Source organism: Lycium ferocissimum, chromosome 5 (assembly GCF_029784015.1).
Source record: "Lycium ferocissimum isolate CSIRO_LF1 chromosome 5, AGI_CSIRO_Lferr_CH_V1, whole genome shotgun sequence".
In the NCBI taxonomy this organism is placed as follows: Eukaryota; Viridiplantae; Streptophyta; class Magnoliopsida; order Solanales; family Solanaceae; genus Lycium; species Lycium ferocissimum.
In genome coordinates this window covers 72,231,730-72,303,818 of record NC_081346.1, presented here as the reverse complement: position 1 = coordinate 72,303,818, position 72,089 = coordinate 72,231,730, and the positions used below count along the sequence as shown (strand labels likewise).

Genomic DNA, 72,089 nt, shown 5'->3' with positions numbered 1-72,089 from the left:
AAAAAATATTTAATTATAATATATCTCAATAATAGGGGGCCAATATTTCATGTTGTATCACCTTATTCTTATCATCGCAGGGGACCAAAAACGAAATCTCATTGTGTTCGGTTAAAGAAAAGTTAAAAATTTATGGGTCGATCGAAAAGCATTATCGCTTGGAATACTCTTTAATAGTACTCTTTAATAAAAAGTTATAAAAAATTTATCAATATTTTAAATACTAAATTTGAGTTACTACAAAGATTGATGGTTAAACTAGTTAGTATTTACTAATTTTAAACTTTGAATACTTGTAAATGCTGAAATATTACATATTGCCACATGGAGAATAATGCCAAAGGAGATGTGAATTGACGACAGAGTCATACTGTCATAGAGGGCTACGACACAATCAGAGTCACAATCACAGAAGCAGCCTCTTGCTAGCCCTCGCAAGAGCAAAAAAAGCCAATAAGTGGTTGATCTTAGAATATACTAATTAAGGGTCTTTTTAAACTGATATAGTATATTAGAGGGTGTTTTAATAGAGTTTAAGTTTTGTACACTGTCAGTGTACATAATATTTTACATCATCAGGTAATTAACCACAGTAACTTTCTTTAAGTAATCCTTATTACCTTTTTTAACATAATTATAATACACCAAAAAAAACGACATTAAAGGCTAGTAGAATCCTAGTTATATTCTAACTAAAATTATTTCTATTGTACTTGTAATTCCTTTATCAAAATTATCTACTACTTCTGACCTTTTTTTCATGCCAAATTCTCAAAATCATCGTCAAAATCACTGATGAAGGTTTTGGCTGTTTTGCTCATGGCTTTATAATTGAATAATTAGGTTTCAAAAACCTCTTCGTAATAGGTCTTTCTTGGTTTGAAAAGGTATCTTTCAGTTTCTTAACTTCAGCTATCTAATTCAAAAGGTGTTATCGATACTACTGGTAGTATTAAGTATGCAGATTGAATAACATTAGAGAACTGAGATAAAAGTATGCAGATTGAATACATTAGAGAACTGAGATAAAAAGGACCAACTTAAATCACATTGCCAAGCCATGTAATTCTTTTACATCTTTGATATATGAAAATTGGACATATAACAAAGCACATCAAGGTCGGGTGGGCATTAACACACAGGGCACAAGAAGCCAAAGGAATAAAATGGGTGATTAAATCAACATGAACGAGGAAGACAGAGGTTTTGTAGGGGTGAGAGAGAGAGGAGAGAAAAAAAATTAAAAAAAGGGTTTGTATTTAAAAAAAAAAAAAAGGAAAATAAGTAGTAAGAAGTTAGTAAGTTGTTACAGGAGGTCAATATTACTTGATGGTGTAAAAATTTGTGTACATTGACGGTGGACAAAACTTGAACCCTTTAATATAACTAACTCTTTTTCCCCTTAAAAATTTTGAAAAAGATGTTGTGATAAGTGCGATTGCATATGCTAAAAAATGCCACATGTTTGTTATGTTTTATTTTTTCCCTAAAACTTTCTTCCTTAACATCTTTAGTATAATTCATAATTTTTGCATCATTTAAATAGTAAGAGGTGCGGACGCAGTAAGAGGCTCAGCAAGAGGCACTGGTGCATGAAGAAATAGGTGCATAAAGAAAAGAGCAACATTGAAATACTAATTTCGTAATTGCAAGAAACATAGTGTCCTCCTGAATATAAACTATGTGGTTAAATTTTGCAAGCTTCTGACAGATTTTGATTTTTGTACATATGTGTTTGTTTTGCTACTAATCTGGAGTAGTTTTAAGGTTGTCATTTACCATATTGGCCTTGAGTTGAATGACTATTAATTTTAGTATCACTTTTTTTGTACTTGTTTTTTTATAGTATCATATTTTACAATATAAAAGCTTTTAATTTCACAACAAATATATTATTATTATTCATAGTGGTAAGAGTTAATTTAAATAAATAAGATTTTTTTCATATAAATGCAATACATGATATTAGATTTTGTTGGATAAAATCTTAGTAATTAAATTAGAAGATTTGAATATTTTGGTTCAAAATTCTAAAATATTTCCACGTTTAAAAGGTCGCCAATCTTTCTTTCTTTGTGTTTTCGTAATATTTTCTACAAATATTTTCTAAGCATCAAATTCACTATAAAAAATAAAAAATAAAATAATAAAAGTTGGGCCCTAAAATTTTGGAGGTCCAAAGCAATGCTCTACTAGTTTTCCCTGGAGCCACCCCTCTCAATAGGTAAATAGTGAATTTGCGTGTATTTCTTTCTTTCTTTCTTTTCTTTTTTTTCTTTGAAAAGCTATAGCAATGAGGAATAGGAGGAAAATGTGAAATTAACCATCATGTTAGCTTATGACATGTCATGTTATTGCTTATTGCTCAACAGAAAAGGGAAATGTGGAACCTCAGAGTTGTAATCAAACTTGTTTTAAGAAACTTAGAAGAAGAAAACAAGGAAATATAAGTAGTAGACAAAGACATCATATTTGCACTTAATCAATATTTGAATCTTAAATCATTCAGATCTCAGTTATTAAATGTGTTTATTTTTTAGGTGTAAATTTTATTTATTCAGATTTTTATTATTAAACTTATTTTTTTTTAATTTTATAATTACTTAATAAGTCTGAATCGATCTGAATGATTAAAGCTTATAACAAGACCTTAATATCACCAAGATGTTATCCATTCAAGATTTCTCCAAAGATGCATTTAACTATTACTCTATCTATTTTCATCTTTAACTAACCACTGTTATCCATATCACACCTCTTAAGTACTATTATTGTTGTTGTGCTCTGTCATTATATCAACTACCACCATCCTCAGCCACAAGAACAACTGTTGCCGATCACTACAATCAACCGTCACCGTTACTAGCCACTATTTATAATCATCACCAATCATCATTACACAACAACAACTAATCACTATCGAGAATCACCACCATTAACCGCCGCTATATATCACAAATCATCGGTATCAATCACCACTACAATTAGATATCACTATTATTCACCACAATTATCAGCCACCACCATAAAGTACCACCATCAACCGCCACCGTTAACCACTTATGCTAGAAACAAGCACCATTAGCTCCTATCCATTACCAACAACACCACTAACCACCAACCCCAGTCAACATCCACAATATAATCACCATGGTTAACTATCACTACAACAACTATCATATTATTTTTTAAAAATATTATATTAATAAAATATCAGATTAATTAGTATTTCGTTGAATCTTATATTTTTTAAAATAAAGACAAATTTATACATGTGAATATGAAGAAAGTAAACAATTTTTTTTTTTGGTATCGAAATCTTAATACAACATCTTAACATTCAAATGTGTTTCAGATTCAAAGGTGATAATTATAATAAAAACAAACTGTGTCTTAGAGAAATAGAAGCTTTTTTATACAAAATGTTAAACAAAAATTTGGTAATGATGTGGAAGAAGTGGGAAAAAGAATAAAGTATTGGACATAGGATGCGAACAACTATACAAGTGCAGTGAAGATTCATTCAAAAGTGAAAAAGAAAAGGGGAAAAAAACAGAAGTTACAAGAAAATTAGTGCCATAATATAATTTAGTGGTACTTTCGAATAACTTTTTGCACTAATTATTAGAATGCATTATTAACTGATACTTAAATAGTTGCATCCCATCATATAAGACACATTGCTCAAAAGAAAATCTTCCCCTTTTCTTAAGATACCTTTATTATTTAATCAATCATTAATCATTTGCTGCAGGCAAAAGTCTAGGTAGTTTTAGATTTTTTTTGGAGAAAAAAATCAAGAATATATGCTTTTGAATGATGAGAAAAGATGGGTGGAAAATAGTCAAATGATCACATGATATGTTGAAAATAAAAATTAATCATGTCACACACTTTTTCACATGGTAAACAATGGACCTATTATAATGATAAGTGAATATGAATATGAATATGAATATGAATATGTACTTTTTGTCCTTCAAATATTCCTTATTGCATTAATAAATCTTGGATTTAATCACAGTATGTTCTCCTTTAAATGTTCTTTAGATCAATTCATTAGTAGTGCTCTAGAGAGACTAATTAAAACCTTTTTTAAAGACAAATGTATAGTAATTATTTGGAGGTGCAAAATGAGTTGTAGGGCCACATGTAAAGACATATTAATTAACTTGGTTTGCTCTTAATTATTTGAGAGTTTTAGGGCACCTTAGCAAATACTCCCTCCGTTCACTTTTACTTGTCACGTTTTGACTTTTCACGCTGTTTAAGAAACAATGATTAAGATAGGTATTTTACCACAATACTCCTATTAAATGGTGTATAATTGTATTGGAGTTGGGAAAATGATTTGAAATGAGTAATAAATGCTAGGGTAAAACAGAAAAAAAAATTGTCTTACCTTGATATGTGAAAATTGACAAGTAAAAATAAAAATCTATAAAGGGAATAGTGGACAAGTAAAAGTGAACGGAGGGAGTATACTATTTCGTAAAGGATTGCTTGGACCAAAATAGTTTTTGAAAAAGTGCCTCAGATTGTTTTTAAATGCCAAAAACATATACAAGTGCGAAATGAAATCTTCCAAAAAAATTTGAATGTCCAAACACCTTATAACATTCAGGAAGGGGTCCAAAATTTTAATTTGATACATTCAATCTTAACGTCAGTCAAAAACTGAACCTATTGTACTTTTAAAAATGTTAGTTCAGAATTTAGTACTTTTTAAAAAAAATATTACCAATTTTTCAGACATATATATTTATATTTCATGTCAAAAATATTGATTCAGTTGAACTCATAATATTCGTCATTGATAAGATCAAAATATTGGCTCGAAATTGTTAAGAACATAGCTAAGAACAAAAATCGTTAAAACATAGAGATCGATCAAAATACTTAAAGGAAAAAAACTTACAAACACTTGTTTATATCAAATTACATTTGTTTATCATACGAGTATACATATTGATTTACCATAGTCGATTATTATATATATAAACGCATATCATGTATTTATTGAATGATATAAATAACAAGAGTGATTAAGTTTTTTCATATATAAGAAGTGATATACTAAACATTTACATTTCTGCGTAACAAAGCTTGCACTCTTTATAAGAGACATCATTTTATGTTTTTGAACCATTCTTAATAAAAGCATATCAATTATAATTATGATCCTTAGGGATTGAACTAAGTCGAGATTTGGTCCCCATTTTTGCAACTGCTCTAATTTATCTTCTCTTAGTTCTAGTTATGAGTATATATTTTGAAACTTAATAGTCCTCTCTCTAAATTGTTTATGTGAAACCACAATTTTGGGTTTACATTGACAGTTCCATTAAAACTTTAGATACACTTATTTTATTTTGTATTGGGGCTCGATTAATTCAGATTCGCGTTGCGTAAGACCTTTTAAAAGGGGAATTAAGCATGAATTAAGCATCTTCTATCAGAATTTTTCATATCCAAGACTCGAACTTATCCATCCAACCACAATCTTTGGTATCAAAATGAACGTTATGCAATCTAACATATCATGGACAATAAAAATGCACCAAATAGAAGATTGGATAAACCAAAATATATTCATTACTCACTCCCAGAGATTTGATGTCCAAACGGGACCAGACATAACAAGAATTAATGGAAAGAAATAGAGACAAAAAACTTTTTGGTTTATTGAGAAATAACAAAGTGAATGCACTCTTAATGTCATACCCCACTATCCATGCATCTAAATTGTCCATGACCCTCTTTTATGCATTTTTTTTTTCTCCTTTTATTCTTTGGGTAATAAAAATAGTAAATTAATGTGTGCACAAAACTACATAAATAAAAAGACACACCATTTTCATTCTTTTTGTATTATTAATTTTTCATTTTGGAGTTTATGGGCTTGGACGCTCAACTACTCTTGCAATTGCTATTGACAAGTGGGACCCGTCACAAGACCCCTCCTCCACACACACAACACCCATACCCAATAAAATGAAACAAAAAAAGGTTGTTCACACAAGATAGGATAATTAATCCTATGAAAGATTGATACTTCATTGCTATACTTTTACATCCCACAGCTTCAGCAGTTCGCTTTGTTTCGTTCTCCACATGAAATTGACATCAATAGATTACTCTATTTAATGCCAACATTCTGGTGTAAGGGAATGGTCTCTTTTAGAGTCTCTACAATAGTCATAGACCAAATAGTGATTTCGAACCCAATTCATGGCCTGACGTTGTTTCCTAGAAAGGCCGCCGGACCGATATGGTGAGGCGGACACGGGGTGGCACCACCGCGGCGAATAGGCTGTGCAGCCGCTTGCCTTGAAATTCGTGAATTTTCCGAAGAATGGTTGGTACCTATAGTCGGCTTTGTATTTTCCATCCTCGGTAGCCCATGAAGATGCATCCCATATAGATCCATATAACCACATTGGCCTTAGTGGAAATGTTTTCACACTCTTCCTTGCATACCTCCTTATTGGCACATCATCCACTAAAAATCTAAATCAAAATCAATCAAAAAACAATATTATTAGTTTTTAGATTTTATGAAATTCTACAATATGCATTTGCTTATACCACGAAGCATCTCACGCTCACACAAAATAATATAAATAATTTTCATGTATGTGAAATTCTACAAAAGAAAATAACATGCATTTGCTTAGTCCGCAAAGTATTTCACTTGTAATGTAGGCCGTCCACTCTATTGCAAGTATCAATATATGATTTTAGCTATGACTTGATCCCCTGACTTATAAGTCACACGAAAGCGACTGTATCGTTGCTCCAGGACTCTCGAGGCTATATGTTTATTTATTTATTTTTTGTGTGGGCCTGATGTATTTTGGACATACATGCAATCTGTTTGGGTGAAAAATGATGTCCCTTTTAGCTACTATTGGGAAAAGGACAACAACATGAATTATCCTCATAACATGGTCCCCATATCTAACGCCAAAAGAGAAATGAAGTAACCAAATACAACATATGTCCTTACATTCATTGGGTGGAAACCTTGATTAAATTCATTGGAGGACAACCATACTTCAGTGCCAAATGATTTGTGTCGGTAGAATATTTCGTTATCATTAATTTACTTAAATGAAATAAATCAAATAGATTCATATAATAAATTATATATAGTAGGTACTTACATGATTTCTCTAGGACTCCATAAAATAGCATAGTGATGAAAACCCTTTGTGGGATCAAACCACAAATGAAATTTCATTTCCCTTCCCACAATTTTCCCATCTCCACTTCCTCTAATATAAACATTTGTTTGCAATGTGTATGGTTTTCCAAATGTTGTTCCAAGAAACTCTATGTCCACTTCATCATGGAACCCTGGATGTGCTTCATTATTTGAAAGCTGCCAAATATTCAACAATTAATGAAATTAATCAGCTAAATGTACTAGCAAAAGGGCAACCATATTAAAAGGAAAAACTAAATATATTACTACTAATAATAATTTACGTGACATACCTTAAAAAAATTATGCAATTAGAAACAATTTAACTTTAACATCTCTATTATCATCACATAAATATTTAAGACGCGTTTTAGATTACAAGTTTCAAAAGTTCTTTTTTTTCTTAAACTCCGTGTCAATCGGTCGGTGCCTCATAACTCGGAACGGAGATATACAATAAACATATTTACATTGTCCGCCTATATTGCTCAGACTATTCAAAAATATATGAGTGTGGGATTTTCTTAAAGTAATACATTTTTGGAGAATCCAACATATACACGGCAATATTTTTGAAACGTACGAGCAGCATAACTGTAATCAGCACATACAAAAACTAGAAAACTCTTACATAGAAAGCAGTAATAACTCCAGCCGTGTAACCGGGTTGGAGTTTAATGGAAGCACCAAAATACCCGGATCGAAACGGTTTAACCGACTTGAATCCACTTCCTACATATATATCATTATCAAGAATCAAGCGAAAAAAAAAAAAAAAGTTAAGTGGTAATCAAGTAATTAGAGAAGTAATTAAAGAAACCTGAAGTTCTATCAAGCCAAATATTAATGCCATTATTGTTTACACTTTGATGATTAGGTCCCCAAAGATTTTTAAATCCTTGATAAAAACTCATGGACCTGAATTTTGAACTTGGATAATAGCCAGGGGAAGGCGGCCAATAGTTAGCATTAATGGAAGGGAGGAAAATGTGGGAAAGGCAAAAAAGGAGGAAAAAAATTGTTGACATTTTGAATGAAAAAGGAAAGTGAAAGGAAAATATGAAGAAGGAAAGTAAAAGAACAAAGACTAAGTAAAGAAGAAGTACATGAATGAATGCAGAGAGTTGAGAGACGAGAGAGAGTGTTGAAAGGAAGGTGTATATTGAAGGGGAAGAGCATGGTAGTACAGTTTGATATAAATAACAAGATGAGTGGACCCCAACACACACACACACATATATATATAGTATTTCTTTTTGTGGTCTGCCCAGTGTTCGGTATCTGCTTAACTATAAAAATAATAAGAATTAGTCACGAATTCATCATTAAGCTACTGCCGACGGGATTCTTGATGATCTGTCGCTAATTCGTCATTACTAATATTTTTTGGTTTACCCCACGGTGTACAATCGGTATCTACTTAGCTAGGGAAAAAAAAGAATTATCTATGAAATTCGTCAATAATTTTAAAAATAGCCTCTATCTAATGAGTGCTTTTGATGATCCGTCGCTAATTCGTCATTACAATATTTTTTTCACCCGGTGTTTGATCGGTATCTGCTTGACCGGAAAAAAAAGTAATTATCTAGGAAATTTGTCATTAATTCTCGCTAAATAGCCCCTAGCTAGCTAACAAGATTTTCTGATGATCCATCGTGAGTCCATTGTTTAAATAGGGTTATCAACAAATTTTGTTGTTCAATGACAGAAGTTGTCGGTCACTAATTTTGTAATTTGGGCGCGGCTAATCTTGATTCATGTCGGAAATCGCACCTTTGAAAGTAAAGCTCTTCAGACGAAAGACGATTCTATTCTTATAGCTCGAATCCAAAATCCTTGATTAAAAATAATTATTCTACTACAACTTTTAGTAGTGTATAGCGTAAGACTTACTTCATTTGGTTCTTTCTCTTTATTTTATCTTTTGGTTAACAGTAAGGTATTTTCTCTTTTTGTCTAAAGTAAGATATGTAGAATGATTTGTGAACATGTGAGTAAGTTAGTGTCAGGATCAGTAACATGTGAGAAATTTGACTCTAGAGGTTGAATGATTTATGTCTTATCCCTAAGTGAAAGCAACAGCAACAAAAGGCTATATTGGTGTATGAGTGAAGGACTCTTGCCTTTAAAGCAAATACTCGTATAAATTAGTGAAGAAGTACTTTTTTTTTTTTTTTGGCTTTTTGCCATTTTGGTAAAGATTAATTTACCTTTATTTTTACTATATTATGAGTGTCAGTGTACTAGAAGTGAAGGACGAATAGTAGGTCCAATTTCTGATTTTAGCCATGGTGATATAAATGGTGAATAATGATCATGTCTTTGATAGATAGGCAAATAGGCAATGAAACCTTTTATATGTGTAATTTTATTTTTTCATCCTGATATAAACATTGAGATCCAACTAATTTAAATTTTCATCACTTTGACTTCATTTTACATACGATTAAAGATAGGGATTAGACGGCTACGACACTACAAAAAAATTACTAAATTGTGGCGGTTTATTTATGGAGGGGAGTTAATTCAATTTGTGGCGATGTCAATCAAAATACTTCTTTTGTCGGTTTAATTGTTGTAAAAAAATAAATTCAATTTGTATCAAAAAATTTTTGTTGTGACGCTTTTTTTTTGTTTTTTATTCCTCAAATTAGAATTATTGCAATCCAATACAAATTGACGATAACTAAAGGTATGAGACAACGCTAAGTATAAAAACAAAGACATTATTTTTTTCAAAAAGTATTTCGACATGAAATCAACTTATATAACTATTATTCAAAAATTTATTTTTCTACATTAATAATATTACTCTTTAGACCTCATTTGTTTTGACATGCCATGTCATTAAAGCCTCATTTTTTATTTTAATAATTGACATATTTAACTCACAAACTTAGTCAATCAAATTCATATTTATACCCAATTAAATAACACATGGTTAAAAGGCGGCAAAAGAATCAAACCATAGTTTTTATTAAGCCACTTTTTCAAATCTAAATTCTTTTTAATCTCGATTCAAATATATTATCTTTCAATTTAAATTAAAGTTCAAGTAATTAATTTAATCTTTCTATTCAAATTCAAGTTTTTTTAAATAGCATATTTTTTTCCACATTAAACAACATATTCTTTCCAAATTAAAATATAATTACACGACGATAACACAAAAATTACATTCGTACTGGCGGCCTACCTTCTCCTTTTAACTTTTAAAAAATCTAATTAAATCGTATATTTTAAAAATAAAGTTAGTGTAAATTTTTTCTCTTTATTTTTAGCTACCTATTCTTATATGTGTAGTGTGCAATTTTTGGCATTTTCATTTTCATACCATCGAGGTCTTTTTATTTCTCATGCAAAAGGTATAGATTTTCATTACTATAATACTTATTTTAAAATATTATATTATAACTCTTATTTTTTATTTTGAAATATTATATTATTAGTCTTATATGAAATATAATATATTCTTAATTTATTTCATGTTATGATATAGATATTCCAACTTGTCATGTTAATCATGTTAATACCTAGCAATATATTAAACTAAAGCTCTAAACAATTTTTTTATATTTTAATACTTATCTATAGATTTAAAAAAAAAATCTCTTTTAATTCTAATTCATTTAGATTACATTGTTCTTTTGCAGCTTTTTAATCGAGTCATATTTGATTAGATATAAAATATGAATTTGATTAAATGAGTTTGATGAGTTAAATAAGTCTATTATTAAAAATATGGGGTTCTAATGATGTGACATGTCAACTAGGAAAGAAGGAGGCTTTTGAGGTGTTTAGTATTTTTTGAGGAAAATAGTAATACCTGAATGACTTTATTATCCTAAATGAAACAAAAGTGACTTTTATAGGAAACTCTCTAAACTTGGGTGACCATCCAAGGAATTAACTCGCTATGAGGACTTATTTAATAGACAAGCAAACTACAAGCATATACTCCTGGGATGGATCCAGTATTACACTCATGGTTTCACGTGAATCCGATTGGTTTTGCTCAAACTCTGTATTTATATTAAAAAATTCGCTAAATATACAGTCAAACCTCTCTATATTGTCATTCATTATAACTGCATCTCACTATAACGGTACGATTTTCTATATATTATACACTTTTATTTTTCGATTTTTCATGTTATATTTTACCTATAATATATTTAATTTAAAGACAATATCACTCATTATAGCGGTACACTCTTTGTAAAATTACCGCTCTATAACAGTCATACTCAACTATTGTGTAGTAATATTTTGTAGGAAATATATTATATATACAAACTATTAAAGTATTTATATTAATCATTATTAATGTCATGCACATGGTAAATTTTAATTACAAATATCCAAATTTAAAAAAAAAATTATAGCACAAATCCCATCTCATAACACCAATCAAGCATAGGATGCTACCACTGATATGGAGTTCGATGCAACACGTCCAATCCTTGATACTTATACTGATGAAGAGATTATTACACAAGTCATTGGAGTAAATGAACAAGAGACATCGAATGGAGAAGGTGATAGCAAAACTGCTGATGAAGAGCCTCAACCTAATGCTATTTGGGGTGAAATAGAAGAGTCATCTATTAAGCTCTTAGACAGAAACCGACGCTATATGTACATTTTCGTTTCCGCCCTCAGAAAAATCTCAATTTGGCTTTTTAAAGAGTTGATTTAATCAAATTTGGATATATTTTAGTAATATTATTGCTTGATTTTTTTTTTTTTTTTTTAAAAAAAGAAGCTCTTAGACAGCCTTTGAGAGAAAGCTATTTAATTCCCTTTTACTGAAAGTTTGAAAAAAAAAAAAATCATCAATTCAAGCGTTATATTATCACTAAGAGACTAAAACTTACGAAACAACCTACAATTGTATAATTTTTACGTCAAACTTGAAATTTTAATTAATTAATTTTAAATGCATATGTTCCTTAGATTTTAATTTTTTATCGGTACAGTACAGCTAGTTATGGATTTATGAGTAATTTATTAGTCTTTTAAATTTTATTAATGAAATATGAAAATCAATTGAGATTTTAAAATTAATAAGTATTTATTTTTGTTTATAACATAAAGAGTACAGGAAAATATTTTTTTGCATACTTTTGTTTATAACAGCTAAATGAGATCTAAACATGAAATGCCAGTATACATACATAACAACACCTCACTACAGCAACCATGAAATTTTCGGACAAACACTGTCATTATAAAGAGGTTTGACTATATATAGATATTTGACTGTGAATCGAGCTATTATCATATATTAACTTGATATTGCTTTAGGAACCAATAAACTTCAAATCCTGGATCTGCTTATAATTTACAAATGAAAAACAGTAAGTGGAACTTGAACTTGAAGAAGCGAACTTCTATCGAGAAAACCATTCCGCTCTAGCCACATATATACGTGGTTTTGGTCCTCCAAACATGTTAGAGCTCTCTTCAATCTGCTTATGGCTAGATTGATCAGTTTTGGGTCAAATATAAAAAACGAGAAGATTCCACCTCTAAAAAGGGCCTACACCTAATGACATCATTTTGGAAGTAAACGCTTCCTATTAGATGCGATTTCATTTTTAAGACTCGGATCTGAAACCACTGAATAAGAAATAAAGAATACTTATCAGTCCATTACAATCTTTCACAATACTTTTCTATGACTGGTACAGAGTTATCCGAATAGTTGTGGATACTTTCTTTATCGTGAATCACGACCTTTCTGATCATCCCATATGAATTTGAGAGACTGGTGTAGCGAAGATGCTACAACTCCGGCTTTTTTCCAGTGGTGGTTATAGAAGGTCTCAGTATTGAGTGCTCATTGGTGAATTTCCTTTTCTTTGAGTACATATTAGTTCTTTCGTTATTTTCATTTCTATATCACTTTGAATTTCTTGGACTTATCTAATCTCTTTTTATCTTTATTGGTAGCGATCTTTCAGCAATGTTTTCTTGGTAGGAGTAAAATCTGTCTGTTCTCTCACTGCGCGCACGTGTTGTGATTTCACTGGGTTGTTGTTGTTAGACATATCACTTCTTCGTCGGGCAATTGTGAAAGCGAACCATGTAGTGCTAAAGATAGCGAATGATTTAACTTGCGATTGATATGCTATTGTTTTGCTAATTTGAAGCTGATTATATTTATTTATTTTCTATAACACGCCTTCTCATGAATAGTCAAATTTTATTTTCAAAGCTAGATATGTGTAAAACATTTTTGACAGAGAGAGACGACACTACTCGAAATTGAAATCCATATTTACTTTGATATCATGTTAAATAGTAGTTTATAACGATTATCTTTTACATGTTAAAATATACTTATGGAACAAAAAATATATATATATTATCAATGTATACATTCTTTCACACATATGATCATTTGTAAACTTCAATATATCGAAGTTTCTACCAGGGGCGGAGCCAGGCATAGCCAAGGGGGGCGAAAAATTACACTGTTTATACATGGGTAAAATTATTTTTTATGTATATTAAGAAGATGTTGAACCCTTTCGACTTCTTCGTGTGTTCACTTAATATACTGAATGAGAAATCAATTATTTATACTTCTTTAGCATATTTTTAACTCATATATAAAGTTCAAATTAAACTTATTGCATTTAATTTATACTCTACATTCGTCTCTCGATTCACATAAGTAGGTGTTTGGCCATGAAAATCAAATATATTTCACTTTATTTGGAATTTTGAAGTTGGAGTTGAAGATGGAGTTGTATTTGGTTATAGTTTTTTGCAAAAAAAAATTTGGTTGTTTGAATGTATTAAAAGTGAAAAAAAATGAAAATAAGGTTTTAGGTATTTTTTAAATTCCAAATAAAGTGAAATAATTTTTTAGGGCAAAACACTAATTTTTAAATAAAGTGAAATATGTTTTCTGAAAAAAATAAAAAATTCTCACGGCCAAACGGGTAAGACTGATGTCAACTAGTCATCATGAAAAAAAAGGTCTTTTTTAAACTAAATTGCAAATCCAATGTAAAAAAGAAATGTCGGAAAAGCTTGTCCAATTCACATCCAAGAAAGCTATACAGTAAAAACTCTAATCATAATTTCTTTGCATCTGGAAAATTGACTTATTTGTGTGTTTACTGATTTCGGTTGAAATTTTAGAACTTATAGTATCACTCATTCATACCGGGAACATAAACATATAAATCGGACACAAACGCAGATATTTTGCAAAACATAATCTTTTCTTATCATCAAAAAAATATATTTATATATACTCCAAGTTGGCGTTCACATTTTCTTCTAAAAAGCTAGTCTCCATCTACAACCTAATAAATGCAATGGAAGTATATGTATAATCTTTTTTTTTTTTTTTTTTTTTAAATAGTGCAATGGTCAAGAAAAGAAACCAAAAGTGAATGATAATACTTCACACTTGTGAAGCTTCGATCTGTTTTATTTATTTTTATCTATAATTTAAAAGAAATTTATTGTAGCACTATTAATTGGTCAGAGTGAGGTTTTTTTTTTTTTTTTTTTTTTTTTGGGGGGGTAAGTCCGAGGAAGGTTGCATCGTGAGTAATAATTTATTTGGTCAAACTTTTAAAAATTGTTTATTTTGAAAAGTATTTTTTTTGTCAGAAATGCTTTTCGAAAAAATATATTTGGATAATAACAATTTGTGTTTGGCTATTTAATTTGGAACACACTTTTACCCATATAGAGCAACAATTTATGATTGACCAAGGTCTCAAAAGTGCTTATGAGAAAAGATATTGATTAGCTTCTTAAAATAACTTCTGCTACTACTCAAAAACATTCTTTTTTTATATTTTTATATTTTTTTATAACTTGGTCAAACACCTCAATTCACTAAAAAGGACACTTTTTCAAAATTAAAAAAATATTTTAACTGCCCATATGCTTAGGGCTTAGCCAAACAGAATATGTAGATATTAGTTATAGTAAATAAAATAATATCCTACAGAAAAATAATTTGAACCAACTGATGACTATCCTTGCAATTATTAAGTAGTGTGTTTACTTCAATTAATAAATTGCTTTCATCAGTTGCTACTCAACGAAAACGTCAATTTATTTGGCAAATCGAAAACAAAAAAAAGGGTAAAGCAAAATAAGATGTCTAACTCAATTTTCACTGTGACGACGCTCCCTTGTCGTCCACTGTGAAAGAAAGTCAATAAGATGTCATTAGCAGACATTTATTATCATAATAATGTATTTAGTAGATTAGACTCGAAGAAGAAAGATGATTAGCAAGGATTTCCACTTGACAGGGGTAAAGAAATAGATATTGGGTCTAACTCAACCTCAAAAGCTAACTCACGAAGGAGGATTTCTCAAGTCCATATAAGGAATTCAAATGATCCTCCTCCCACCGATGTTGGGACTTGACACCCTGCTTCACACCTAATCTTTGGACATCTGAAGCGTGTTCAATTTATGTGGGACTTAAGTACTTGACAACAGGTGCCATAAACAAAGTTATAAAAAGAAAGTCACCATTTTTCAAACTCAAACAAAATCTATTTTATTTCAACTGAAGTCTGAAGATACTGATTCCTAACTGAATTATTTCTTTGTCTAAAAGAGGAAGAAATGATTTCTTATCTATTAATGGTGATCAAATTGGCATATTATCAATTCGCGCCTCTACTACTACAGTTGTAAATATAGGAATTTTGAGAATACATCTTAACGAGATCAAGAAATTGGAATTCCTTTTTCTCTTTTTCTTTCTTTTGTCCATGAGGACTAGAGAATGCAAGAAATTAATCTCGATTAACTTACAAAGGAGAGAATGGGTATGAAATTTTCTTTAGTACTTATTTTTTTTTTAAAAAAAATGTTTTTATTACCTAGGGGGTGGGGAAAGGGAAATGTGGGATTCGAACAGGGGATTACGTTCACCCGAACCCCCCTTCAACGAAAAATTACTAAGATATATAAGGTTAAAATTATTTTTTATATATAAATTCGAGCAACCCACCTCTCGTTTCTTACTCTTTTATATTTTTGAGTGAAAATCCTCGGGATTCGAACCCTCACCAACAAGCCTGAGTTAGGGTAGCCAACTTTAGAGATCCCTACCTTCTGTAATTATGGTTTTGTTATACTTACATAAATAAATTGATCCAAAAAAAAAAAGGAAAAAAGAGATCAAATGTATGGCGACAAATTGATATTGTTGGCAATAAATGTTAAAACCTACTAACTAATGAGCAATAAAATCTTCAAGCATGTCACCCCCTCGTTTTTCTTTTTTATTTTTTCTCCTTTTGGTTCTTTTGACATTTTAATAAACCATTCCCTCTCTGGGGATTTATTAATCTGTCATTTTTTGAATTGCCAGATAGAAAAGGTTGACTTTTAGTTGTACTTTTCACTACATGTGTGAGTAGCCAATATACGACTGTCCTTTGCATCATAATAGCCTCTTTCTTAGACCAAATCTTGGATAGTTTATTTTTCGACTGTTTTGTCGGCTGTTGGATTTAGATAAATGGAGAATTATTAGTAAGTTATTTTTAATTGTGATTAGTGTAACTGACCTGTTATGAGAAGTTAGTTACCATTTCTATTAGGTTATCGTTATGCTTATCGAAGAATTTAATTGTAATTACCTTATGAGTTTATTTTTATACTTTTTTTAATATGTCGTTGCAGTTTTAAAACCATTAGCCATGGGTTCTTCCTCACGAACCGTTAATCCCTGGTGTCTAGCTCTCTTATAGTCAGCCATACATCCCTCTTACTCTTCTTGGTCTCTTCTGGAGGTAGGTGCATGTGAAATAGAATGAATTCAAAGACAAAGTTGTCGATATGATTGTAATGCAGATTCAGGAAAGGCTAGATAGACATGAATCAAAAAGAGTTACTTTTTGAATCCCCTTCTTTACTTAATTATTGTTGAGCCTTGTACGGGATTATCATCATCATCATCATCATTACACATTTAAGTTTGGGAAAATTGCGCTTTATGTCTACTGAAAGAAAATGTTTACACCACGTAATTCATATTTTGAGTTTGTTATCCGGATTAGCCCACTTTGTGCATAAACACCTTTATACACTTTTATACTAGGTCGATGCTTATATCTAATGCCCCCCCCCCCCCCGGCACACACACACACACACACAATACTTATTGTATAATTTTGTATAATATTGTATATCAGGCTACGTGACGTAATAACTTATGTTGGATTGTATATTTTTGAAAATTTCCCTTTAATTTTGATATGACTGTTAATCTAGAGGGGCCTTATTAGGTTAATTGACATACAACCGCATGTAATTTTTATTGAAAGTCAGATTGATAATCTAAAAAGTAAAATATCAACCTGCCATATCTAGGGAAATTGCCTTGCTAGTGTAAATTTTCACACTATCAATATATATATATGTATCATAAATTAAATTTTTATCTTACAAGTGTATAATTTTTATGTTTATATTATCAGTATATAGAACTTTAACCTGATTTAAAATTTTAAGAATGTTATTTTCCAAGTGGAAATGGAAAAGTGATGGGGGAAAAGAAAGTGGGCCCCATTACCGACAGATGAATAGGCCCAAAATGGCTTTGGGGTCGTGGGATATGGGCCCATTTGAGTTAATACTTTAATAAGCTTGGGATTCTTGTGATAATTATTTGCAGGAACGTCCTTCACTTGGGTGATCTTTAATTTTTGTATAACTCGAGATTCTGGATTCGAACTCAAGCTCAGGCAAAAATAAAAATAAAAATCGCAAAGCATAAGTTTGCCTTAAGTCAAACTTTTACCCAGAATTAGGCCTTAAGGCCAGCAAAAGTTAAGCTTGAAGACAATGGTTTGCAAAATTCCAGCAAAGTAATTTTGTTTTTTTACCTTAAGGTAGAGTTTGAAACTCTGGCTTAAGGCAGAGCTTGAAATCCAACTTATGCCTAGCAATTTTTTTTTTAATTTTTGATTGAGCGGGGGTTCGAACCCAGAACCAAGGGTTAAGGCATAAGTTCGATTTCAAACTCTGCCTTGCGAATTTTTTTTAATTTTTGACTGAGCGGGGGTTCGAATCTGGAACCAAGGGGCTTTTAGCACATGGCAAGAATTAAAGATCACCAATTTGAGGGGCAAAAATTAAAGACCACTCCTTTTGAAGGACATTTCGTGCAACAAAAAAAAAAAGTAATTTAAACGGGACATTGAACTATTTTAAGATGCTTATCAAATCAAAGATACAAATCTTTCAAGGCTTTCACAAGCACAACATAACGAATCTTTAATATAGAAAATGTCGACTATTTTGTTTTTTTTGTGATATATTATGCTATTTTATTTCCCATCAAATGAAGTTGGGTTGATTTTGGAAGGTATTGGATGCCCCACATAATTAGTCTTAATAATGCCTTTGGGAGGGATTTATTTGTCCAAAAATGCAAAGTGCACGTTTTCTTGAAAATGAAATTATTTGCATTATTTGTATTAAAGTAGAGAAACACTCACTTGGATGTGTTAGAGGTTAGATAATCTACCTAGAAGTTGCAAATCCACTTTGAATTTCCAAGAAAAAGGAAATAATTTTACTGCTGCCAGGTATCGGTGGTCAACTGGCAAATAATTACACACATATAGCAAAGAGAAAAAGAAATAATACAAAGATGCATATCAAGGTTTACCAAACAGAGATAATTTCCACAATAAAAAAAGAAGAAACACTATAGTACGTTAGATCAATACCCTTTAAAACACACCAATTGTTTCCTAACCTAACCTAGAGGGTCCATGGAACCTCTAAAAACAGACAAAAACATATATAACCGTATTCAAGATAGGAGTCTATATTTCACTAATTCTCATTTGGAACTAGTGTTATGCTAGTAGTAAATTGAAAGTAAATGGTGGATATATAAGAATTTTTCATGTATCAATCAATTTCGGGAGTGGGTTATAACTGAAAGACGATGGACACACGATGTCAATTTCATGCAACATGATAGAAATTAGAAAACACCAATTTCGTGTTTCTAAAGGTAATAATTATTAAAGTGAAATGATATTCTTGATAGCAAAAGGTGCTATGGTGCCAATTTACTTTGAACCAATTAGAAGCATAACAGTGAAATTTTCGTCGGTGTTCCCTTTTTACGACAACAATTTAGTAAATGACTCTCCTTTTATTCCTCGTACAACTTATTATCTTTTAACCACGATTTAAAGATCCATTTTGAGTAAACTAAAATCTGATGAGAAAACATTATGTTAAACCACGATCTAAGATTTTGTAAATTAATGTAAATGTTAGGTTATATACAATATAATATTTTATCTATAAGGCTGATCAATATATGAATAAATATTAGACTCAAGTCTAACATTGTTCGAAAGGATAATTTTCTAAGGGCTATATTTGGATAAAACAGGAATCAAATCTAAACAATGACCTAAAAAGGGGACATTTGCATAAATCAACATTATTATTATGGTGGCCAAAACATGCACACCTTATTTGACTTTTCATGAATATATTTGAAGAGATTTAATCAAGGAACAAAAGATCCACATAGGAAGTTAACATTCACTAAGTTTCATTTGGAACTAGTGTTTAATTTTCATAAGCAATTTGCATGAATCAATCAAATTTGGGTGGCCATGGTGATGGTAATTGCATGTAGCATCATTAAAAAAACATCAAATTCATGCGTCAAAAGATAACTTTAAAGTGAAATGATATTCTTGAATACAAAAGGTGTGATGGCGACATGGTGCCAATTTTCTTAGAGCAATTAACAGCATATAAAGTGAAATGATATTATTGATAACAAAAGGTGTGATAGCGCAAATTTTCGTAGAAAAATATTATTAGCATCATCATTAATAGGCATTACTAGAAATTCACCAAATTCATACGAAATTTTCCAGCGGAACATTTTTTTGTCGCAATTCCAATGGCTTTTCCGACGGAGGTTAGTCAGAATATCGTCTGAAATTATTGATTATCGACGGAATTTTGGCAGAAATATGCGTCAAAAGATATTGAATTTTTAATAGTGATGGTGGCAAAAGCATGCACCTTCTTGTGACTTTTCACAAATGGATTTGAAAAGAACTAACGAAGGAATAAAAGATCCCCAGTATAGACTCACTATTAAAAAATAGGAATTAGCGACGAACAAATTTTATAGCTAAACAAAAAAAATCAATTGTTAATTAGCGATGAAGTTCGTTACTATATATATATATATATATATATATATATTTTTTTTTTTTTTTTTTTTTGCAGTGAATATGGTGTCCTCTTAATGAAGTAACCAAATGAGTTCAATTTTCTATCAATTTGACTTGATAGTGATGTTATGTCTTTTTCCTCTTTCATTGGATGAACCTCATCTTCAAGCAAAGGTGAAGAAAAATATAACTCATATTTATGCATATGTTTCTCCTTTTCTTAATAATTTTTGCGTTCAAGAACTTTCTTTTGTTGTGATTCTTAGAATTCTTATCATATTAGAAAATAGATAAGATTTTGTTTCCTTTATCTATTTCGATATGACTACTTAGTTACTCGATCATTTTCTATCAAAGAATTGGTAATTTTAATTTCCGCAAATACTACATTTCGTCTTCATTGCATCTGAAAAATGTGGGTGAATTTTAAAATAGCCATTTTTTAAGTCTCTATAATTGAAAGATAATTATTGTTATAGTAATTTCCACGATTATGATTATTTTTCAAAGGCAGAACCAAAAAGTGATCGGTGAGCATAATTTCTAAAAAAAAAAAAAAAAAATTACCACAAGCCATGACCATGAAAGTCATGTGTTGTCGTGAACTCGGGATGCCGCTCGGAAAAATAAAAAGAAGAAATTGCACGGTTTTCCCTTCAAATGGGTTGATCTTTAATTTTAGCCCTTAAAATCGAACTTACGCATAGTGGGCATAAGTCCTTTAAGGGTGCGGATATAACTCGTACGATATTATAATGCGAAAATATAAATTTATGCCAAAAAAAAAAAAATTGTTCTCATGAGGGGCAAAAATAAGGATAAAGCGCAAATGGCCCAAATAAAAAATCTGCAAAATAGAAAGACTCTGCTAGTGACTACTCTTGAGAGTTTAACACTTGATTAGATATGTTTGGGCTTGAGGCCTTTACTAATAGGGTCATTTGCACTTTTGTCCTTATTTTGTGCTGGTCCTGAATTTTTGTCCTTCAAATGGGTTGGTCTGTAATTTTTGTCCTTTAGAATAGAACTTATACCTAAAGGGGCATAAGTTACCTATCATAATATCCACAAAATATGCCAGCACCCTTAAAAAACTTTTTCCCCGCTAGGTATAAGTTCGATTTTGAAGCGCAAAAATTAAAGACCAGTCCATTTGAAGAACAAACCGTGCAATTACTCTTACTGATATTCTGAGTTCAAAGCCCACCTAGCTGCAATAAACGGGGGAAGGCACATATTATATATTTTTGTAAAAAATTATAAATGTAATAATTTCATAATAAATTTAGGCATTCGTGTATGAAGTTTGACCTTGGCAAGGCCAAAATTTTAAATATTTTTGTCTGAAGTTTGGCTTCACCAAGGCCAAAACTTCAAATACTTTTGCTTGAAGTTTGGCTCGCCAAGGCCAAATTTACGACACTTTTGGTTGAACTTCAAGCTATACATGAAGTTCAAGTGAACAAATTTACCAAATGTTCAATTTTTTTTCCTTCAAAACTAGGCAAATACAGAGGTTTGCAGTTTCGTTTTAGATGTGTAAAAGTACATCTGAAATATATTGTTAACAAAGGATGAAAAAGTTTTGAGTCTCAATTCATTATCACCCAAATCCTACTAAAATTGGACACTACAGACCAAAACAACGCTTTGAAATATGTAGCTATAATTGATCAAACAAGAATCTTTTATCAATTTTAATAAGTAGCAAACCCCCATGTTAGCACTATAACTCAATACTTAAAATACTCAATAGAGGTGACAAATGGGCGGGTGGGGTCAAATTGTGTTGGGTCAAAACGGGTTAATTTAATTAATGGGTCAAAATCCAACCTAGCCTAGATACACTTGGGTCAAAATTGGTTAAAAAGTAGGTTATACCCAACCCGCCCAACTTAATCTAAACATTTCCTCACTTGTATTCGTGGACAAACACTAATTTAAGAGTTGAAACAAGCTAACTAACTCATTATTGAGTATTGAATATTAAATATAAGCTTTAGAACTAACTCATTTAAAAAAATATCTGACAAATATGATAAAATCAGGAATGGTAATTGTTTTAACTTTTAATGCAGTTTTCTTTGGCTAAAATCCTTTTATCTTATAATTAAAGTTGTAAAATCACTTGAAAAAGTTAAGTTACCAACTTCAATCCATATATTATGATTTTTTGTTAAATACTGGAAAAGTTTGATGCTTTTTATAGCTTAAATAAAGTCTAATTACTTATTGGTTGTCCATCTTCATTCAGTCCGTTAGCATTATTAAAATCAAACTAGGAGCATATAAGCAGAGTTTGAACTAAAGGAATATTCTCTAGTTTAATAAATAAAAAAAGATCTTTCCTCTTTCAGCTATTCATTTGCTAGTCAAATAATAATAGTAGTGATTAAGATGATTATGATACGGAGCTAATAAAATGCATTTGAGGACCAACAAGGGTTGTAGTGTAGTGGCTGACACTACTCCATCCTTAACCAAGAGGTCTCGAGTTCGAGCCTCCTTGGGTACGGAGTCACCCTTGTTAGGGAGTGCTTTGCTCCCCAATGTGGGACTACCCGGCACGAATCCGGATTAGTCGGGCCCCAATGCGGGTACTCGACACCGGATGGGAAACCAAAAAAAAAATGCGTTTGAGGGTGTCACAGTGTGAGTTAGCAGTCAATTAATAAGTGGATAAAAAATAATAAGAGAGTGATACTTTTATTTTCTAAAATTCTTTGCTTGTTTGGGTTGGGTTACATTTTGACCCGGCGAGTTACACCATTTTGACCCGATTGTTTGATGGGTTATTTCGGGTTCAACCCATTGGGTCAACTCAACAAATGGGTCATGACCCAACCCGTAAAAACACCGGATGGGTTGGGCGGGTTGGGCATGATTTTGCCACCCCTAATTATAATCCTTAGACTAATTTATCCCATCTGGAGGTGGGATAAAATAATCCCAAATTTAATGAGATAAGGTGAATATCCAAATTAAGTCTGCGATTAAATTTATATTGTATTTAATTGACGTTATAAATTTATCTTGAAATACACGTGCAATGCACTACTCTCTTCAACAAGTTTAGGATTAATTGCTTAAACCTTACCTATTTGTAATGGTAAAAGTTCATTGTATTAAATTTTGGCTTGGTTAGACCGGATACCCTACAGCGAAAAGGAGTAATAAATAAAGAAAATATGGAATAACATAACATAAATATTAGTTTATCTAATCAATGAGCATTTTATTTTTCTAATAATTTAAAATAAATAAAAAGTTATCTCAATTTCTCTATCTTATTTCTGCTATCAATGTGGGTAAAAGAAAGTTAAATAAGAAGTTAAATTAGTCTGGAAGGTTGGTAGAAGATATTTTTCAAATTAGTTAACAGAAGATATTTATCCTAAATTTGTTGTCTTAACAACTAGGGCACTTTTATTGACTTTCTAACTCAAATTTCCTAGTCAATGTAAATTAGTTTTTTTTTTTTTTCCTTCCATGCCTATTATTATTTTTTAAATTTAAGAATCAAGATGTATTCTCAAAAGCGTTTCCCATTAAGTACTGGTTAGTATTTGAGAATAGCAATTTCTATGGTCTTTAGTAATAGTTTATCTTTCGAAAAAAATGGTCACTAATGTTTTGAGGGGGATAAATTTCATATCGCCTCATTCATATATTTAGTTTTTTAGATTTTAATGAGGTAGGAGTCAGTTTCGAACATTCAGTATAACAGGTGGGTATAATCTGAGATGAATTTGACTTATAAGTTTAGAATTTTTTACAGTGAGGGATAGATTTAAATTTTGAACTTTGTAGATCTCTAACATTAATAACTAATAAGTTCTAGTTTTTATTTTTATACAATACTCTGTTTGAGCCGCATGCTAAAACCTACATTCCCAACTTATTGCATTATAGACATTGACATTTCTCATGACTTGAACATTCTGGTGGAGTTGGTAGACTAGAAATGTCAGAACATATATAGAGAACTATCTCTATGGACTATGGTTGTTATAAAAGTCATAGTGTCATTTCATGCTTAATATTCATAGTCATAGCCCAAAAAGAGAGAAGACGTAGAAAGCAACAAAAGAATATTATAATAATGAACGCCTCAATCTTATAAAAAGGTATCGGTTATTCAATTCTTTATTATTTTATTTAAGCTTAACTCATGTCATAATTTTCTATATTATGAGAATTCATCATGAATTAACAAGTTTTAAGGTGAGTGCCAACCTACTGCAGCTTTCCTCCTTTATATTGGACCGATAATATAAGCGAGCAAGCATAGACAAGACTATTATGAAAAAGACCCGGTACAGTGTGCATTTCCTTTAATAAGCCTTATGCTATGCGAATCCGAATTAATCAAGATCTTAAAAAGGATATTGGACATCTAAGTGAAATAACAAAACAAAAACACAAAACATTGACATTTCTCATAAAAACATTGACATTTCTCATAACCTTGAACATCTTGGTGGAGTTGGTCGATTAGAAGTGTCACAATATACAGAACTCGGACTAATTAATCTCAACCATTCACGTAGAACTATCTCTATGGACTAATGGTTGTTAATTATAAAGTCATTGTGTCATCCCATGCCTAATATTCATGGTCCAAAAATTTAGTGAAGGAGAAGAAGAAGAAGAAAGCAACAAAGAGAAGACTATTCAATGTGATGACTGATGTGATAAGAAAATCAAGTTTAGTGGAGGACTTCGAATTTTGACCCTGACCATTACCATGTGGAAACACGGATAGAAAATTCATTGTTTTAGCCATGCTTAATGTTCATAGTCCAAATTCTCTGCGGAGGTAAAATTATTAGGTACTAACTTTTAATGCATATGCGGCTCCCTAAACGTGTGTGTGTGTTTTTTTTTTTTTCATTTTGACACCTCAACTAAGTGTTGTTCCTATTGAATCCATGAACTCGTCCTCAAGTGTGTCTATCAAACCTCTAAACCTGAGTTTTATTAGAAGCATAAATTAAATTGGGGAAATGAAAGTGGTAAGCTATTGTTTAGGTAATGGATGTATTAGTTTCTTTTGATTACGGTTCTTTCCACCGCCAAATTTTAATTAAAAGCTACTCTTTTTTTTCCCTCTCAATTGCTGCTAATCTTAGCTAAAAGATGGCATAATCAAATTAGAATATATATATTAGCATGTTGCTACATTGAAGGTGGAGTAATATTTTAGATATGTGGTAAGCTATTGTTTAGGTCATGAATGTGTCAGTTTCTGCTGGTTACGCTCATTTTTCCACTGCCACTAATTAAAAGCTACTCTTTTTCCCCCTCTCAATTGCTGCTAATCTTAGCTAAAAGATGGCATAATCAAATTAGAATATATATATATATTAGCACGTTGCTACATTGAAGATGGAATACTATGTAAGTCGGATTGTATTTGATAGACACACTTGAGAACGGGTTTAATAGGAACAACACTTAGTTGAGGTGCCAAAATGGAAAAAAGGAGTAAGTTTAGGGCACCACATACTTTTTATAAAGCCCTTCACTTTCCTATTCCATTTTGATATGAGATTCACTTAAGTTATCGCAGCACCTTATTTTTAGAAATTTTACTTGGCCCTTCATTATCAACTCATTCTTCGTCAGAGACGTTACACACTAGTACCTATTATGTTCAAGCTAGAGTTACCCGTTAACTTGTGTATTTTATGAATTTAATAGATGCAGCATAAGTTGAACCGAGCACCACCATTTTTAAAAAGGCACTATTCAATGTATGTGTAGTGGAGTAACTTTGAATTGTGACCCTGACCACTGTCATGTGGAAACATGGATAGAAAATCCATTGTTTTAGTTATGCTTAATATGCATAATCCAACAATCTCTGCCTAGGTAAAAATATTGGATGATTTTTTTTTTTTTGTCTAAGTTAGAGCATCACAACTCAAGCCAAATGACACTTTGTACTCACCCTATATGAATTTCTCTCTCGCGCTACGCCGCGTCGAGCCATAAAAGCGTGTATCATGTGAGTGCTATACTTTTTATAAAGCCCCTTCAACACTTTCCTATTCCATTTCCACGTGAGATTCGCTTAAGTTGTCACGGGCACCTTATTTTCAGAAGTTTTGCTTGCATAGTCGGTATTAATCCACTCTTCATCAGAGGCGTTACACATAATTTTTATTCCCATACCTCTAATATTCAAGCCAGAGTTGCCCGTTAACTTGTGCTATTGTAGGAAATAACACCTATTTAATAAAATTAGTCACATGCAACGTAAGTTGACCCAGCACCCCGATTTGTCTGTCGTGCTAATACGCCATATCGACACCCCAAATTTATCCTATACTTTATTAAGCCCTTCATTTTTTGTCATTCCGATGTTAGATTCGCTTCCATCAGGAGCATCATATAGAGTTTCTGATACCTGTTCAAATTAGAGTTACTCGTTATGCTTATACAAAATGATATTTCATGAAATTAGTGGGATACATACAACTAAGTTGACCCGAATACCATGATTACAAAAGGGCACTATTCAATGTATGTGTAGTGGAGTACTACTTTGAATTATGACCCTGACCGTTATCATGTGGAAACATGAATATATAATTCATTAGCCATCTTTCTTCTTGTCTACCATTAATTAAGAAACGTTACTCATTTTTATAAGCAAACAAACAAAGCAAAATCCAATATAAGTCTTCTCTTGTTTGTCTCTTTACATTATTTGGTTTTTCGCCAAACAAAGGAAAAAAAAAAACAGATATATAATCTGTGGAGCTCATTCTTTTATATAATCTTTCAATCTCTAAATCTCATTTCTATTTGAGCCCTTCAAAACCTCAGGTAAAATTTTCAATTAAACCCTTCAATTTCTTGTTTCTGTAATATTTTAGTCCTTGATTTGTCTTCTTCTTCTAAATCTAGGTTTTAATTTTTTGCAGAAGGGTTCAAGATTATGGAGATCGATAAAGCAATTAGTGAATGTGATGATAGAAGATTGAAAACTAAGTATAATAATGCTATTTATGTTATTAAAAGAGCACTTGCTCTTTATCCGTAAGTATATTCCAAAATATTCATCAATTTTTTTATGTATTTTTATGTGTTGTTTGTTGCTATACATTTTTTGTCAGTTAATTTAGTCAATTTGAACTGTTTTTAGTTGTGTAATTTATAGAAAGTCAATGTGAATTATTTTGAATTGTCGAATCATTGTGACTGATAGTATTTTTTTTACGTAGTTTCCATATATGTGAATTTTATTTCATGCCTGAATTCACGGTAAAAATTAAACTGTTTTGACTCTCGAAATCCGAACTGTGGACAGAAGGGTGGGGGGGGGGGTGAGTTAATTAAGTTTTCAAGTTCATAGTATTGTGATATTAGAACAAATTATTTTGTTAAGAACTTTTATATTATGCTGGTGTGAGCAATAAATACATAAAATTTCACTTTTTATTTTGATGTTATTGAATTATTAATACTCCCTCTGTTTCATAATAAGTGGTGTTTTTAGCTTATGCACACCCCCTTAAGAAATTGCTGACTCCTAGAAAATTATGAGGGTTTTTACTGATTTACCCTTAATTAATGCCAGGAAAAAGAAAAGCTACTTAATGATTCTTGATTATAAATAAGGGTAAGTTTGGAAGAATAAGATCAATTTCTTCTTGAAATCCCAAAACACCACTTATTATGGAATGGAGGGAGTAAGTTTATATTTAGTGTCGGTGCGCCACGACTGTGCCATTGACCTAGCTGAAATTTCTCAGATATTAAGGGAAGAAAATTTGGATGAGTTATTGTATTTAGATTAAATACAGAATAGGAGTAATAGTTATGTTGAGTTGACTTTTGGAAAATGGTAGATTTTGACTTTTGCAGATAGTACTCCATCCGTTCCAATTTATATGACATAGTTCGGATTTCGAGAGTTCTCAGTGAATGTAGATTCACTTTATTAATCTGTTTTAAGTTGTGTCAGTTAAAAAAAAATCAATGTGAATTATTTTGCTCTGGATGGGAGTGTAGCATATTAATCACTTTCAAGTTCACAGAATTGTGATATTAGAACAAATTATATTGTTAGAGCCTTATATTATGCTGGCTGAGCAAAAACATGCACAAAGTTTTATATGAAGTTATTAATAAGTTATACTTAGCTTGCGTGCACCTCAACTGTGCCGTTGACCTAGCTGAAATTTCTCAGATATTAAGGGAAGGATATTTGGATGAGTTATTATGCTTAGATTTGACAGAAACATGTGAAACCTAAGTTACTCGGACTCTTCGAAAGTGTTGCCATACCCGTGTACACTATTTTTGAAGGATCCGACACGCACCCAACGACATTTTAGGAGAGTCCGAGTAACTAAGTGTGAAACTAAGTCCACTATTTGAAAAGATATAAAAGTGTCGCGTAAAAATACAGAATAGTAGTAATATTTATGTTAAGTTGACTTTTGGAAAATGGTAGTCCATCCGTTTCAATTTGTTTGTAATTGGACTTGGCACGGAGTTTAAGGTACAAAGAAGACTTTTGAATCTTGCTGTCATAAACTAAAGATGTGTGTAATGTACCAAAATGCCCTTTGAATCTCATGGTCTTAATGCCATGTAGAATTTTGGGTGTAAAGATTACGAAATATAGAAAGTGGCATTCTTTTTTAAACAGACTAAAAAGGAAAGTAAGACAAACAAACTGAAATGGAGGAGTGTATTTTGTCTTTAGAGAGAGAGTGGTCCTTATTTTTCTCCTTCAAAAAATAGGCTAAAGACAGTGGGTTAGACAATACAGGAAGGAGGGACTTGCGTCTTAGGAACATGAACTGATTTGAGAGCTATATCACCATTACTCTTCCCTTTTCAGTTTCCAGTTTTTGACATTGCTTATGTCTAAGCATTTTTCAGTTTCCTCTTTTTGACATTGATTATGTCTCTCACTTAACAGTGTACAAGAGGTTGCGTTGAGCTTTAATGGAGGAAAAGATTCTACCGTAAGTTCTTTATGCGTTTCTTGGTGTTGAAGGTCTAAATAATTCGTTTTTCATTATATTTGACCAAATATATGAATTTTTGTAATTCAGGTTTTGCTTCACCTGCTGAGGGCAGGCTGTTTTCTGCATCAAGCTGAAGAAAATAATTCAGGAGGAGATGCAGCTGATGGTGGAAAGACATTCCCGATACGAACAATATATTTCGAGAGCCCATCTGCTTTCCCTGAAATCAACTCATTTACCTACGAAGCTGCATCCATGTATGCTAGTTTACCTCGACCCCTTCCCCTTCCCCTTCCCCTATGAAATTTCATACAAAGAAGCTGGTTCAACGGTGTTCTTGTATATGATGTCATTTCCTTTATTAACAATTTGACTTGATAACCCTACTCTTGCAGTTACAACATACAAATGGATATTATTAGACTTGATTTTAAATCAGGTCTAGAGGCTCTGCTAAAGGCTAATCCAATCCGAGCTATTTTTCTTGGTGTCCGAATCGGAGATCCTACTGCAGTAAATATTTAGTTAACTATTCCAACTAGTCAATAACCTTCTAAATCTAGACCAATATGATTTGTCGCTGACCACTGCTTATGGAACGTTACTTTGCAGGTAGGTCAAGAGCAATTTTCACCTAGCTCACCTGGGTGGCCACCTTTCATGAGGGTGAACCCAATTTTGGACTGGTCATACAGGTTTGACTATGCTTCATATACACTCTATACACATGCAAGAGAAGTTAATGAAATTGATTGCTCATCAAGCTGTATTATAAATTAAGCGAGTATTACAGCTAGAAAGTTATTCTTAATTATTAGCATATTGAACATTATAATGACGGATGGACAAACTAAGATTCTTCACCTGATGAAAGTAAATAATCTTTAACTTCACCATATGCAAATTGCAAATAAAAGAGGAAGTAAAGAGAAAATCTAGCGGTTCTCAATCTTACTTTTTGATGCTATAAAACATGAACTCAAGTAGGATATTAATTATCATCATACCTCACCATTTTCATGTGAAAAGAGACGACAAAAATCTTTTCTAGATTAATGTTAATATACTGTAGATATTGACATTTAAGTGAACTCCATGATTTTCATGGAAATACTGTTAGAATATTTTTTTTTTTTGGTTGTTGAAGTAAGTTGTCTGTTAGAAGTATTTATAGCGCAGAATTGGAGATTTGAAGTGCAATACTGGCTTTTAAGTCCATTGACAATCTGATTGAGGTTAAAGCTTATTTTCTGAAGGAGCATAAGAAAGCAGAGTTGTATACTTGTATATGTAGAACAGGGTTTAAATCAATTAGTCCAAAATGGAGTTAACAAGAAAATTTTAAGAGTAGACAATGGTTAACTTGAACTATCTTTTTAGTAAGTTGGTTGACTCTAATTTAGGGGAACAATTATGTACTTAAGTATTAAAGATAGCACTTTTGAGGCATTGATGCACAAAAGAGCTGCTTTTCTGATGAAATGAATGAAGAACAGGACCCCAGAAAGACAGGGTCGTAGAGATTAGGAAGGAAAAAGAGGAAGAGTTTGTTGATTATCAATCTTTTTGCTGCATACCTACAAAGGACAACGTTAATATAATATCAGGGACTGGTGTTGGTCTTTGTTTGGACTTTGGTGTTATGTTAGGGATAGGTGCTTAACAGACTCATAGGATGTTAATTGATTAAAATGCAGCAATTGACAAGCATAAGACTATTTTGCTAATGGTTCCAATCGACCACTTATCGTGATATCCGGGCCAATCCAGTGTCAAGGCATAATAGCATGTTTTCTTTTCCTTATCAGTGAATTGCACTTATAAAGAAGTGAAGGGCCAGCATATGTCCTTGGTTGGTTATCTTGATTTTCTAAAAATAGTTGCTTTCAATTGAGGGAGAAGGTGGATGGTGGAAAGAGTTAAAGAATAGAGAGATTAGGCTGAAGATGTGTCCTAGCATACCGGTCCCTCCCTCACCCATTTTAGTCAACTCATTTCTTAACAAACTATTAGCATGTGGTTGACATTTTCTTTCAATAACCCGCCCTTGTTGAATTGACTGCATCACTTATTTCACCTTGTTCATGGTTTTATATGCCTTTTCAACGGAAGGTGTTCATTTTAGCAATATTTTTCTTTGATCTGCCATGCTTCTGTGTATTTTTAATGACCTCGATCATCCATTTTACTGTTTGTTTCTCCTATTGTATGAATTAAAATAACTAACCTTCAAAGTTTGTTATGACAGAGATGTATGGGCGTTCCTATTGGTATGCAAGGTTCAGTACTGCAGTCTTTATGATCAAGGGTAATTTTCTGTTGTGTTACTTCAAAATTTATCACTTGGATCCATCATCCTGCAATTACACAGAAAAAGATGACTTAATCTTTCCCTTTAATTTTTGGGTTTTAAACTAGTATCCTTAAATTGTTGCTCTGATTAGTGCTATTCAATACTCATAAATTATACCTTTGAACTCCAACTTCCGGAGATACCCCCATTGATTTGAGCATATATTTGTTTTACTGCTCTTGTAGGTATACCTCAATCGGGAGCATTCATGATACTGTTCCTAATGCACTTTTGTCCACGAGGAACTCCGACAGTAATGAAGAGAAGTTTAAACCTGCCTATTTACTCGCTGATGGAAGATTGGAAAGAGCTGGAAGAGCAAAGAAGAACTCTTCTGCGGTTTGTGGGAAATTGTCTTCTATTAGCAACGGACTGAAAATGGAGAATTTGAATTCCGGTAGCATGCTTACTGCCTCGATTATTACTGTGGGGGATGAAATTTTGTAAGTTATTGTTGCTTGACATTTGTTTTTGATGATCCTTGTATCATGCTGACATGCTCTTCTAAGTGGCTTTTTCTCGTTATATGATAACTTTTGTTGAATTTATGCCATATATTGTCTTCTAGTTTGTTTCGTCTTTTTAATTTTCAATTGATCTGTCATGATACATATTCTATTTGCTGGTTCTTTGTGATCAGATATTATTGAACTTGAGAGTATTTATTATAAGTAAGTAAGTTGTTGAATCTGAACGTACTTTAGTTGTTCTTGAAACACACTGAATCTAGATTTCCTGCTAGCAAATCAAATTTCTGCAAGCACATAGTTCTCCCTAAGCCAGCAATCTGAGCTCATCTTTGAAAAAGTTATCCTCAACTATAGAGGAAATTTCCCCCTTTAAATTAAATTTTCAGTCTACAATCCAGAAGGAATGCAACGATCATATTGTGAACTGTGAATTGTAAAGGACATTGACATCTCATATTACAAAACTTCATTTGAAATTTTCTGTTCTTTATCTGGTTAAATGGATATAATTTTCCTAAAGGCATTTAGTCAAGACAGGGACTTGAGGGGCAGAGGCCTTGGGTTCTTTGATGTGTGTCGTTAATAGTTTTTGACATACTTTTTGGTAACCAGATGGACATGAGGAGACACTGTCAAATTTCTGTGCTTTTGTCAATGCTGATGTTTTCTCTGATTGGTATACTATGTCGATAGGAAAAGTTTGCTATGCGGTTAAGTGTAATGCAAAATATAGTCTAAGTTTACCATGCGGTTAAGTGTAATGCAAAATATAGTCTTTCTTTTCAGTTTGCTCTATGTTAAAGTCTGCCATTTGAGGAGAGAACTAATAAATTTGGAGACAAGTGAATATATATTCGTTCTGAACCTAAAATCTAATATTTTTTTTGACACTGGTAACCGTATCCTAAAATCTAATATTTGTTGCTCTCTGATTCTGCTTGCTTATCATATATCTTTCTCGTGGTTCCATAGCTCAGGTTTGGCACTGTAGAGGACAAGTTGGGTTCTATGTTGTGTAAGAAGCTCCACTCTATTGGTTGGGCAGTGTCGCGAGTTACTGTCACTCGAAACGATGTAAGTAATATGTATTTGGAAGCCTTTGCAATGCCTACTTGAACTGTTCAAACAGTTAAAAGAAGAGTCCTAAGCTAGAAATAAAAATCTCACATTTTCTAATTGGAAATATCTCCCTAGTTATTGGAAAAGAGTCATTGGAAAAGCCAATTGTTAGCTATAATAGTCCATTGTAATTGCTTTCCTTAAGCGGCATCTTTTTCCTTTATTTCCACCTTGATAGTTCAACGTTTGAGGAACCTTAAACATTTGTAATTTGAATTTTATTTTAGTCCCTATTTGTAACCTCATCCTCCCAATTTCAGATAGATTCTGTAGCCGAGGAAGTAGAGAGATGGAAGTCCACAGATGATATGGTAAGTATTTATCAATATGGATTATATTGTGGACCAGTTTGCAAATAGTTTTGTATGTCTGTACTCGTTGGTGATAAAATTTTGCCTGCTTCTTTAAGCATAAGGTTTTCAAATTGTTGTCCTCCTACAGGTATTTCTATTTGGTGGGATCGGCCCATTGCATTCAGATGTGACTGTAGCTGGAGTTGCAAAAGCTTTTGGTGTTCGCATGGTACATAATATGGATTTGCCCACTCTTTCTTTTCAAACATCAAATTTAGATTACGATGGTAAAGTCACGTAAATAGTTTATTGGTAAATGTATTTGATGCATAGATGTCTATATTTATGTGTTTTTATAGCTGCGTATATTGTTTTCAATTATAGTTTTAATATTATGTAAACACAACTATAATCTGTTAAATACTCTCAAATATTCAGAACTCTCTTAAAATTTTAATCCTTGTGTCATTCTGCATGTTTAACAGACTATTTGTGAAATATTTTTTGGATATGTTATTTGATATTCCGCTTTTTGGCTGATGTTTCAGTGTCAAATCTTTCTGTTGCTTTCTTTTACAGGCTCCTGATGAAGAATTTGAAGAACATCTGAGGCACCTCATAGGAGAAAAATGCTCTGGTGACAAGAACGAGGTTAGAGCTTTTCTTTAAAGTAATACTGTAGGCAAGAATGATATAGCATCCTCGTACCTGTGACGATAGAGTAAGTTTGGTGCTTCAGTCTTACCTTCTGATGCACTGGTATTAAGAAATTTCTCCTTACATTCTGTTTTGAGTTGATTGGAAGGTAAAAGGTATAATAACTTGGGATCCGCTTGAACTTGGCTCAGTTTATTCAGTGCATACTTAAACTATTGGTAGTCTTATTTACCCCGTTGGACTTGACAATTAGACGCCATCGATCCCTTGGATGATCTCACTCGATGAAAGGCGAGAAACACATACCAGCCACATGGAATATTTTTGTCAAATTTGACCAAAGGAGAGACCCAGCTTGGGCTTATGAAAGCAAAGTCAATGATTAAAGCAAAGATCCTAACAAATCTACAAGCTGTTCTGCTTCTTCTATACCTTTCTCTTTACATCAAAAATAAAATACGATACAGTTCCACTTAACTTTCTGAATGGAACTGGACCTATCTTCAAAACTTCTACTAGTCCTCTCTCTCCACACAGTCCACCAGATGCAATGTCGAATTATCCTCCACCAGATCTTCTAACTCTTGCTTCTCCTCTTTTGATCCAACAACTCAAAAAAAAAAAAAAAAGTCTGCAGTGTTATGCTCAGGCAAAAAGCTCTCTGGTCCACTTTGTCTCTGTGATAATGAAAAAGAATGGTGCCAAATATATATCTGAGCTGTGAATCTGCAGTGCAAAAAAAAAAAGATTGACTATTTGTCTCTTTTGGTTTGCCACATGATAGACATCTGGAAACAATAATTAGCCCCTTTCTCTTCAGAACTTCATGTGTCAAACTGATATATAGCCCTTTTCTGGCACCTGTTAGAACAAATGAATTAGTGCAAGGAATATAAAAAGCATTTTACCTTAGTTGGTGCTGGATTTTCCATAGATTTCTCCACAAACTTTGCTTGGAGATATCACTTTCCTAAGTACTACAGGATGAATTAGTCTTTTCAGATGTGTTTCATGCATTTACTGAGATGATAACATGCATCTCAGTAACTGCAGTTTGAAATTATGCAACATCCAAAAAAAAAAAAAAAAAAATATATATATATATAAAAGTAGACATGTATCAGTGTTATCAAAAGCGAAAAGTGCAAAAAATCTATTAAAGGTCAGACTTTTTTCCTCTTAAAAGAGCTTTGAAGCAAAGGAACCAAACTCATATAAAGCATGGGCTTTAATGAAAAGAGGCGCAATGGTGCAAAAATACAAATATATATGTTTAGTCGAAGACTAATAATAATAAGCATGAATAACAAATATATGGACAAAGAAATTGTAAAAACATTATGATAAAGTGAAATATCAATTATCTTGTGTCATCTCTTCAAGAGAGGCTCATTGGCAAGGAATAGTATGTCTTAGAGCCTTGATGATGACTCACTGTGCTTGGAACCTATGCAGTGAAGCGCACATAAAGCGAGGCGAAGCGCTCAACGTGTTTTGAGCCTCGCTTCAGGGCTTAAGAGCGCTTTAAGCACGCCTTTGACAACACTGATATATATATATATGCAACATCTTTGTGGCCCCTGAACTGATTTTGTTAGAACAAATGAATTAGTGCAAGGAATATAAAAATACTTATTGATAAATTTCTTTTGTCATTGGATGTATGATTATATTTGTGAACAAATGATTATATTTGTGAACAATTTTAGCTACATTATCAGAGTACCACTCACAGTTAAACTGTTGTTTCTTTTCCTATTCCAGATGGCGCTGTTGCCTGAGGGTATTACAGAATTGTTGCATCATGAGCAGCTGCCTGTGCCTTTGGTATGTTGGCCATTATCTGAAATATGATGGTTGTTTTTAAGTTCTTTCTCTAGCTATGTTGCTTTCTATATCTCTGAGAATATATAATGCTATCCAACTTATGCACTGAATCAATTCTAATTTATACTTACTTGAAAGTATCCAACAAAAAACATCCAAACAGTCTGAATGTATCAAGCTAAAAATCATTTTTTTTTTTTTTTTTTTTTGTATATATATAATATATATATATATAAAGAATAGTTACTGTTGTAGTAGAGCTATCCAGTTGGGTCGACATGGCTAAATCATTTTATTGGTGAAATTGTCAATGTCTTCTTTTGACAAGTCGAAACATCTATTAAATGCTTGTTGCAGCTAGCAGACTTTTTCCCTCATAATAAAAGAGCTATATTTGAAGCAAAGGAACCAGCCACACATATAAAATGCATATTTCTCGTTTCGATATTTATAGTTTGGTTGGTATAGTTCTTTGTCATTAATTGTCTTGTCTTGATAAAAATACTACTTACATCCAGCCAATGATGTTCTTTAAATCTGACACTATTACATCCGACTAGGCCAAAAGATACAATTCTTCAGCTTTCCTCCTCTAGTTTTTCTGTTAACATGAGGGGGCTTGAGTGTTGGGACTTGTTTAGTTTTAACTGCATGCGTACTTTTTGCTTGTGTCACTGCAGTCATTATCTAAAATATAGATCTTCTAAAGACTCTTCCTCTTGTTGCTAAGGTTTGGCCAGCAATTTTTTTGAATCTGACTCTATACATCTGAATAGGCATGTGACACTCAAGAATTTTACCACACAAAATTCTCTAAACCTTCTCTTCTACTTTCTTTTTCTCTTGATTTTTCTCTCTTTGGGATGTGTTGCAATTTGGTGTGTTTAGCAAATTTCATTCTTGATATTTTTCATTGGTGACTGCACTTGACAATTTGCCAAATACAAGGAAGATGTTTTCTTCCTTTGTTTTCTTCCTCAAAACAAGGGAAGTGTTTTCTTCCCTAAAATAAGGGATGGACCCAACATTATTTGCCTTTGGAAGGTAAAAAGCTGATCACTGATAGTGAACCTACCTTGTCTTTGCCTCGATTTCCTTCTTTGTTCTTTTCCCTCTCGAATCTTTTAATTTCATGGGGCCGTTTAATGCCTTACCATGTTCCTGGTTGATGCCTCTTACCTATTTGTTTAAGATACTTGTATTAGAAGGTTTTTGACCATGTGCATTACCTGTGTAGATCAAGTGCCATAATGTGATTGTTCTCACTGCAACAAATGTTGTAGAGTTGGATCGGCAATGGGATTGTCTGATTGAATTGGCAAAATGTAATGGGATCCTGGAGCTGATGGATCCATTTGTATCAAAATGCTTCGCAACAACTCTTTCTGATGTGAGTTATCAGTAACCCTTAGATATAAGAGAATGTTTTTTGTTGGGCATCAATCTGATTCCATCTGTCACATGTACATATGTAGAACCAATATTTATATCTTCATGGTGGATTGCTCATAACCAATTGTACTGTGTATGGAAAGCATTTGGAAGCTGGTAACTGAATAAAACAGCTCTTCTAGAAAGATTAATCCTAGTTGAAGTTTTAGGCATTAGTAAAGGCATATACAGTTTTATCTGATCATGGAAATACATGTGCGTCTATCTCATCATTACAGATACCTATTGTAACAATATAACTATTTGTTCATCAATATCATTCCTAGTAATTAACTTCCTGGATAACCTTCTAGAATAGTTGGCTGCAGTTCATTTCTTCTGTGGTTTGTTTTCTTCATTTTGAGTGGGTCATTATGGCTAATCACTTAGCGGTATTTTTCCCCACTACTGTTAGTATTTAGTTTCGGTTATGAGACATAATGTCATTACAAATGGTTATTTACTCTTTCGTATTTTTCCCCACTGCATAATCATTATGCGTTACACTACTCTTTCGTATTTTTTCCCACTGCATAATCATTATGCGTCACTCTGTATTGCAGGTTGAAATTGCTCAACCTCTGTCCAAGCTTTGCGCTCAGTTTCCTGATCTTTACATTGGTAAATCATTTGTTTGCTCAGCTGCCCGCCCAACATTTCCCTCCTTCCTGTTATATTAACTTTTACCTCTTTTATTGGATATGAAGGAGGCTATCGGAAATCAAGAGGAGGACCTCTTATAATCACATTTGAAGGGAAGGTAATGACCTCTTGCTCAAGATATCAATTAGGACATGGTTTTGAAGTTTTTTTTTTTAAAAAAAAAGTTAAATGGATTTGTGTGTTGCTGTGTAGGATATATCAAGAATAGAAGCTGCTTCTCGGTCATTGTGCGAGACATTTCACCCTGCTGCATTCTCCAAAATTGAGTGACCATCCTAGTTGCCCTGGTTGTTGCTCTTGGCTTGCATATCCAAGTTATATGGGCCTAAAATGGCCTCTAGATCATGGACTTACAAATGCTAAAAAGGAGATCAAAGGTTTAAAGACTGCCGGGACAATGAAGGAGAGAAGGATGGATTCACCAGAAAAAAGGAAAGAAAAGAAAAAAAAATGATCAAGAGAAAATAATGGGCTCAAAATGGAAAGAGAATGGAGTAGCTTTAATATCAGCTCAACTGCAACTCTAATGCCAATATTGACTATTTCATCCAGTTTAAGACACAATTACTTGAAGCTTATTGAAACTCTGGGATCAAACAGCCTTTCTGTTACACAGTAACTCTTATATTCTGTACTAGCAGTTTATCATCTGCAATGTACTTTTTTACATTATGTTACTATCTGTCACTTTCTTAGCTCCTTGTGAAGCACCTCCTCGGTTTTTTAACGTCTGCTTATATTTAATACTTCGGTCGACTCTGTTGAATCATCTCATTTCTCATCGAAAGAAGAGTATTATTTTATAAGGATAAAAGTTGAAAATCTAAGTTTTCTCTGTCATTTTGTTAGCTCAAAGCTGTGTATACACAATAGACTTCCATTTGTTTTTGTACATTGGAAAAACAAACTACATAAAGATCTTAAAATCGTTCATAAGCAATGGGGTTTAAGTCCGCTAGGAGAAGAAACTCTAATGAGGTTTAAGTCCGCTAGGAGAAGAAACTCCAGAGTATTAAAAGTCTTTTCATAGTACATGCATCAGAATTGGCAAATTTCCTACTAAGAATGATTGCCTACTATGAATTGTTGCATTTCACCTTTCATCTCAACCAAACTGAACCCTGGAGTTTTATGTATACCTGAAGTTTTCATCTTCTTCCTTACCTTTTCAGCATCAAGCCACCTATTTTCTGCAACATACATGTTGGAGAGAAGAATGTACTGCCCCGAGTGATATGGGTCCATTTGAGTCACAATCTTGGCTATCTTTTCACCCATTTGAACCTCCCCGTGCGTTCGACAAGCTCCCAATAAGGCACCCCATATGCCAGCGTCAGCCTTTTCAGGTATATTTTGAATAAACATCTCTGCTTCTTTAAGCAAACCGGCCCGGCCAAGAAGATCCACCATACAACCATAATGCTCAAATCTTGGTGTAATGCCATGTACTTTACTCATAGCATTGAACAACCATTTACCTTCTTTTACTAAACCTGCATGACTACAAGCACATAGAACACCTAAAAATGTTATCTCATTAGGCTTTATTCCCTCATCACACATTTGATGAAAGAACATAAGAGCTTCACTTGCAAGACTGTTCATTGCTAGTCCGACGATCATTGTTGTCCAAGCCAACACTGATTTTCTCGGTATCGTGTGAAATACTCTAAGAGCTTTCTCAGGATCACCACACTTGCTATACATATCCAACAAGGCGACCTGGACTTCTTCCTCCTTTATGTTAAGTTTTTCCATGAAGGAGTGAATGGCTTCACCGACACGTAGTACACCTGCACAGTGGCAAAACCAGAAAATTCTATAAGGATGTTCAAGATTCAATATATATGTATAAAAAGTGATTATTGACTTATAGACCAACACACAAACACACACACAGTGATTTTTTTATGAAGGGTTTTCAACTGACCACCCTTCACTCTATGCAGCTATGCCACTACTAACCTGCATATCCACACACTGAGAACAACCCGACTAATGTAATCCGATCTGGTTTCAATCCAAACCCGAGCATTTCCATTAGCATCTCTAAGGACTTCATATACTTCTTGTTCTGACTACAGCCAACAATCATAGTGTTCCATGAGACTAAATCTCTCTCTGGCATTGCTCGAAAGATCGTCTCTGCTGAAATCATGTCACCCGCCTCAGAATACCCATTAAGCATGACATTCCAAGCAGTAGTATCTTTATTAGGCATCTGATTAAAAACAACACTAGCTCTTTCTAGTTCACCCTTTTGTATAAAACCATCAAGAATTGAAGTCCACGCGAAAACTGTCTTCATCTCCATCCTATCGAACAACTTCCCAGCCGACTCCGTATCTCCAAACTTAGCATACATATCAATCAACCCATTCCCAAGATTTTCACTAATGTCTATTCCTTTCTTTATTATATACAAATGAATCAACTTACCCAAGCCAAAATCTTCAAATTTCAAGCAAGATGAGACAAGTCCAAGAAGTGTAACCGAGTTAGGCTCAACCCCATATCGACACATCTCGTTAAATGCATCCATAACCTCATCAAAACAACCATTTTTACCCAAATCATCAATGATCACATTCCAAGAAACTACATCTCTTTCAGGCATTTCATCGAACAGTTTCATAACCTCATTTGAAAAAACCCCAAAACTTGCATACATATGTAAAAGTGAATTTGCTATATGAAGGTCCATAACATGCCCAAATTTAATAACAGAACAATGCAATGTTTCACCAAAAATATAATCTTTAGTCCTACACAATGCTTTAATTACAAAAGGGTAAGTATAATTATTAGGTAAAAAACCATATTGCAACATTTTAACATAAAAAGACATTGCTTTAGTTGGATTGGATTATTAAGGTTAGAATCAGCATAGCCTCTAATCATAGTATTAAACATGAAAGTATTAGGTGAATTAATTTGGTTAAAAATTAAGTGGGCATATGCTAAATTTCCATTTTTAGAAAGTGCAGTAAAATAAAGAATGGCACTTAGGAAAAGGGTATTATTGGAAAGTCCATTTGTGATGAAATGTGCATGAAATTTCATTAGATGTTTTATGTTTTTGCAGTTTTGTATAAGAAAAAGATGTGGATGGACAGATAGTTTTAGAAGTTTTGTGATGGTTGTTGAACACATGGTGTCTATTAGCCTGTTTGGCTAAATTCTGCTTTAACAACTTGTTTGTATGGTTGTTACCTAATTGTATTTTATTGCATTATGAATTGTTAGCCTGTTTTGGCTAAATTCTGCTTTAACAACTTGTTTGGATGGTTGTTACCTAAATGTATTTTATTGCATTGTATTATCCGTTTAAATACAATGTTTGTTTTGTTTTATCGTTGTTACATAAATGTCGTGTCTTTAAATTTAATGAGGAAAACTCGTTTTATGGTGTGAATGTCGTGTTGATTTGTCTACTCTTTTTTCTTCTCATTTTATCTTTGCTTATATCTAATAATTCTATTTTATCGTTTACCCTGCCTTTTTATAGTAATGTTAACCCGTACCTACTTTTCTTGTAGGTTTATCTTTCAATTTGCTGACATGAGACATTATGTAACGAGGGGATACGATACAATCCAACGTTGTGTTCATTAAGACAATATAGTAATACAATACAACACAATCTTTTATATAACACGCTACATTATGAAACATGTGAAACAACCATCTAAACAAGGTGTGTTTTGTCAAGAGTACTTGTAGGAAAAATACTTTTAAAGATTAACGATTTGTGTTTGGCTAATCAATTTGAATTCTTTTTGGTCAATATTAAAGCAGACAAAGGCTCAAAAGTGCTTCATATTCAAAATTTAAGACTTACTTGTTTGGCCTAGCGGCTAAAAACTACTTTTCTTGAGAAGTGTTTTTTTTTTAAAGTGTTTTTTTAAAATAAGCTTTTGATGAGAAGCAGTTTGTGTTTGGCTAATTCATTTGACAAATGCTTTTGACTGCTTCTAATAAGCAGATTATATTTGACTAATCTTCTTCAAAAAGTGCTTTTGAGAGTCAAATTAAGAAAAAGGACAAGTATCAATAAATGTTTACTATCCATATTATGTTACAGAGAGAAGTTATTTTAAATACTATCTATTATGAAATTCTTTAATTAAGTTTTTACTTTTAACTAATCAAAATCTAAAAGTACACATCAAATTTTTTAATTAATATAATACATAAATAAATAAAATATAAATTAAATATTGATATATTATCAACACGATGATTTAAATATACTGAATTAAATTTAAAATCATTCCACAATTCAACACAAAAATAAGTAGAATCTGTCATACATCACGAAGATTCTTAATGATTTCACCCCTAATAGATTAATGAGGGATATACATGTAAATATATATTTATGGTAGGGATATTTTTATCTTGAAGAAAATTAATTTCTGCTTTTTTCAAGAAGCAGAATTTTTTTGCATCTCCCCAACTGCAGAAAAACTGCTTCTGCTTCTATTTAAAAGCAGTTTTACTAATTGACCAAACACCTCAAGCATCCAAAAAAAGTGCTTCTACTAAAAAAAAAGCTCTTTTAGTCTGAAAATCGCTACGCCAAAGATGCTCTTAATCAAACTTGCAACAGTGGTGATTATAATGTTGAAAACCCTTAATTAGTTAGGGATGCCAAAAAGGTTATTTTACGCCTTAAATAATATTTCCTTCGGATAAAAAGAGTGTCCACGAGGCCTTATCTTTTTTGTTCAAAATGAGTGTTCACTTGCCAAATTAAGAGAGAATTAGTCTTATTTTTTTAGATTTGTCCTTAAGTTTTAAGCACCAAATTCCAATACCTATTTGATTAAGAATAGTTTAGTCAAATTACCTATTTTCTTAAAGGGTGTGTAAATAATTATTTTAAAAAATACAGGGTTTTTTTAAAGTACTTTTCATAAAAATTCTTTTCGGCTAAAACGATAGGTGTTCCGGATCGAGCTCGATTAATTTAAAAGTACTGCAGGTTCCCATGTCATAAAAAAATAAAAAAAAACTAAGTGGTCACTCTTTTTTAAAAATGTGCAAATTCTATGTTTATTTTTTCTCTATATAAAAATACTTTATACCAAAAAACCGTACCGAAGTTTTTAATACCGCGGTTTTGGTAATTTGGTATGGTATTTTTTTAAATTTTCTTTGGTATTCGGTATGGTATTTGGTATTTATAAAATAGATACGAGATACCGTATACCATACCGAAGTTTATACTACATATATACAATCCATATATATTATATTTTTTTAAATATATAGACAGTTTTCGTGAAAAAATACATCACATCTCATTTAATGCCAAAAATAGAAAATTGTACCATCAAAGCTAAAGTTTTAAATGATCAAATTTTAATACCTATTTAATTTGTCTTTGCTATTTTTTCAATACATCAAATTATCTATTTTTGAATGAAATTTTTTTAAAAAAATACTAAAGATTATGCTTAATTTTGGCTAATGTTGTTTAGACTTTAAAACTTTATACTCTATCGTGATTCAAATATCCGTTGTGTAATTGATTAACGACGAGGGGGAACTTTCTTTTAAATATGTCTATTTGTGTATGGTGTTAGTTTATATAAAATGCATAATCCTTTATTTGAGTATATATTAAGTCGAAGTCAAATAAACTATAGTTCCGAGATTACCGTACCGTGAAATACCGAAACCGAACTTTAAAAATACCGAACCATACCAATTAGTTAATGGTAAAAAAAAAAAAAAAAAAATACCGTACCATACCGTTATAAGTGCCCACCCCTTATATACAATGCACTTGATTCAACGCAAAGTTAAAAAATAAAAAAATAAAATCTATTCCAAAATAAGTCATAAATATTTATATAATAATAAATTAATTTTTATTTATAATAAACTTTAAAATTTAAGTTAATTATTTTGAAAACTATTCCTATCCTACTATTTATAATTCACAGTTGAGCTGCTTGACCAGCCTGTTTCCTCTATCTTGTGTGTTTGGCTTCTACATCACCATACTTGTGAACTGGTTAGTTTGCACTTTATAGCCTCTTTTTTCTTTCATTTATTTTAAATTTTTGGTTTGTCTATTTAAATTAAGGCCCTAAATTTTTGTATTCTAAATTGCTACTTGCCATCGATACTTTAATTAACTTTCATTTTTATGTGGCTAAGTGTTGTAAACTCCAAAAATTTAATTTTCATGCGTAGTTTAGTTCTGTTTGGGAATTGAAAGGTGAAGAAAAGGATGTAGTTGAAGTTGCATATGAAGTGTTTGATGAAAGTCCTAAACAAACTTTGGCTTGATTTATTAGAACTAGGAAGTTTATACTCCTTCCGTCCCAATTTGTGTGTCTCTTTCCTTTTTAGTTGGCCCAAAAAGAATGACGCATTTCTATATTTAGTAAAAACAACAACATACCCAGTGTAATCCTACAAGTGGAGTCTGGGGAGGGTGGTGTGTATGCTCGGCTCAAGCAAATCATATCAAAATCAAGTATGGAAATTAAATACAGTAGTGAAGAAATCATGCTAAAAGACAATGGAGAAGAAAACAATAGTAACAAATAATAATACGATAACCGAAGCAAAGGAAACAAAGATAAGATAGTAGGAGAGTAACAATAACAATACTGATAAGGGAAACTAGACAACGCTCGACTAACTACTAACCTTCTACCCTAATCCTCAACCTCTATATCCTCTTATCTAGGGTAATGTCAGGTAAGTTGCAGGTGTACCTATCTATATTTAGTAACAATTTAAAATTCTCATTTTACCCTTAATAAGATGATTTATAGCCACACAAATATTTATAGCCCGTTACACCCTAGGTGTGGCTTAGTGGTCAGTGAAGTGAGTTGAGCTGCTTGAGCATCATGAGGTCTCAGGTTCAATTCCCAGCAAAGACAAAAACATTAGGTGATTTCTTTCCATCTATTTTTGCCTTGGTGGACAGGATTACCTGGTACCTATTGCTGGTGGGAGGGCTTGGACACCACGGTTATTAGGAAAAAAATAAAATAATATATATATATATGGCTTATTTTATATCACAAGCTTCAAAAGTCTTTTTTTCTTTCTTAAACTCCGTGCCCTGTCAAACACAATTACGTAAATTGGGACGGAGGGAGTATTGCCTAACGCGTAAAATGTTTCCTGAGATAAGCAGTAAATGACTGGAAATAGGACCCGAGATGTATATCACATGCATTACAGTTGAAGCATTTTAAAAGGTGGGATCATTTCATCACTAATGTAGAGTATGTTGCATCGATTAGTTACTTTATATATCGATGGGATACAATTAAAATAAGCACGTAAATTGTGGCTTCTTAGCTCTATATGAAGTATGGGCAGTGTTGATGTTCTTTCTGGATGTCTGCTGAGTATAGACTTCTAAATGTCACTAAGGGTGTGTTTGGTATGAACGAAAATGTTTTCTTGGAAAACAAGTGATTTCCTACTTATTTTCGTGTTTGGTAAGTAAGCAAAAAATTATTATGCCAAGAGCATTTTTATGTATAACAAAACACTACGATGGGGTTTTTTTGGGGGGGGGGGGGATGGTTAAGGGTTGGGGGTGTTGAGTGGGTGGGAGGAGACAGTGAACTTGGAATATCACTTATAGAACTTGTTTTCTCTATTTCCATTAGGAAAGTCATTTTTCTCAGGAACTTATTTTTCTAGGGAAAAACAAGACATTTACCAACCAAACATTGGAAAATTGGAAAGCATTCCTCCATACCAAACACACCCTAAAGCTGAGAGTTTTTCTGCTAATATTTTTAACAACTGACCAAATTTGTTGATGTTGGCAACGTCAGTCCCTTCCCCAAAGAGACTCGTAAAAATGGCAGTGAGTTTGAGTCTTGTTGGAGCATTCAAAGGACTCTCTTTATCTTCCAATTCATCCTCTTCTTTCCTCCGCGGTGACTTTGCTTCTCTTCCCGTTGCTCCCAAGTTCTCCGTTTCATTCCCGTTGAGATCTCCTCTGACAATTGAGTCTGCCCACAAGAAAGGAGCAGGTAGCACTAAGAATGGTCGAGATTCTCCTGGACAGAGACTTGGTGTCAAGATTTTTGGTGACCAAGTCGCCAAACCCGGTTCTATAATCGTTCGCCAGCGCGGTACAAAGTTCCACCCAGGAAAGAATGTTGGACTTGGCAAGGATCACACAATCTTTTCTTTGATTGATGGACTAGTCAAATTTGAGAAGTTTGGGCCTGATAGAAAAAAGATAAGTGTTTATCCACGTGAGGTGCAACCTGAAAACCCCAACAGCTATAGAAACCGAAAGAGAGAGTCCTTCAGATTACAGCGTGAACGTAGAAAGGCACGAAGAGAGGGTGTCATCCTTCAGCCTCAGTTGGTACTTGCTTCTGCTGCTGAATCCTCTGAGGATAATCCCAGTCCCACTTGCTGATATTGGTCTTTTCGGTGTTTAAACATTCTGTTGTAATTTTGGTTATTACTAGTAGTGACTTGGGAACATATATAGGTCACAGTTCTACATTATGCTTCTGTCATTGATGTCTTTGTTTGTAAACAGTTTCGTCGTCCTTGCTCTGGTTGTCATGATGATTTGATATGAATACCAACTATAGAAAACTGTCTTTTAGTATTGTTGCACTGTTGTTTCCTGGGTGTTGTTTCTGTCAACTGCACATTAATTTTTATAAGAGTTATACCTAAAAAAAACTTAAACTATCAACACTTTGCTAGTTGGGGTAGAGGGAGTAGTAATGGATTTTGATAATTCAGACAAGAAGAAAGTGAAAATGGGTGAAGAGGATGAGAAAGCAGAGAAAGGAAAACTTGCGGTGAACGAACAGGGGAACCTAACGACAGCAACCAGTGATGAAAATCTCAAGGACATTTTTCACAGTATCAGAATGAACAAAACTCCGGTCAGCTAAGTTTTCTCTACAAAGTTTTTTTTTTTTTTTTTTTTTTTTTTGGAAAGAAACAAGCTTTTGTATTCATAGATAACGATGAATTGAAGCTTTTGCTAACTTCTGCATTTGGGAATACTGTGTTTTGCAGGCTGTAATCAATTATGGAGCTTCTTGGTAAGTCACTAGTTCAATATAACTCTTTTATTTGGTCTTATTCTTATATGGGTCTTTGGATTTTTCCCATATTTCTAGCCTAATCTCTTTGGAACTGAGGCATAGTTGTTGTTATTCTAGCCTAATCTTGTCATTTTTCTTTGGTTGGAAGTGCTTACACTTTTGCTTCTGTGTTCTTTCCCCTAATTTTCTTTCATATTTACACTAGCATAAAGATTGAAGTAAAAGTTTGCAAGATTCTTTCTGTTATCCCAGGTGGTTCCATCCCATTTTATCTTGTTTTTCCTCTTACCCTAGTTTGCTATGGAGTTGAGTATGCTAATCTGAATGAGGTATGAGTTGCAGAAGTACTAAGAGGGATTCACATGGGTTTCGAAAGGTCCTATTGTATTTGTTTACAAGCTAAAGTTTTTTGAAAGACATATCTTTGGTCAGTTTCATCAAACTAGTGCTAGTTCACCTAATCCTAGTGCTAGGTGGTGAGAGTTACTTCAGGAATGGCTAAAGGAACAGATTAATCGGTCTATTTCTGTATCGCTCATGATATATATCTGAACTCGGACATCCTTTCAAGTGCATATCCCATTTTTGCATTAGCAGGGTCATGAAAATCCATGACGGGGGAAGGGGGGGAGATGAGACTGCAGAGGTTTACTGAGGGATGGAAACATGTTATACATCTCTGGTTCAAATATTTGCTTTTTGGTGCCAGGTTGTAGTTTTTTTTTTTTGCTTGATTTATATACATTTCTTTCTAGCATCTTTTGTGAAATTCAACTCGAATATGAATGTATCTAGTAGGAAGATTCCAATAATGGGGAATTGGATGAATGTTGAGAGCACAAATTAGATAAGGCATAGAAAGTTTAAAGGTCTGCTGTGCATAAGAATCTGTTCAGCAAAACCAGAGACAACGGGAAGTTGGAATTTTGAAAGGAAACTTCAAGTTGTTCCACTTAGGCTTTCCAATCTACCTTTAAGTGAAAGTTCTCGAGGATTCGAATGAGTTGTCCTGTAGACATCACAAAATTTCTAACCTTCCACATATTATTGAAGACTAATTGGCTGCCCGTAGAGTGTAGTGTTTTTAAATGTTGTTTCTCTGAGAATGAACCTTGAATAAGTCGATAATATAGTGGAGGACTTAGGAGTAAACAATAAAGAAAAAAGAATAAACCCCACGTCAACGACAGATTAGAGTGATGTTGAGTGTAATGTTTTAAAATGTTGTTAGGATCTTGAAGTTGCAGCTCCGCTACAATGCTTAATTCAGATGTTCCAACAGCAGAAATTCGTCTTCCCGTGTCATATTACTTACTATTGCATGAGGCTATTGCTCTAGATCTTAAATTCCTCGTTTTTATATGTTTTAGAAGTTGAGTTACAGAACAGCTATATTAGTGCTCAATTGAAAAGTCCCTGCTTGAAATAAGTTTGTTCTTCCTCTATCAATTTTTTTATTTGTTAGCGCACGAGGCGATGGCTGTAAATCTTCTTAAATCCTCCTGGTTTTCATCGTTTACTTCTTGATGTTGTTCGGCGATAAGGGGAATGTTGTTGTCATGTGGGATTCTTGCTAATTCCCTGTTCGGATGTTCTCATTGCATGAGTTTTTACTTGATTCCATAATGCACTTTTTTGGTAGAGCATATAATGTTCTACCAAAAGTATTGCAGCTTCTTTGTTTTAGAAGACAAGTAAATGGAATTGAGACACACACTAAAGATGTCAGTTTATGCTTGATGATTTTGGTGGGAATTGGGAAGTATTTTATTTTGTACTCTGAAAGACATCAAATGATCAAGACTACTTAAAGTGTTTGACATACTACTTTTTCCAGAACTGACGATCGTTGTTTTTGGCATTTGCAGGTGCCGTGTCTGCAACCAGATCCTTCCTTCATTTCAGGAGCTGAGCAAAAAGTTCCCAAAACTCTCATTCGTCTACGCTGATATTGATGAATGTCCGGAGACAACTCAGAACATTCGCTACACACCAACTTTTCATTTCTACCGAGATGGTGAGAGGGTTGATGAAATGTTTGGTGGAGGAGAAGAGCGCTTGCATGACCGTCTATGGTTGCATTCTTAGAAGACTCTTCCAATTCCTCTGTAGTTGAAACAGATCTTGGGTAGCAGTTTCTAAGACGGACCATACATACATTTTTATTATCAATAGACTTGGTATTCTAGGCCACCAAATTTTAGTACTTTTATCACTATTCTAAATTACCACGCACATGAGAAATTCACAGGGTTTATACTGTACTCCAAGATGACATTACAACTAGCAATGATTAGAAAATGAGGAAAGTAGGTTTATAATACCTAAGCTTTCCATGCATAATTCAAAAGCCAATTTCCACCCTCATGTTGCTGTGGAGACCAATATAACTGACTCACAAAACAAAAACATAATCATACATAGGCAAATACTAGGTAAGTAATTTAGGCGAGATCAAGCTTTCTGTATAAACAATTGCATACTTAATGATATCACAATGAGGCCATAATCCAAATGGTCCTCTAGATGTCATCCTGAATACAGTACCAAAAGATGTCGAATTTCGGCAGCGTAGTAGCACTTCACCATCCGCAAACAGACGTTTCGGTCTGGAGGAAGAACAAAAATTAGGATTCTGTATTGCAATCTATTTAGTCCAAGATTCCTTGACACTATCGCAGCCAGCGATCATTATATGTAAAATAAAACCACGAACTTTTTAAATATTTGGTTTGGATATTTGGATTATGGATTGGACTTCGGATTTTATTTTTAAAATTTATGGATTTCGGATTGGATATGGATTTAGTACTACAGATTTTTGGATATCCGAAAATTCAAAAATTTTATACCGTATATCTAGCCCCACCTATATCATATGTGTCCAGTACTAATAAGTCTAGTTTCTAAAGGTCCAATAGATTAGTACCTAAGGCCCTACCCATTAAAATATTAAGTCCAATATACAATTCTCTACTAAATCAAATATAATATAGGGTTTTCTTACTTCTCAAGTCTCAAAAGTCTCACGTTAGTGTCACCCACGGCATAATCTTTGTTATTTTTCCGGATGACTACTTAGATTTATTTTGTTCATTTTCACTTTTCCAGAATGCTTTTATTTGGTATGGATTTACTATGTTGGACATGAGTTGGATTTGTTAATCCTAATTTGAACTGGAAGGCTTTTTTTAATGAGCAATTAAGATTTAGATTTACCTCTGTGGAACCAACACATGAATTTCGTTCGTAATAAGCTTGCCTTAAGTCTCAAGAGTCAAATCCGAAAATCCAAAATATCCAAACCTAATAATCCGAAACCAAACTTAAAATATCCAATCCAATCCGAGCTTATTTGGATTGAAATTTCTACAATCCAAAATCGAATATCCAAACCGAAAATTTCATATCCAATCTGATGGCCCGAACGCCTATCCCTAATCTCAATAAACTCTCATTCCACCTGCAGTAACATTGATCCAAAATTAGCTTTGTATCTCCGTTCTCACCCTGGGCCGAATAATTGCCGCCTTCCTCAAACGGAAAGTTAAATCGTAAAATTCGTCTCTAATGCTAGTTAACGATAGATTAGTAATGAATTATTAAAAAATAGTCTTAGCTACAAGCAATTTAGCGACATAGTTCGTAAATAAGTCTAATTTTTTTTTAGTAGTGTTAGTTGTCAAATGAGGTTCACGCTTTAATCACACGCAAAGCGCGCACACTTTAAACTAATTAAGATTAAAATTTGGCCTACTTTTGAATTTCAAAATTTCTTTTTTCTCCCTCTTCTCCTTACCTTTTCATTTCATCTTTACTTCTTCTATTTCTTCTTTTGTCCTAACACACGTACAAAAGTGGTTTTGAGGGTTCAGATGGTAGAAGTCTCAGTTGGAGAGTCTACATGGATTTTACGAACAGGTTCGAGGGTCTATCGATGTGTTAAGCCTTCTTCTTTTTCCTGATATGAGTGTATTATTAATAGGCAAAATACATAGATTACATCTTGAACTATATCCGAAATGTCGAGTTCACACTCCAACTAATCCGACGATCCATTAGCCCCCTATGCTTATTTAAAGTGGAACTAATATCACCCTATAAGGTAAAACACCAGTCTCAGGTGTGGAAGTGTTTCACACGCGCACGCCATGTCACTGCCACATCAGCGCTACATCATCACTAATATCAGAACTACAATAAATTTATATTTTGATTATTTTTTCACTAATTTTCCTTTGTTCTTTATTTACACGTTTTTTCTTCTTTTGCTTCTCCAACCACGTGTCGTAGGGGTGTCAATGGTACGGTTCGAGCGGTTATTTTATAAAATTTATACCATACTAATTTTTTGATTATTTGATTTTGTAGAATACTAGAATCAAAATTAGACTTTTCGAAACCATCCCATCATTTCGGTTTCTCTTCGTTATCGATACGGTTCGATTAATTTTCATTTTTTTTTTCTTAAAAGAACATCATGTTATAGTCACTAGTAAAAATTAAAGACACGATATCATGCATTCTTCTATAGGACTTTGACAAAAACTCTCAGACATTTTTACTATTTAAAGGGTGATGAATCAAGAAAACATGAAAGACGGCAAGAATAAAGATTGATCCCACTATTTTACGGTAGTGTAAAACAATGTTAAGCAAAGGGAAAAAGTATAATTTAGATTGCATGAGGGGGCAAAAATCAATCAAGATGGGACTTAAGAATGGATTCAACTATGATTAAGTATCCAATAAGGTAAATTTAAAATCAATATCTAATAGTTTGTAGCTTTCTATTCAAGATCATTTGAATACCTTGTACCTTACAAACTAGTTACTACTCGAGATGCAGAATAGTATAATAGGTTTTAGAGTTGGAATTTTAGGTGTATGTTGCCGGCTTGTAGTCGTTTTCATCATCCCGAACACAAGGCGAAAATTTTAATATTTTATTATGTTTAAATTTAATATATTAGAAATTTAGAATATATTTTACACATGTAAACTTATTCGGTACGGTTCGGTATCTTTTCGATTTATTTTTATAAAAATCGACCTAATTATTCGGTAATAAATTTATATAAAAATCGTCGATTTTATTAAAAAAAAAAAAACTAAAAATCGGTTCGATACGGTACAGTTCGGTCGGTTAAGTCGCTTTTTTTGAAAATCATTGAAACACCAAAGAAATCCGGCAACTGTGAATCGGCCAGAGAATGAAACGACAGAGAAACCTTGACTGAAAAACGAACGAAAGCCTTGACGACGACCTTAACAAAAACCCTTGAGCCCCGATTGAAAGTATTAGTGAATTTGGAATTTTTCTTGTTTTTGTCCGATTAAAGGTGTTACCAGTGTTAAGAGTCCCACATCGATAGGTTAAAGGAAACATGGTCTCCATATATGGAGTTGGGCAATCATCCCCTCATGAGCTAACTTTTGGGATTGTGTTAGGCCCAAGATCTATTTCTTTACATGTTATCAGAGCTAGACTCATCCGATTCATTGTTTCAGATGTTGGGCTCCATATTAAATATTGTTCACGCATCAGATGTCCATCCTAGGGTAAGGTGGGGTGTTAAGAGTCCCACATTAATTGGTTAAAGGGCACATCATCTCCTTATATGGACTTGGGAAATAACAATTTATTAAATAAAACGGATTTGGGGGGATTTTTTTTTGGTTTTTTTTAATAAACTCCAAACTTAATAATTCAATGTAAATTTTTAGTGCTGATATTTTTTAATAACTTATTTAGTTATAACTTAATATTAGCATATAGTTTTTACAACTTATAACTTTAAAGTCTTTAAGTTTATTTCGCAGCAGCTATTTTTTTGAACTTATTACGGCTATTTTTTGAACTCATAACTGCTAGTTTTTTTTAAACTTAATAGTTAATATTAAATATAATTCAAGTCTTTATAAAAATTATAAAGACTTGCATTTTTTAAGTATTTATAAAAAGAAAAATAATTTCAAGTACGAACTCAAGCCTTTACATTTATAGCGACCACCAAGAATTTTTAGGATTTTGGTAGCTGACCGTCGAAATTTGTGGCTTATAAAACTTTGATGAATTTTTATGGCGATCTGCCAAGATTCGTCGACCAATTTCTCACGATCATCAAGATTTGTGATAGGGCAACCTGACGATTTCTATGGTGATCCGTCATAACCGTTAGGAGTTTGGTGGCCAGTTTCTAGCTATCGCCAGAATTTGTTTATACGGAGAGCTTCATCTCGCCTAAATTACTTACTTAGTATTTGCCTATGTATGATTATGGGTTTTTGTTATGTAAGCAGATCGTTCTGCACAACGTATCATTTTATAGGTTGCTTCTACTCTCTGTAATCGATTTCCTATGCTTAATGATATGCCTACAGTCGGGAATGATGTCATTGTATACCAAGGTTGAGGTACACAAAAGTGCAATGGACTCTCCCTGTTGATCCTTGGCTATGTTGTAACATTTCCTCTGCTGATAATTGATGAATGTCCAGAGACAACGATGAGATGTTTGGTGGAGAAGGAGCGCTTGCATGACCGACCAAACTTTCAATACCTTTGCAATTGAAACAAATCTTGGATAGCAGTGTCTAAGACAGACCATAAATTTGTATTATCAATACACTTGGTTCATTTTTGTCAAACTGGAGGCCACCAAATTTTAGTACGTTTATCACAATTCTCAATTACCATGCACATGGGAAATTCACAGGTACCTCGATAGAAAAAGCAAAATTACCTGATTGCATTAGATAAAATGATCGCAATAATGTTTTCATCAGACAAAGGAAGTTTTTCACCTCAAGAGATAATTTTCATATATAATCGGATAAAACAAGGGGAACTTAAATCACTGCTACTTAATAACAGCAACAAAATAAAAATAAGGTACTGCAGAAAAGGGTGAAGAAAGAAAATGAAAAATAACAAATGTTCAATGACTCAGAGCGAATCCTCGGAAACACGCTCTTCTACCAGCACCAATGGAGCCTTGAAAACAAATATCAATATCAAATGTATGATAAGATGAAGCTTGTTTATTGGTCCGCAACAAGAATAATGGCCAGAAGAAATTCGACTGGCCAAAAATTGTAATGCAAAGACCTCACTCAAGCTTTTGGCTTGAGGACCTTGACAGTCTCCCAGGTGAAGTTGGGGTCATCACGGCCAAAGTGACCGTAAGCGGCAGTCTTCTGGTACCTGTAGTTGCCTCCTCTCAACAAGTCAAGATTGATTGACATCATTCCAGGCCTGAAGTCAAAGTTCTCCTTGATCAGAACCAAAATATCCTTGTCGGGAATTGTCCCTGTCTTGTAAGTGTCAACAAACACGGAAAGTGGTTCAGCCACACCGATAGCGTAAGAAACCTGCACAATACAACGGCGAGCAAGTCCTGAGGCAACCACACTCTTTGCTGCCTGTCTAACAATGTAAGCACCACTCCTGTCCACCTTAGTGGGGTCCTTTCCTGAGAAAGCACCACCACCGTGAGCACCCCAGCCTCCGTAGGTATCAATGATGATCTTCCTGCCAGTGAGACCGGCATCTCCGTGTGGACCACCGATAACGAAGCGACCTGATGGGTTAAGGTGGAAGATGGTGTTCTCATCAAGGTACTTGGCAGGGATCACAGGCTTGATCACATACTCTTTCAAGTCCTGGGCAATCTTGTCGTTTGTGACAGTTTCATCATGTTGGGTTGAGATGAGAACAGTGTGAACTCTAATGGGGACCATGGCACCGTTGTCGTTCTTGTACTCAACGGTAACTTGGGTCTTGCCATCGGGCCTGAGCCATGGGCAGGTTTTGTCCTTCCTCACTTCAGTAAGCTTGGCACCAAGCTTGGTGGCCAAAACATGGGTGAGGGGCATGAGCTCTGGGGTTTCATCTGTGGCATAGCCAAACATGTGACCTTGGTCACCAGCTCCAATTTCTTCTGGTTTCTTGGTAAGATGACCGTGAACACCTTGGGCAATGTCAGGGCTCTGTTGCTCAATGTTGACAAGGACCTTGCAGTTGTCAGCGTCAAGGCCAACATCTGCTGAGGTAAACCCGATGCCTCTGCATGTGTCACGGACTATCTTCTCATAGTTAACAGTGGCCTTGGTTGTGATCTCTCCAAAGACCATAACCATGTTTGTCTTTGTGCAGGTTTCACATGCAACCTTGCTCTCTGGATCCTGTTCTAGGCAAGCATCAAGAATGGCATCTGAGACCTGGTCACAGAGCTTGTCGGGGTGGCCTTCGTTGACGGACTCTGAGGTGAACAAGAAAGTTTCCATGTCTGCCCTGACCAAATTTAAGAGAACATGTTAAAACCTAACTTAACAATTTATCAGAAAATCAGGGGAAAACTGCTTGCACTACACATGAGACTGGAAAAAGTAGTCAGAACTCAAGAACATAACAGAATTCCATCATCTTGAAAACCCATGAAGTGCTTAAAGAACTACAAAGAACATTTCTTTACTTGATCTGAGCAATACAAGTTTAAATCATCAATCTAACAGCATTTAGCCTTTACTCGTATGATAATATAATTCACTTCCATAGTTATATTCACTACTAGCACTTGCATTAACCATACTTACCAAAATATAATACATAGATTACAAGATGCAACTTATTTACTGCAAAAACCAGTTTATAGCATGAAATTTACATACTTCACGTAACATTAGAAGACACTGTAACAATGAGAGCCAACTTATTTCTTTCTTTTTTCATTTTGCTTTTCCTTTCTAAATCTAGCACTGATGAGTTATTGTTAGCACTTAAACCACCCAAATTCATCGAAAAAATGACATTTTTGTGCCAGATACAACTCCTTGTATGGTAAAACTAGTTTATAAATGAGATCTGAGTAGTACTTCAGATTTGACAAAGCAACAATAATAGATTACTCTTTTCCTTTTTAATAATAAACATAGATCGAGCATCCAAAGGTGTAGCCTAGTGGTCAATCAAGTGGGTAAAGAACCATGAGGTCTCAGGTTCAAATCCCAGCAGAGACAAAAACACTAGGTGATTTATTCTATCTGTCCTAGCCAGCCTTGGTAAACAAAGTTACCTGGTACTTGTCACCTGGTGGGAGGTGGCAGATACCCCTTGGAATTAGTGATGGGCGCGAGCTAGCTCGGACACCTCGGTTATCAAAAAAATAACATAGATCAAACAGGCTTACACCATTACACTCCCAATTAACACTTAAACTACCCAAATTGACAGACAAATATCAACTTTTTGATCAAATGTAACTCCTCCTACACCAAAAACTAGTTTAGCAATGAGATCTGACCGCTAGGTTTACCAATGTTAACATATCACGTAACAATTACAGATAATATCACACTAAACAAGGAGATCTAACCGTAAACCAACAAATGCATCCCTAACACTGCATACGAAGAAAAATGCTAATTTTACAGACATTCAACGCCTTCAGAACGAATTAGCATGTATAACCAAGGAGATTTAGCAGAAATGCTGAGATCTGGACCGTATATCCATAAAAAAAAATGCATGAAGATGATTCATAACAGATCTAATATACAAATCTAAGGTAGCAAAAACAAAAACAAAAAGCAACAAAAGTACTAATAGAGAAAAAAGGAAGACACGAAATATTTGGATATTGAAAAATGTCGTTAGAAAAACACTATATACAGACATTTGACACTTTCGAAACGAATCAACATGTATAACATGACATAATCAGTATATTCAAAGTAGAAATGCTTAGATCTAGACCGTAAATCCACAAAAAAAAAACATGTATGACATGGTTTTGAGGCTTCCGATTAAAATTTGACTTTAGGCCACTAATTTTATTGAGAGACGATAACGTATATAAGGTTATGGGAAATTGTGAGATCTGATACGATTAAAATTTAACTTTAGGCCACTAATTTCAAACAGATCTAATACGAATCTAATGGAGCAAAACAACAACAAAATCAAAATCTAAAAGGAAGCAAAAACTGAAAATTTGGCGAACATACCTCTGAAAAATTGAACAAATATTTGTCGATTGAAGAAATTAGAGAGCAGAAGAGAAACACAGAAGAGAGATTTGGATCTGTGTTTTGGTCACGAGTTTTGGGAGGAGTTATGGTCCAGTATTTATAATATCCGAATTTGATGGGTAAGGTGAAGGCGCGTTGAGTTCACTCGCTTTTTTCTCTTTTTTCTTATCTTACTTTCATACACACCACCAACCAACCTATGTATGGCCCACAATTACCTTATGTGGGACCCATTTAACATCTTACATTTTCGCCATCTGTTTGTGGGGCCCACTGTTAATTATTGTTAAATACAAGGAAATGCCTTCTTAAAATTTAAATAGAAAAATAGTCATTTCGACATCTCTTTTTTTTTTTTCATATTTCACATGTGTAAAAAATAAGATATTATGAAAATGTCATATAATTAAAAATAAAGTTTGTAAAGAATTAAAAAATTATTTATCTAGATAAATATTTACTTGCACTAGATACCAAACTGATATAACTTAATGTAGTTAAGTAATTTAATAGAGTGAATATATATAGTAGTAAACCATGGTTAAGTGATGTTACGTATATTTATACACAATGTATGTATTGCTTTGGTGTAAATACCCAATTTGGTTAAGTTTTTATTGTGTTGATGATCTACTAACTTTCACTGAACGTCCATTTACCGAATCTTCTATCTATATAAAATAGGAGAGGCCAAACATTATTAAGATTTCAAATGTAATTCTCATAAAATTTAAAACATTATTATATATGTGAAATCCGTCTCAATTTATATCGCTCTTTTACTACCATAAAATTTCAGTCTAAAACAATAAAAAACTTTGGATTAACTCAATATTTTAAAAAAATTTATATAAAACTACAAAAAAAAAGTACTAAAAAAAAAAAATCAAGGAATTATAACAAGTGAAATTGAAGGGTAAGATGAAGGTGCGTGGAGTTCACTCGCCTTTTATCAATCTCTCTCTTTCTTCTTACTTTCATACACCACCAACCAACCTATGGCCCACAATTATCTTCTGTGGGACCCACCGTTTTATTATTTAACGGTCTGGATGATCTCCTAAATTTTAGTGTAACCTATCATTGGACGTACATTTACCCCAAAAATATAATCTCTAGGGTTGATTTGGTTGGTGAAAATATTTTCCTAACATTAACAATACTATGTAATTAGGGTCGATCAAAAAGCCCACATATTATTGGTAGGTAAATTTGTATTGCGACGTTTAATCAAAACATAAAAGAATTTATTATTATAGCGATTATAACTTTACGTTCACTGGCACCTAGCTACTACTACACACTAGGCTTGTATAGCTGCTCAACCATCTTTCTGTATTCTTCTTGGTTGCACCAAAGAACAGCAGGTTGAGCGTTTAGAGGTGAGCTTATGTTTGGCTCTCCAAGCAAACTCTGAATTGAGATAAGTATAGTCCTCACATCATAAGCAGATGACCACTTATCCTGAAGAATGTCTAAGCATATGTTGCCATAAACATCAACATTGGGATGAAAGCAACCAGTCTCAAATTTGATCTTTGGTGGTTTAAAAGGGTATAAATTTATCTTGTATTCTGTTCATTCAAAAATTGTATCTTTGCTACCACTTATTATTCCTTTCCAGCAGAATATGTTGTCTTCTTCAGGAAATGCAGATATAAGAGAGAAAAATCCGCTCTTTTTGTGTCTAAAAATATCATTCTTTGTTTCTTAATATGCATGTTTTGGTTACCACTTATTACGATAGTATTATATTAATAATGATGAAATTTAGTTAATATATTTTTATTGGTATATATTTGATTTATTGGACTAAAAATGGAATATACGAGATATAATATAAATATATGTTTGGTAAAACCAGATAAAGTGATACAGATTTTTATTTTCAATTTAACCTAGTTTTTTAAAGGATTTTGGGAGATGAGTTTTGGAGAAGGGCAAATATGTTATTTTGGTGTTTAAGCTCGCGATTAGTAATTCTGAAATTATTAACCCACATGGATTGATAAAAATTAAGTATCATTATAGAGGTATTAATAATCCCAACATTAATCGCTTATTTCGAAATAAAAAATCCTAACAAATATGATAAGCTAATCCAAATTTAATCCCCTTATTATAATTTCTATCCTCCAACCAAACGATCCTGAAAGAGTTTTTGTTTTTATTTGTACATTTCTCGTCGTATTACTTTTGTTGATTCCACGTGAAAAATGTTCTTGTAACAATAACATTTACAATGGATTATAAAATCAAATTGGCGATTTGTGTGTGTGTGGGTGACATGTTCCCACTTAAAGCTGGTTTTGTAATTTTTATATTTGTCGAAGTTGGTGAGTATTTATGTTTAAAAAAAAAAAAAAATATATATATATATATATATATATATATATATATAAGTTGGTTGGTGAGAATTCGCGTTACATATAGTTGTACGTTGTGCTTTAAGAACTGGATTTGTTTGTTTAATAGTGGAATTATTATTTGATGTAGTAGTTGCCTTTTTTAACCCACCTACAACAGGGTTTGGTAGGTGTCACTTTACTGTTGACCATAGCAGATAAGTTACCTACTTTTTGACTTGATTGTGATTTTATTAAATAATTTGATTTTTTCAAAGTTGGTAGAAGGTAAGAAGTGGTAGGTTTCGTAAGAACAACGAGGTTTGTCACGGATGAATAAGATTTTTTCATTTTTAATTAAAAAATTTGAATTTGAGTTTTGTGTATGAAATTATTTTTGTTAGGGAGCTCTTTTCCTTAAATGAACTCTAAACGAATTCGATTTAATCAAAACTCCAATGCAAATATCGAACAGCGATAAATAAACAAAAGGTTTCGAAAACACAATATTTCATTTATAGTAATTAGATGAGAGGTTTTATGGTGTTTTATATGGGAGAATAGCAACTCTGGTTACTCAGTTATTAATAATTCTGAGTTCGGTTCTTGTGATATGATTTAACACATTTGACTTATAATTAATTAAATATGTATTTTTGATCTCTATGTAGGAAATATGTAATATTTAGATTATTTTTAGAAGTATACTACCCTAAGATATGGAGTGACTGTACAAGTTTTTACATTACACATGAGTAATTAACATGAGTAATTAAGCAATTAATAATTTTGAATTTTTGTGAATATTAATAAGCATAAGGATTAAAAAATGCACATTTCAAGTAATTGAAGGTTAAATGTTCTAGTTAGATATTACGAACCTAAAAAGTTAGAATTTACTAATAACCCGGGAACCAAAATGCTATTAATCCTTTTCTATATTTTGATGCGTTTCAGAATATTTGACATATTTATACTACTTACTAGATGAGGTTGCACGGGCCCAAAATTTCAAATTCGGATATAGTTTTATTTGTGTCTGATCTTTAGTTTAATTTGTGTCTAATCTTTAGTTGCACCTATTATTTAGACACTAAAATATTTTTTTCCTGGCCATTAATACTTTGATAAATTGTATAACATACTGTTATAGAATAAAAAGGATATTTGATGATTGGCTTTAATGGAAGACTTAGCAATGTATACAAAATACGATAAAAATAAATTTCGGTGCGCGTTTGATTCGGTTTTATTAAGCTATTTAATGTTTTGATTTTTTACACAAAACCAAAGGAACGGTTGGTTTGTTGAAGCACATCTTGAAGGTATACAACTACATATACTTTAGTTACCTATTATTTAAATATCTAATATTTAAAAATTTTGTAAATATCTTATTTAAATAAAAATAGTTGATTCAAGCTATTTAATGCAAAATAAGGAACTGCACATCTTGAAGGTATGCAACTACATATACTATTTTGTAAATATCTTATTTTAAATGATATTTTTTTAAATGATATTTTTCGAGTAATATTTAGACCGCATGGTCAAACAAGGTAAATTTATACCTAGAATAAAGTCATTGAGTAAGTGTTTCTTATGCAAAGGATAATGAAAATATTTCATGAATGAAAAGAATGGAACACATTAAAGAAGTGGGGTCTCCATTTCTTCTAAGCACCAAGAGGTTTTTAGTATATACAACCTATAGATAAGCTAAACTTTTCGAAAACACTAATATCGTCATAGCGAATTTTCCTATGAGGAGTTTTGGTACATCTGATTCGAACACTAACTAATTTTTTTCCTCATAGGTACAAATATAAATATCAAAATTATCCACTATATATCTATTTAAGTTATACTAATTTCTTATTTTGGCAATCTTTAAGCATATATATTCACATAATACACTTCAAAACTTAATCTAACCAGTAATATGAATACAGGAGTTGCTATATTTAGTATAAAAAATTTATGATTTTTATAATATCTTCTTGCATATTTAACTTTAACGTAAGGACGAAGTAATAGACAACCTAGGAAATGTGTGGTGATTCTTGTTTTTAGTAAAACGGTTGGAATCATCCTTGATTTGTAGTCGCCGCTGACTTTTTACCATGATGTGCACGCTTTGTGCCTGACGACGATCCTGTTTATTGAATAAACAAAACTTTTTAGCTCAAGTTATTTTTTAGATAAATTTGTAAGTTGTAGGAAAACTGCCTAACCTATTTCACCAAGAAGCAATGACCGTCTTACAACGGAGGAAGCCTGCTCCGTGAAAGAAGTGCCAACTTCAAAGGATGATGAATTAACGATAGTTTTTGGTAGTCAAATATTACCTTTTATTTTCCTTCTTTTGAATTTCAAGTACATATAGTCAATTGATACACTAAAGCAGGTTCCTCATTATGAAGCATTTAAAAATTATTTCATTTACAAATAAATTATACATAAATTATATTTTACTAAGAATAAGTTGATTAATAATGTTAACAGTATTGTATTTATTGTCGAATTTTTAATTTGGTGTGTAAAAAAATAATTGATTATAGTATTAGCTATTTTATAATCATATGAGATTAACATAATTAGCATTAAATAATGAAATGTAAACATGTAATACTAAATCATTTATCTAATGAGAACTATTTTAATAGATAAAATTTGAGCATACGCTAAATCAACCATGGATAACTGTGGCTTTGTCTACTACACTACTAAAATTTAGCTATGACAACATTAATATGAAGATTAGTAGCTTTAGAGATAACAAAATAGGCACAACATACTTGATCTAGAAGTCTGACAATAGTTTTAATAAGCCATTTCTGATAAAGGTTTATATGCGATAAGACTTTCTCAATACCTTTTGTACAGATAACCTTATATGTTCAGATTTGCAATTGATTAGCTACGGAGATCTTTTGTAAAAAATTAAACGAAACTTTAAAGCATCAAACATGGGAAAACTCATTTTGATTAACTAAGGATATCTGTCTAACCAATTAAATGGATTACAAAAAAAGGAAGTGCCCATCTAAGAGTAGTTTGGCTTTTGCAAAGTACTGCTTCTGTCCCATTTTAGTTGTTATTTTTAGCCTAGAAAATTTGTCTCAAAATAATTATCAATTTAGCAATTCAAAATAAAAGTTGTTAATTGTTTCCAACAATACTCTTAACACTAAATCGTTCGTTTAGTCTTTGCTTTATTCTAAAAATTCATCTAACAAATAAGGTATTTTTTTTAATGGACGTGAAGAGCTAAAACGACAGCTAAAATGAAAGAAGGAACTATTTTTGATAACTTGCTTAACCAACCTATACTCGCAAAATAGTAAACAAGGAGTTTTACATATTTGCTACAAGAACAAAATTAACCATTGTAAAAGGTTTACAGAATGATTTAATGATATTTTTGAAAAATTATTATAACTGACAAAAAGAAATATCTTGAAATAGGTTAACAACTAAGTATAACTTTGAGTCCACTAAGTTTCAAGTAAAAAAAATTCAATTAGTATATAGTATATATATTTTAAGTATATGATCTACAGAATTAGTTTCGAAGAAATTTTATAGATTTGCTAATAAAAGTTTATGACGGTATTTCCTGGGCAAGAAAATGCTTTTAAATGTTAGGAGTAATAAATTTAAAAACTAACTACTTCCTCCGTCTCATATTACTTGGCCACTTTTCCTTTTGCACGCCTCTTAAAAAATAGTAAATAAAAGATATATTTTACTACCTTACTTCTATCTCTCTTCAATAAACGCATTCTAATCAATATTGACTATTTTCAAGAACATTTAATACTAAGGGTAAGATGGGAAAGATTTAATTAATTTTATCTTGATTTTGTAAATAATCAAGTAATTTGGGACATATATTTTTAGTAATGTGGTCAAGTAATATGAGACGGAGGAAGTACTTAAATAATGGGAATAGTTAGCGTTCTATATCCAAAACTTTATCTTTGGTCATAAACTTAAAGCTTGTGAAGACTCAAAATTCTCATTAAATTTCTTAAATATTTCTAACGTAAATAATTTAGCATCATTGATTAAATTTAATCAATTTAGAAGTCTAAAAAAATTATATTGTTAGTTTATGTAAATTGGACTCAAAAACATATTTATTCTTTTTATTAATCTTTGATTCAGTAAATTATAGAAATAAATCAAAATTATATTAATTCTTTTTGTAAATCAATTTGCATAACTTATACTATATTGCTAGTTTATGTAAATTGGACAATGTGGGAGTGGAAACTGGAAAAAATTTAACCAAAAAAAAAAAAAATTGGAAACAAAAAGTTGTCAGCCACAAAATGAGCCCACTGTGAAATTGCAAAGAAAAAACGTAAGCTACAAAGAAAGAGGTGGCCAATCGATTGTTTGAAAAGGAGATGTTGAGGCTGACTTTACCAGTTAACAGTTTAAATTACAAGAATGCCCTTGGTCGTCCTATGGGCATGTCGACGATCCCTACGTCATACCCACTCTTCTATATAGTTACTAGATACATGCTCACTGTTCTAATTATAGTGTATATATATATATAATTGTGTTTAGATAATGATAATATATATATATAAAAGATTAATATATATTTTAGAACTTTATTTTACTAGATACGAAAATTTATTATCTCTCTTTCTTTGAGATAAAACAATAGCAATATTTCATAATCTTTTAATTTTAATTGATTAATTTAACGGTGTAAAATACTTATTATTTTTTATCAAATTTTGATTTAGATAATTCTAATTCAAATTATTAAATTAATTTTACATGTTTAAAACGAAACAAAGTAGAAATTGATTTTTTCCTTATTCTAAAGAGTCCATCATTATTAATTTAATTGTTTGATTTTCTAAGCATTTGTTTTTTAACATTGTTTGTTTTATTAATATGGGATTCACATTTTTTTTTAATATTGCTTGATTCTGTTAATATGGGGTCCACTTTTTTTTTCCCGTGAGTTTGGATGTGGTCAGTTCCACTTTTTTTTCTTCCTTTTTTTTTAAAGGGACAACGGACGATGAAGCATGGGTCTAAACCTATCGCTTTATATAGTTTCTTCTTTTTTTTATTTTTATTTTTTATATTTTGGTGTCGTTTAGTATGGCCCCACTCTTTTGGACATTATTAGTTTGCATTATTTTTATGTATATTATATATATATATATATATATCTTATGTTGAAAACACGATTGATATAACATTGTAATTTGTCTTTCCGTATCTAAAACTTTATTATATTAGTGTTTCATTAAGAATACAAAGAACTACTTTTTTTTTTTTGACATTGTTTATGTTTTTAATATGGGATTCACTACTTTTTTTTATATATAAATATATTGCTTGATTTTGTCAATATGGGATACTATGTTCAAAACACGATTAATATAACATTGTAGTTTGTGCTCATATTTAAAACTATATTATATTAGCGTTTGCTACAAATACGCATTGTTTAATATGAGGCCCACAATTATTTTCACATTTATTAGAGTAAGGAAAAAATGAAAAAGTAATTAAATTCTATCTTATTTTAATATATAGTATTTTATTGCAATAATTTCATTTGCTCCCACTAATGGATTGATACGCACGGAATGAATCCATCATTATTGACTTAATGAGATACTTTGGAAATTACATGAATATTGTTTGATTTTTTAATATGGGGTGCACTTTTTTTTTGACATTATTAATTTGCATTATTTTTATGCACATATATATATATATATATATATACTATGTTCAAAACACGATTAATATAACATTATAGAAATGTACACCGTATCTAAAACTTTATAATATTTGTTTAATACAAAGTCTTTTTGACATTATTTTTTTTGAATATGGGGTTCAATTTTTTTTTTTTTTTGGATATTTTGAGTGTTTTGTTAATATGGGATCCACTTATGGTTTTTTTTTTTTAATATATTGCTTGATGTTGTTTAGTATGGGGTCAATATATATGGGGCCTACAATTTTTTTTTTACAATTTTTTTTTATGGGCATGTTTAATATGAGGCCCAATATTTTTTTTTATATATATATATATACTATGTTCAAAACATGATTGGTATAACATTATAATTTGTGCTCCGTATCTAAAACTTTATTATATTAAAAAGAATACAAAGTCAGCACTTTTTTTTTGACATTGTTTATTTTTTAATATGGGATTCATTTTTTTTATATGCTTGATTTTGTCAATAGATACTATGTTCAAAACACGATTAAATAACATTGTAGTTTAATCGGCATTTAAAACTTTATTATATTAGTGTTTGCTATGAATACGCATCGTGTTTAATACGGGGCCCACATTTTTTTTAACATTGTTTGTTTTTTAAATATGAGATTCACTTTTTTTTTTTGTCAATGATTTTGTTAATATGGCCCACTTTTTTTTTTTTTAATACTGGATGTTGTTGAATATGGGGCCCACAATTTTTATTTTTATTTTTACATTTTTTTTTAAGGGCCTGTTTAAAATATGGGGCCCAAATTTTTTTTTTTTTATGTTTGGTTGGGGGGGGGAGGGTCCATGTTTTGTTTTTTAATGTTTGGTTGGGGGGGTCCATGTTTGGTTGGGGGGGGGGGTCCACACACGGACGACGAAATTAACCTAATAATATAAGTAGAAACATGATTGGTATAACATTATAATTTTCTTTAAAATATCTAAAACTTTATTATTATCAGACTTTTTTTTGACATTGTTTATTTTTTAATATGGGATTCATTTTTTTATATATTTGATTTTGTCAATATGGATACTATGTTCAAAACACGATTAATATAATCGATTCTACGATTTAAAACTTTATTATATTAGTGTTTGCTATGAATACGCATCGTGTTTAATACGGGGCCCACATTTTTTTTAACATTGTTTGTTTTTAAATATGAGATTCACTTTTTTTTTTCAATATTGCTTGATTTTGTTAATATGGGGTCCACTTTTTTTTTTTTTTAATACTGGATGTTGTTGAATATGGGGCCCACAATTTTTTTTTTAAGGGCCTGTTTAAAATATGGGGCCCAATTTTTTTTTTTTTTTTTTTTGTTGGGGGGGGGGGGGGGTCCACACACGGACGAAAGAAAGCCATCCATTCTTCTAATATAGTAGAAATTACTAGATGATTAAAAAAAAAAGCTTTCTAGAATATAGTAGCCCAACACAAATAATAGTATCACATTTTTTTTTTAGTCTGTCTTAAAAAGAATGATATGTTTTTATGTTTAGAAATCATTTAACTTGAAACTTCCCCTTTTATCTTTAATAAAATGATTTAAATTCACACAAATATCTATGACTTGTTTTAGACTACAAGTTTCAAAGATCTTTCCTTTCTTTTTTAAATTTCGTGCCTAATCAAATTATGTCACATAAATTAGGACAGAGAGAGTACCTTTTAGTAATATCATTATGAAATTTTTATTATACAAAGTATTATAATTCAATTAATTGAAAATATCAATAAATTATTTTACTTAGTCCGCTTCTCCCATATATGACTTTCCTGGTTTGGTTCTTCAATTGAAAGATTTGAAATACACATTCTAGTTTCTTCGCCATCATCTCTTTTTACTCAACAACACTAAAAAAGCGTTTTCATGTGTTAAGCATCCGTCGTAATCTTAAATTTTTAAGTATAGACCAACTTCATCATTTTAAGAAAATATGTGTATACGTTTCTTGACCGTTTATATTTCGTCTTCTTGATGTTATTCCTCATTATTTGTGTGAGACGTATGTGTCTAAACTTATACCCAAAGGTATAAGTTTTAAATCTTTTGGTTTTATGACTTCTTTAGCGGTTTTTGTGTTCAATTTAAATCATTATTTATTTTTTCATGAATTTCTTTTTTTTTAAATTTTCTCTAAGCGTACTTTTACCATTTTCTGAACTTATTATCATTATTTAAATATCATTTTTTTTGGGCAAATGTCTCCTAATTGTTCAAATGGACCCCACCTTATTTTTTTTAAAATTTGTACTATTGTAGAAGAGTGGTCCCCACCTTAATTTTTTTTTTTTTAATTTAACTATATTAGAAGAGTGGGTGGATGACGATCCAACCCACTCTTCTAATATAGTAGAAATAATAAGTTCATTCGTCTAAAAAAAAAAAAAGGAAATATTACTACTTGAAGAGTCAAATAATTTTTTTCAATTATGATTCCTTCAAACATTTATTATGTATCTTTAAGTAGAAAAATAATGTTTTGTCAAATTTTTATGTATTTTTTTTATATGTGTAGTGTAGCTTTTATTTTTTCGGAAAAGATAAAGAAACCAATTTGTATTTAAGGTTATGAGGTTCATAAATTCATTATGAGAATTCCTCAGGAAACTAGCTTGCCCAATTGTTAGATCTCATCGAGATTATTTTCCTGATTTTTCCCTAATCAAGACAAGGTGAAGTTATGAAGTGGTAGGTTTTGCATTGAAGTATTTTTTTGTTTTTTTGTTTTCCTATTCAGTGTTCAGTATCCGTATTGGGGCCTGATTAAATTTGGATTCCTGTTGGATAGTCCCGTGACGTGAGGCAAAGCACTCTCATGCTGGTGACTCGTACCAAGAGGGCTCGAACTCGAGATCTCTTGATTAAGGATGGAATAGTGAAGTATCTTTAATTATCTCTTATTGAACTTTCAGCTTTTTGATTCCAGAAGACCAGAATTTGTCACATTAATGATTAATCAAACTATTTACTAATTCGTCTCATTTAAAATGCTTTAACTAAATAAATAGACACTTATGTCTTTAATAACCAAAATAGAAAATCCCGTGATATATGTGATGCATTTTTCTTTTTAGTTTGTTCTAAAATATATTTCCTCCGTTCATTTTTACTTATTCTGTATACTAAAAATAGATATCCACTTTTAGTTATTCAGTTCGAAAAACCAAGAGACAAATTGTCATTTCATACCTATTTTATTCTTATTACTCTCCCCGTTCACTTTTACTTATCTAGTAGTCTAAAAATACATTTTCACTTTTACTTGTCACTTTTAGCATATCAAGAGAAGACAATTTCTTTTTTCTTATTTTACTCATAGTATTAATTACTCATTTCAAATCACTTTTGACATCCATTAAAAATATGCTCCAATTAATATGAGTATCATGGTAAATTATGCACTCCATTTATTATTTCTTAAGGAGTGTGCAAAATCCATAGTGGACAAGTAAAAGTAAACGGAGGGAGTATTAATTATTGAGTTGGAAACTTCAAGAAGTTGTTAGTGTCTGCACAACTTTTAAAGTATGTTTGATTAATTTCAACCATTAGATAATTTAGTAATATATAGGGGTGATATGTTAAAATTGTCATTCTATTTATGGCTTCTTAATAGGCTTGCCGAGTCAATATATGATAAGTAAAAATAGACGAAGGGAGTAATATACATAAATATATACTTAACATGATTTAATTTTAAACTTCTCAGTAACGAGATGATTCATCGTCATACAACTATATATGACATATTAAACACAAATTTAAAAAATGAATCCCTTAAATATTGTGTCCAGTCAAAATGCATCATATAGATTAAGACATAGATGTATGAAATTGTAAAAAGAATTCATAACCCTCAAATTTTGAATAAGAGATTGAAGAAATCTTTTATTGTTAAAAGGAAAGAAAGAGTTATAAAAAGACATTATATGCGTCGCACGTCAAGACTCAATAAAGAGTAACATGGCATGTTGGCAGGATCTACCATTCCTCCGACCAGAAAAATGAGTGATTAAAAAATAATATTTTTTGGTCAATAATATTAAGGCTGCAGGCATGAAATGTAATGCAAATTGCAAACATAAGTCAAAAGCTCAAATACTCTTTTTTTGTGTGAAAATATCTTGGAGAACTTAGCTTGCTGTATGTTGACAATATGCTCAAGGATTTATCTGTCTCTTTGTCCTTTTCACAAAGTTTGACCTCTCTTCATTTGGATCTTGATCTCCTTTTTCCCCCAAATGAATACTATCGATCTAGCATTTATATATTTCGTTTGTTTAGAAAAGAATGAAGAAATTCGCGGTATGAAAACCACATCTTCTAATTTTGTTTTGAGTCAATTAGAAATTTTTAGTCCTTTTTAGTATTCATTAACCATATTGAAAGACCAAAAAATGATACCTAATTTTAGTTCGCGCAAGTAATATGAAATTAAAACTTAAGATAACTCAATGAAAAATTACATCTGTTTACATAAGTTAGAGAAGTAATTTCCCCTGTTTTAGTGGCAGGAAAACATTTTTAGATTATCAAATAACAGAAAATAATTTTCTCATGAAAATTTATTTCCTAAGAAAAATAACTTTCATGGTACCAAACACGCTCTTAATATTGAATTAAACCAAATTCAGTGAAAACAAAAGAGCAAGAAAATACCCGCTAAGAATTGTGGTGAAATGGATAAAATCCCTTCATACGGTTTCATACTAGAATTCTGGGTATGAAAGAAGTTTTGGTAGGGAACGCTTCTCCCCTTTAATGAATGGTAAAAGTTTACCCGCATCAAATGTTTACACCAAGTCAATGAATGTAAGACATATATTTTACATCTACACCTTTTTATACGTAAGCATGGTTAATTTGGTGATGTATAATTTCACTTTGATTTGTTGATTCTTAAGGTTAATTGTTTAGTCAGGTGTAAACGTACACTCGGTGTAGGTAAATATTTTCCTTAATAATTTTTACTCGACACAAATTTATACTATTAATCCAGATCCCAATACGAATATCAGACACGAATGAGAAACTAAAAGAAAAAGGGTAGATCCTTTGTGGATCCCTAGGGCAGATCCAGCCAACCTAGAAAAGAGAAAAGAAGTTAGATCTGTTACAACTTACATACAATCATTGACAGTTCACTTAAAGCTAAGCATATTTACATATGATCTATCAATTTCGTTGTCAAGCATTTATATATCTACTTGTTGAATTGGATCTAATGAAACAAGTATTTCTAAGTGTCGGTCATACTTTTTTCCACTGAACAGATCTGTAGTCAAGTGATCAATTGACGTCGAAAAGAAAATAGAAGATAAAAGAATATTTACTGTAGTTACAACCCAATTTTAAATACAATTAGGATATGGATTTACCCATATCTTGTATTTACATTAACTCAAACAATTTAATTTTAGCAGTAAAAGGTTGTTGAGTCGCACATTAGTTATGGGATGGGAGACTCGTTCTCTTTTGTTGTCTTGGGCAATTCTCATCTTATGAGCTAGTTTTTGGAGTTAAGTTAGCTAGGATCCAAGATTCATTTTTTTTTCATGGCATCAAAGTTAGACCCATTCTAATTTTTCATTTATCTGATGCTGAGTCCCCATATTATATTATCCACGCTATAATTGGCTACAACCAATATATTATCCATGCACTAATTGACAAGGGCGTACGGGAGGTGTTGAGTCTCATATCAGGTGGTGGAATAGGAGACTTGATCTTCGTATACGGTCTTGACAATTCCCACCTCATGAATAAACTTTTAAAGTTGTGTCAAATGTAAAGTCTTTTTACCTATAAGATAATGAAAGTAAAAAATATGTATATCACTTAACTATAATAAGTGGAAAATACATATTTGAAAAATTATTTTGCATTCATTAATTTGATATAGTAATACAAATAAAGTGTTATCCTCAACTAATGTGCACATCAGCATTTGCAAAGGCGAGGCGCGAGGCGGGGCATTTTACTTAGTGCAAAGCACGGCGTAAGCCCCGAGGCACGGGGCGTAAGCCGCATGGATCTTTAATTTTTTAATTTATAATGTAGTAAAATAGTATAATAACACAAAAAATTTTAAAAAAAATATTAATAGTATAAAAAAAATATAAGCATGATTAAAGAAACTCATAGAAAACAAAACTTCTAACATGACTTTACAAGTATAAATAATGCAATGATTTAAACGTTATTATGAGATGCAAACCAACTTTAACGTCTTATCTTTCAAACAATAAAAGAATCACAATTTCTACAATTTCTTAAAGCATACTACTATCATACTATGCAATTTACCTCTATAAAAGAAAATAATCAATAAACTTTATCATATTATAATTAAAACATCACTCCTTCATGAATAAAAATAAAATTACTTTCAAATAGCAAAATAATAAACTATGATAATTTTGAGACATAGAACAAAAATGTGAAGACCAATGACAAGTAAAGATGTAAAGTTCGGCTATGTATTTTTTAAAGAAATGTTAAGTGATATTCACCCTCACAGTATTATCAAATACTAAATATGCAATACTACGGTTTGCTATTTAAGTTACTCTCAATCGTCTTATTTCTATCGATGAAGAAAACTACTAAGCAAAATTCATTTAATAAAGA

The 72,089-nt window shown here is 32.2% G+C and overlaps 6 protein-coding genes across 7 annotated transcripts; 3 read left to right on the top strand and 3 right to left on the bottom strand.

Annotated features, from left to right (window-relative positions):
* Positions 1–5,660: 5,660 nt before the first annotated feature.
* LOC132057349 (probable xyloglucan endotransglucosylase/hydrolase protein 32) lies at positions 5,661–8,377 on the bottom strand. The gene is made up of 4 exons (XM_059449913.1): positions 8,028–8,377; positions 7,839–7,939; positions 7,167–7,384; positions 5,661–6,510 (listed from the first exon to the last, which is right to left on the bottom strand). Exons 1-4 carry the CDS (start codon positions 8,233–8,235, stop codon positions 6,144–6,146), a joined length of 894 nt encoding a protein of 297 aa, XP_059305896.1. The 5' UTR covers positions 8,236–8,377; the 3' UTR covers positions 5,661–6,143.
* An 18,719-nt stretch (positions 8,378–27,096) lies between these two features.
* Positions 27,097–38,992, top strand: LOC132057348 (uncharacterized). The gene is made up of 17 exons (XM_059449912.1): positions 27,097–27,264; positions 27,363–27,477; positions 29,372–29,417; positions 29,508–29,677; positions 29,816–29,933; positions 30,033–30,115; positions 31,669–31,728; positions 31,959–32,216; positions 33,221–33,317; positions 33,623–33,673; positions 33,804–33,884; positions 34,235–34,306; positions 36,077–36,139; positions 37,377–37,529; positions 38,134–38,191; positions 38,278–38,330; positions 38,426–38,992. The coding sequence occupies exons 2-17, from the start codon at positions 27,377–27,379 to the stop codon at positions 38,501–38,503; spliced, it is 1,542 nt and encodes a 513-aa protein (XP_059305895.1). The 5' UTR covers positions 27,097–27,264; positions 27,363–27,376; the 3' UTR covers positions 38,504–38,992.
* A 262-nt stretch (positions 38,993–39,254) lies between these two features.
* On the bottom strand, positions 39,255–41,394 carry LOC132057347 (pentatricopeptide repeat-containing protein At4g21065). The gene is made up of 2 exons (XM_059449911.1): positions 40,199–41,394; positions 39,255–40,026 (listed from the first exon to the last, which is right to left on the bottom strand). The coding sequence occupies exons 1-2, from the start codon at positions 41,079–41,081 to the stop codon at positions 39,293–39,295; spliced, it is 1,617 nt and encodes a 538-aa protein (XP_059305894.1). The 5' UTR covers positions 41,082–41,394; the 3' UTR covers positions 39,255–39,292.
* A 2,733-nt stretch (positions 41,395–44,127) lies between these two features.
* Positions 44,128–46,753, top strand: LOC132057344 (large ribosomal subunit protein bL27c). Its single transcript, XM_059449908.1, has 2 exons — positions 44,128–44,258; positions 46,057–46,753. The coding sequence occupies exon 2, from the start codon at positions 46,083–46,085 to the stop codon at positions 46,653–46,655; it is 573 nt and encodes a 190-aa protein (XP_059305891.1). The 5' UTR covers positions 44,128–44,258; positions 46,057–46,082; the 3' UTR covers positions 46,656–46,753.
* A 206-nt stretch (positions 46,754–46,959) lies between these two features.
* Positions 46,960–49,478, top strand: LOC132057345 (thioredoxin-like 3-3). Its single transcript, XM_059449910.1, has 3 exons — positions 46,960–47,139; positions 47,276–47,301; positions 49,173–49,478. The coding sequence occupies exons 1-3, from the start codon at positions 46,975–46,977 to the stop codon at positions 49,390–49,392; spliced, it is 411 nt and encodes a 136-aa protein (XP_059305893.1). The 5' UTR covers positions 46,960–46,974; the 3' UTR covers positions 49,393–49,478.
* A 4,625-nt stretch (positions 49,479–54,103) lies between these two features.
* Positions 54,104–57,471, bottom strand: LOC132057343 (S-adenosylmethionine synthase 3). Of its 2 annotated transcripts, none has more exons than XM_059449906.1 (2): positions 57,313–57,471; positions 54,104–55,600 (listed from the first exon to the last, which is right to left on the bottom strand). In XM_059449906.1, exon 2 carries the CDS (start codon positions 55,591–55,593, stop codon positions 54,421–54,423), a length of 1,173 nt encoding a protein of 390 aa, XP_059305889.1. In that variant the 5' UTR covers positions 55,594–55,600; positions 57,313–57,471; the 3' UTR covers positions 54,104–54,420. The 2 variants fall into 2 exon arrangements, with proteins under 2 accessions (XP_059305889.1, XP_059305890.1); XM_059449907.1 differs by having other exon boundaries at positions 54,104–55,595; positions 57,313–57,463.
* Between the last annotated feature and the right edge of the window lie 14,618 nt (positions 57,472–72,089).

What these genes read in the sequence shown, in the direction of transcription:
- LOC132057349 (XM_059449913.1), bottom strand. Translation starts at nt 8,235, where the DNA reads ATGTCAACAATTTTTTTCCTCCTTTTTTGCCTTTCCCACATTTTCCTC. An exon ending in GAGTTATTACTGCTTTCTAT is followed by an intron (nt 7,385 to 7,838) that starts GTAAGAGTTTTC and finishes AATATTTGGCAG; the next exon opens with CTTTCAAATAATGAAGCACA. An exon ending in TGGAGTCCTAGAGAAATCAT is followed by an intron (nt 6,511 to 7,166) that starts GTAAGTACCTAC and finishes ATTTTGATTTAG; the next exon opens with ATTTTTAGTGGATGATGTGC.
- LOC132057348 (XM_059449912.1), top strand. Translation starts at nt 27,377, where the DNA reads ATGGAGATCGATAAAGCAATTAGTGAATGTGATGATAGAAGATTGAAA. An exon ending in GAATCGGAGATCCTACTGCA is followed by an intron (nt 29,934 to 30,032) that starts GTAAATATTTAG and finishes GTTACTTTGCAG; the next exon opens with GTAGGTCAAGAGCAATTTTC. An exon ending in AAGCTTTTGGTGTTCGCATG is followed by an intron (nt 33,885 to 34,234) that starts GTACATAATATG and finishes TTTCTTTTACAG; the next exon opens with GCTCCTGATGAAGAATTTGA.
- LOC132057347 (XM_059449911.1), bottom strand. Translation starts at nt 41,081, where the DNA reads ATGTCTTTTTATGTTAAAATGTTGCAATATGGTTTTTTACCTAATAAT. An exon ending in CTCAGTGTGTGGATATGCAG is followed by an intron (nt 40,027 to 40,198) that starts GTTAGTAGTGGC and finishes GCCACTGTGCAG; the next exon opens with GTGTACTACGTGTCGGTGAA.
- LOC132057344 (XM_059449908.1), top strand. Translation starts at nt 46,083, where the DNA reads ATGGCAGTGAGTTTGAGTCTTGTTGGAGCATTCAAAGGACTCTCTTTA.
- LOC132057345 (XM_059449910.1), top strand. Translation starts at nt 46,975, where the DNA reads ATGGATTTTGATAATTCAGACAAGAAGAAAGTGAAAATGGGTGAAGAG. An exon ending in TCAGAATGAACAAAACTCCG is followed by an intron (nt 47,140 to 47,275) that starts GTCAGCTAAGTT and finishes TGTGTTTTGCAG; the next exon opens with GCTGTAATCAATTATGGAGC. An exon ending in ATCAATTATGGAGCTTCTTG is followed by an intron (nt 47,302 to 49,172) that starts GTAAGTCACTAG and finishes TGGCATTTGCAG; the next exon opens with GTGCCGTGTCTGCAACCAGA.
- LOC132057343 (XM_059449906.1), bottom strand. Translation starts at nt 55,593, where the DNA reads ATGGAAACTTTCTTGTTCACCTCAGAGTCCGTCAACGAAGGCCACCCC.